Consider the following 65,754-nt stretch of genomic DNA (forward strand, 5'->3'; position numbering starts at 1 on the left):
GGGTGCCGAGTTGGGCGTGACCACGGGAGAGGCTGCAAGGGCAGCCTCCACCCAGGGCAGTGGTCATGCCCGCTGGAACCTGCTGAGTGGCCGAGGACTGTGGGGCTCAGGGGCGCTCACCCACTTCCTACCTGGCACAGGCCCCACGTTTCGTGTCTGTCCTGGGCTCTGTGTCTGTTCTGTGGTTCGGGGACATAGTGGAGGCTCTGTAGTCCCCTGGAGGGGCCACCTGGGGGCACAGGACTCTTGAGCCCAGAAACATGCACTGTGCTGCGTGCTATGGAACATGCATGGGAGGACACGCCTACGTGGGCACATACCAGTGTTTGAGCAGGTCTACACATGGGTGTGCACTGTGAGCACTGTGTGTCTGTGTGTGTGACCATGGGCATGTGTGTGAGCTGTGCACCTACGTGTGGAGGGAACATGTGCATATACCTGTGTATGTGTATGCGCGCATGTGTGCATGAACCTCTGTGCGGGGGGCCCTGTGTGTGTGTGCATGTGCCTCTGTGTGTGTGTGTGTGTGTGCCCATGTGCTTGGGTGTGTGTGAGCATGTGCCTGTGTGTATGCGTATGCTTGGGTGTGTGTACGTGTGCCTCTGTGTGTTTGTGCACGTGTGCATGTGTGTGTGTGCCTGTGTGTGGTGTCCACGGGGCAGTCACATGTGCAGCATTCCCTGCCCTGAAGTTTCTCCTCCCACATTCCCAATGTGTCTGGGTGGGCTCAGCCAGGCTTGGGGGTTTGGAAGGACTAAGGTGGGGACAATGCTTCTGGGTCCCTCCCTGGGGACGAGTCCCTGAGAACCCACGGGACCCACGCAGCACCCCGGGTGCCAGCTGTCCTGAGGCCAGGAGCCAGTGGGCCCAGGGTGATGGTGCTTAAGAGGTCGGGCTTCCCGCACCCCCCATGTCTGCCAGCCTGGCCCCCCATCCACTTCCCTCTCTGTCCCTCTGAACCCCTCCTCTCCCTCCACTCCCTGGACCCTTCCCCGTACCTCATGCCCGCCCTCTCTTTTTATGTTTCTTTTTATTTATTTATTTATTCTTTTGGGGTCACACCCGGCGATGCACAGGGGTTACTCCTGGTTCTGCACTCAGGAATTATCCCTGGTGGTGCTCAGGGGACCATATGGGATGCTGGGAATCGAACCCGGGTCGGCTGTGTGCAAGGCAAATGCCCAACCCGCTGTGTTATCACTCCAGCCCCTGTTTCTTTCTTTTTAACATTTTTTTAATTGAATCACTGTAGTGCAGACCCTTACATGGCTGTTCATGATTGGGTGTCAGCCACACAGTGCTCCAGCACCTGTCCTCCACCAGGGCACATTCCCTAGCACCAGCATCCCCAGATTCCCTCCCGTCAACCCACCCTGACCCTTGCCTTCCTCAAGGCAAGCATTTCTCTCTCTCCCTCTCTCTCTCCCTCTCTCTCCTCTCTCTCTCTCTTTCTCCCTCCCCCCTCCCTCCTTTTGAATGCCCTCTCTCGTGTCCCCTCCTCTCCCCACCACACACCCCTTCCTTGCTCCCAGCCTTCCTTCCTGGCTGGAGGCTGTAGATACACCTTGAAGGTTCCAGGGCAGTCTGCCTGCCCGTGCTGCGGGTCTCCACTGTCCCTGGCTGGGCCCAGCCCCTGCAGCTGCGCCCCAGCCTCCCTGCGCCCCAGCCTCCCTGCACTGCGCTTGAGCTCGGGGGCCACACAGAAGGTCCAGGGTCACCCAGGAGATGCCGCCCTCTGGGCAACCCCAGCTGAGCCCAGTGTCAGGTGGGGCCGGGCCCTTTGTTTTGGGGGCCCCAAGCATGCCTCCTACCCCAGAGAGGTGGAAGATGGGGAGGCGCTGGGCCCCGCTCACCCTGAGGTGGCCTCACTCCAGCCTCACTCTCCTGTGGCCTTCCCGAGGCGGGCTGGGTGGCAGTGTGTGCTGGGGGCTGAGTGGGGGGGGCAGGTGGGAGGCGGGGCTGGGGGGCTGTGTGTGCAGGGCTGTGCCCCTGAGGACAGGGAGACTGGAGACACAGAGCAGCTCGTCTGGGTGCCAGCTGGGGGCTCACTTGGGGCTACCCCGCAGGAGGGAAAAGACAGAGAAACTGGGAGAAGAAGCAGGACCTCCCGGGCCTGCCCCAGAAAAGCCTCGAGGCCGCCGGCTGTGGAGGGCGCGGGCGGCAGCTGGCAGAGGGCATAGGCTACCACCGAGCCTTTGATGTGGCTTTTAAAGCTCGGGGGCAGGAGGCAACCCCGCTGCCCATGGCGGGTGGCTGCTTCCTGGCGCCCTGGGCCCTCAGACCCGGCCTCCCCTCGGCGCTGGCCTCCGTGTGCCCCCAGGGTCCCAGTTCCAGGGGGGGTCTCTCCTGTTTGGGCGCACAGAGGCCACGGGGTCACCTTGGAGTCGGAAGAGACAGGACCGCTGTGATTTTGGGACTGTGGCGGGCGTGATGCCATGTGGGCGTGTGTGAGACTACACAGGTATGTGAGACTACACAGGTGTGTGTAACTGTGTGTGTGTGTGATTGTGTGTGTGAGGCCATGCGGGTGTGTGTGAGACTACACGTGTGTGTGTGAGGCTGTGCAGGCGTGAGACTACACGGGTGTGTGTGACTGTGTGTGTGATTGTGTGTGTGTGTGAGACCATGCAGGTGTGTGTGACTGCGCGGAGGTGTGTGAGACTGTGTGTGTGTGTGTGTGTGTGAGGTCGTGTGAGACTATATGGGGGTGTGTGAGACCGTATGTGTATATGTGTGTGTGTGTGTGTGTGTTAAGGCTGTGCGGATGTGTGTGAGACTGCGGGGGTGTGTGAGACCGTGTGTGTGTATGTGTGTGTGTGTGTGAGAGAGAGAGAACGTGCGGGTGTGTGGGAGGCTGTAAGGGTGTGAGCGGCTGTGCAGGTGTGTGTGCTTGTGTGGGTGTGTACATCAGAGCTGAGTAAAGGTTGTGAGTGCCATTTGGACTTGGGAATGGAAGCTGGCTATGTGTAGAGGACAGATGGACATATGGACAGACGAGATCTGGCTCCCAGGGGGAAGGGATGGTGCCACTGAGGCAGGCGGAGTCTGAGGGTGGGGTCCCTGCACTGGGCCTCTCTGAGCAGTTTCCAGGACTGCGCATCCCCCAACACCTCCCCCTGCCTTAAGTGTGCGGGGCGCCCCTCTTAGGAACAGATCTGAGCCTGAATCCCCCTGTGAGAAAACAGGTCCCTCTTCCTAATGACCTGCCCCCCCATCTTCCATCACAGGGAGGGTCTGTCAGCACTTAGGAAGGAGGGGAGAGAGAGGGGAGGGACAGGGAGGGGAGGAGAGAGGGAGAGGGAGGAGGGGAGACGGGGTGGGGAGGGAGGGGAGAAGCTCAGCTGGTGTCCAGGGCCTGGCTGGGCCTGTCTGGGTCTGTGCCTCAGTCCCTCCCTCCCCAGACCCCCATGTAGCTGTGGGAAAGTGTCCTCGGGGCAGGAGCCGTCCCCCAGCGGCTCTGAGCTTGCTCTCCTTGCAGGAGGGGCTGTCTGAGCCGAGACTCGAGAGTCGGGCACACGCTGCCTAAATTTAGCAGCTGAGAATCACACGTTTGCCCAATGAAATGTATTGATTGGTGAGTACGGCCGAGCTGGGCTGTGTGATCGCATGGCCCCGTGGTGTCCTTTTTTTCTTTCTTTCTTTCTTTTTTTTTTTTTTTAATTTTTTTGGGTCACAGTGATGCTCAGGGGTTCCTCCTGGCTCTGCACACAGGGATCACTCCTGGCGGTGCTCAGGGACCCTATGGGATGCTGGGGACCGAACCCGGGTCAACGTGTGTGAGGCAGATGCCCCCCCTGCTGTGGGACCGCTCTGCCCCTCGTGTCCTGGGCCAGCTGTGTCCACAGTCCCCTATCCAGCATTTCTCAGGACAGGCAGGGCGCATGGGCAGCCCCTAGGGGCAGCCTTGGCACACAGCAGCTGATCAGTCTGGTGAGGTCTCTGTGGAGCCACCCTCAGACCAGACCGTGAGTGGGCATGTGTGTGGTGTATCCACACATGTGTACACGTATGTGTGCACACATGTGTGCGTGCAGTTATGTGTACATGCCTGTGTGCTTTTGTGTCTGTAGTACGTAGTGTGTGCGTGCCTGTATGCAGTGGCACAGCCCTGCCCCCCCGCTCCCAGGGCCTTTGAGGTATGCAATGACCACTGCCTGGACGTGGTCAGTGCAGCGCTGGCCTCGAAGGGGGTGCCTGTCACCCGCTCAGAGCCAGGGTGGGAGGGGCTGTCGGGAGGGGCTATGGCCCAGAACAGGACTGGGAGTGCTCTGGGGGTTTGGAGCTGCTGGGCAGAGCCGGGGCCAGGGAGACCATGCGGGTCTGCGAGCTGCCTGGCCCACCCCTGCTGTCGGGCAGGCCCGGGTGTTCTCTGGCTCCCTGCAGTCTGCCAAGAGCAGGAGCTGCCCCGGCCCTCGCCATCCTCATTTCTGGGCCAGACCACTGCAGCTGCAAGGGGTCACGCTGTCCCGAGCCCCGTGCTGTGTGGGCTCCCCCTTGGGGTCCTGCCCCTGGCCTAGGGCTCTGGGGGTATTGTGCCCTTGGGACCATCTCTGAGTGGCCGGGCAACCTGCAGAGCGCAGGCAGCAGGACCAGGGCGGGCCCAGCTCGGGGCTGTCCTGGCGGCGCTGTGTGGTCTCTCCTGAATCCCTCCCGGGGTTCAACCCCGCAGGCCTGGTTGCGCCTCAGCTGTGGGCGCCCAGGGCCACCCCGAGTCGAGGGATTTGGCTGTGGGCTGCTAGCGGTGGCCCTGGCTTCTTGAGTCCCAGCTCCAGGTTGGCTGTTCTGGGCACCTGGAATCCTGGCCTGGCTGGAGGAATTCAGAGCGGCCAGCCAGGAAACGGACACCCCATATCCACACTCCACCTTTTCCCGCAGGCCTCGCCTCTTCCAAGGCAGCGTGCCAGCCCCCTTAATGCGTGTGTGTGGTTGGGGGGGGGGGGGTTTGCGCTTCTGCTGACACCCAGGAGGCCCGAGGGTGCTTCCGGGCACTGGGGGAGGGGGTGGCCGAGCGCGGGGTCCCTGCTCTGCAAAGCCTCTTTCTGGGCGGTGGGGCGCGGAGGGCACGGGAGCTGACGGTGGGGGGGGGGGGCGCGCGCGCGTGGGAGCACTCGGGGCGCGGGGCGCGGGTGGCGTCCCGCGCTGGGCGGGCAGGGGGTGTGGTGGGGCGGCACGAGTGACAGCGCCCTCCACGCGCGTCGCCTTCCCGGGGCGCAGCGCCAGCGCGCACCGCCCGCCGCGCGCACCGCCCGCCTCGGGCCGCGGAGCCGGCGGGGCGATGCTGCCCGAGCCCCGTCGCCGCTGACCGCTGCCCGCTCCCGCCGCCGCCGAGACAATGGACGCGGGAGCCGCCCCGCCCAAGCACAGTAGGTGCCGCTGGGGCCGCGCGTGGACGCGCGGGGGCGCGGCGGGTCGCGGCGCGGGGAGGGCGCGCGCTCGCCTCGCCCGCGGGGGCCGCGCGCCCACCGGGGCGGGGGCGGGGGCGCGGGCGGGGGGCGCGCCGGCGCCGGGACACTCCCCTGCAACTTTCCTGCGGGGCCGCGCTGAGGTCCCCGGGGGTCCGGGGCCTGACCCCACCCCGCGCGGGCTGCAGCTCCCGCTGGACGCCAGGGGTCTTGGCGGGAGCCAGGGTCGCCCAACTACTGCCCGGCGCCGCCGACCTCGGAGTGGGGCGGGGGTCAGCAGGCGAGTACCCGTGGGGCACAGCTGCAGCAGGACACCGGGAGGACGCAGGTCCCAGTCCTGTCCACGCCCGGCTCTCTCCCGGGCTGTGTCCACCTCTTGCTCAGGAGCGGGTGCCGTGTGCTCTGGTGCCCTGTGCTGCGGCCACTGTCCCTGGTGCCCAGATTGGTCTCAGGGGCACTTTGCACCTGGCTGGACTGGGGTGGGGGAAGCTGTCCCTACGCTGATGCAGCTGGGCCGACCCCAGCAAGACCCACCTTGCAGTTTCTCCATCTGACCCCACCGAGAAGGGACTGCTGAGGAGGGTCTGGGACTGGCCCACAGGACACAGGCACGGCCCACACCCCCCGGTGCCTGAGATGGCAGCAGCGCAGGCCTGGGGGCCCCTCCCGTTGGGACCCTCAGCCCAGACTGCTGGGAGACCCCTGGGGACTGTCCTGGGGGTGCTGGCAGCTGTGGGTTCGGGTTACATAATCCGGGCTGGGTGTGCAGTGAGACAGGAGAGTTGCAACTGGGCTTTGATCTTTAATGTCTGCAGACCCCTAGCCGGCAGCACGGAGTGTCTGCAGGCAGGCCCCCTCCCCCGCCACGCCGTGCCCACCGCAGTCCCCCACTCAGGCCTGAGATGGGGAGGGGCTCTTCCAAGGTCCAGATGTCTCCCGCTGAGACCCCCATCTGTCTCTGCATGGACAGTGCACAGGGTGGCCCCAGGAGCCCACACAGATGGCCTGGACGTCCTGGGCTCCGGCGGGTCACTTTGGCTGGCCCAGCTAAGCCCGGGGGCTTGGGCACTGGGCAGGGGCACTCCAGGCTCAGGGTCCTGGGAGCCACTGCCCTGCTCTGCCGCCCCCCAGCTTCCCCTCGGCCTGTTGTGTAACATCCCCGGCACGGAGGAAAGACTCCGGGAGGTACTGCCAGAGAGCCGCAGCCCGAGCCCAGCATAGCTTCCATCCCCACTGCCCACCACCCAGCACTGGCCGCCCACCAGCAAACTGGGGCCGGCGGTGCCGGGCGCCCCCCTCAGAGGGCCAGCAGGGCAGCCACCGGCCTGCACTCCTCTTCTCTGCCTCCTGCCCACCTCTCCTCGCTCCCGGCAGCCTCCGGGGCTGATTCAGGGTCTCCGCCCCCGCAGATCAGGCTTCTCACACCTGTTTCCTGCTCGTGGGCGGGAGGCTGGGGGCTTCTGGGAGACAGCCCCGGGGCACGGAGGGGCCTCAGTCCTAGAGCCAGCATGCACAGCACATGGGGAGGAGATGACGACAGGCACGTGTGCACATGGGAATGACACATCTATGCATGCACACAGAGCAGCAGCAGGGCACAAGCACACAGGCCATGTGGAGGGACAGCAGGGCGTACTCAGGACTATGCACGCGTGTGCAAGTGAGACAGGGCCATGTGCACACGTGTGCATGTGAGGACAGCAGGGCGCACTCAGGACTATGCACGCATGTGCATGTGAGGACAGCAGGGCACATGCAGGAGGAGCCTTGCACGGCACGCCGTCAGACAAGAACACGCGTGGGGCACACACCCGCTGCTGTGCAGGGGGAGGGCTGAGCATGGTGGGGGCTCCTCCATCTCCCGAGGGCTGGAGCCGTGGACACAGGCCCCTCCTGAGTGGCCCTGAGGCTGCCTCTGGGCGGCCCCCAGGGTCCTGCCTGCTGTGCCGTGTCCAGCTCGTGCGCCTGGCCAGCGCACTCAGAAGGACACTTGTGCTGGTTTAGGCTCTGGTGTTAGTCCAGGGTCTGCTCCCAGAGGCCATACTCACACAGGCCTCTCCAGACAGGGTGTGTCCAGCGCAGCCGCTCAGGGCCCCATGCCCTGCTCTGAGCCCCTTGGTTCCTCCTGAGCCCTAGAAGCTTATCACCCCAGCTGGAGCACAGCACACACTGCAGCCCCTGGAAGGCTCAGCCCCTCCCTCCCGTGGCTGCTGGGGGACCCAGTCTGGGGTCGGGGAGGGATGTGTCAGCCCAGAGCCCCACATTCCTGGGGAACCTCTCAGGCCAGAAGTCCCGGCCACGCGGGGGCCTCTTCGAGCTCCGGCCTGGGGTGAGTCAGGCCGAGCCACACCGTCATGCCCACAAAGTCAGCTCTGCTCCAGGGCTCCCTGTTCCCTGAGGCCCTCTGACAGGCATGGCCGTGCCTCCCTGACCCTGGGGTCCCACAGGGCAGCCCATCACCCTCGGGACACACTGGTAACAGGCAGGAGGGCTGGCCCGCTAGCACAGGGCAGCCCCCAGAACTGGACTCGAGGACCCTACCTTTCAGGAGCCTGAGCCTTGCCTAGGGGCCAGGGCTTGGGGTTCCCTGGGCTGTGAGGGGCTGCGGGAGCACCCAGGAAATGCTCCCCAGCCCTGGGGGCTGAGGATGGCCCGGAGACACTGGGGAAGCACCAGGCAGCAGTGCTGGGCGCTCTCGGCATGAGGTAGCGGGTGGGAACAGTGTGGTGTGGGACACTGGGTGACGTGGGGCGACGTGGAGTGGTCGGTGTAGCAGCCGTGGGGGCTAGGGCTGCTGCCCATCTCTGTGGACACTGACCTGCGCAGCACAGCGGGTGTCCTGTGGGCGGGACAGGGGGTTTCTGAGGGGCTCGGGGAGTCCCGGGCAGCCCTCCCTGGGCTACAGATGGGCGGGAAGGCAGGGACCCTCCCGAGAGACGGGGCTGCGACCCCTGTGTGCCCTCTCCCAGCCCAGCAAGGCTCAGCGCGGGCGGGCGCGTGCGTGCGTGTTTGTGTGTTTGGGGTATTTTTAAAGCGGGTTTGCAGCTGGCTTTGACTCAGCCCCCCACTCCGGCGGGCGGCACGCGCACCCCGGGGTTATTTTGGGCTCCGCATTCATGACGATTGTTCTCGTCTGTGTGGCACAGTGCCCTGGCGGGGAGGGCCTCTGGGCTGACCCCTGAGGCCACGTGATTTGGGTAGGGGGGTACATGCCTGGCCCCCAGGCTCAGCCGCGGCTGGAGGGGGCCTGGAAGCAAATAGCCCCTCCACACCTTGTCCACGGGGTGCTGCCCCCTGGGGTCAAGGGTCCGGGCAGTCCTGGGGACCGAGAGTGAGCGAGCTCTCCTGAGGGATGGGCTTGGCCTTGGCAGGGCTGGGGGCTCTACAGAGGACTGGGCGATGCCCTTTGCCCCTGGCATGCCAGCTCTCAGACCTGGAGGAGCCCAGTGACCCAAGGTCCTCCCAGACCCAGGCTGGGGACCCTCTGGGTCTGCTCTGTGGGCCCAGATGTGGGGTCTGATCTCGGGGTCCACTAGTGGGCAGGGAGTGATCTTTGACCTCCGCATGAAGGCCCCTACAGGCAGTTTGATTCTGCCTGCACCTGGGATGCACCCAGGGCCCCCAAAAGCCCTCTGCACCTCTTTCTCTTTCTGCCCAGAAGAGAAAGTGAGCAGCTGTTGTGTGGTGCTGGATGGCTGTCAGTGGGGGGGGGGGGGGGGCTGCCAGGGTGACAGCCCGCCAGGAGGGTGACCCAGCAGGAGGGGCCCTCAGCTGTGCGTTCTGCGTTCTGGGCAGTGGCAGGAGGCAGGGAGCACCCGCGGGCGCTCTGAGGCTGTGACTTCGGGATGGGGCTGGGAACATGCAGGAACCGTTTCTATGCACAGCTGTGTGCTGTCTCAGTGTGGGGGACTTGGGGATAGACCCCTGTCATCACGGCACCCGCCTCATGCTCCCGCGGCCTGGACAGGGTGCCAGGAGAGGTCTGCCCGGTCCTCCGTGACCGGGGTCGCTGGGGTGCCCACGGGGGTCTCGGCAGGTGTCTGGGCAAGAGGAAGCAGGAGGGTGTCCGGACCTGGCCGGCCGCAGGGCTAAGGCTCGGCATCTACTTGTCGCAGCAGCTCTGAAGCTTTCTGTCACGAGGGCCAGGGGACAGCCTGAACCCGGGGGGCCCGGCAGCTTCCGGCAGACCTCTCCAGGGACAGTGGGAGGCAGCCGGCAAGGGCCTCGGTGCCCGTGCCCTGGAGCCCTGCTTCTGTCTGGTGCCAGCAGCACGCTGTGCCCGAGCATGCGAGCACAGAATCTAGGTCAGGCTTTGGGGGCTGGGCAGGCACTGCTCTGTGCTTCCCCCGGGCCACTGGGCCTGGCCAGTCCCCAGGTTCGCTGTCCTGAGGGACAGGAGGATGGGGCTGGGGCTGTCCGTGTGGGGCTCCCCCCAGGCACCCCTCCCCCATAGACTCGTCCAGAGTCTCTCTGGCGTCCACTTCTGCATGGCCTGGCTGCAGTGCCGGCCAGGCCTGGACCCGGGCCCTTTCCCTGCTGCTTGCTCTCGGCCTCCCTCCCGGGCGCTCAGCCTCATCTTAGGGACCTGGGGCTTCTCCCCTTCGGGCCAGCCATGTCCTCTTGGGCCTCTGCAGGAGGACAAGCTTGTGTCTACCACCTCAGCTGCTGTCCAGGCTCTAGGCTTGCTTGGACAAACAGGGAAACTGAGACCCAGGCAGTGAATTGTCAGGACTCACCGGGCCGAACGGCGCTGGTGGGGACCGCTTCCCAGTGCAGGCGGAAGCTTCGTGCGGGCACAGCCAGGCATGTGTGAGCAGGTACGAGTGCCTGTAGGCATGCATGCGTGTGTATGAACATGTATGAGCATGTGTGAGCGTGTACAAGGGTGTGAGTGTGAGCATGTATGTGTGAGCATGAATGAGTGTTTGTGTGAACATGTGTGAGTATGTGTGTGTGAGTGCATGTCAGTGTATATGATGTGTGCGTGTGAGCATGTACAAATGTGGGTGAGTGTGTGTGAGCGCATGTGAGTGCATATGAGTGTATGAGCATGTGTGAGTGCGTGTCAGTGTGTGAGTGCGTGTGAGTGCGTGTGAACCCCTACATGCTAGCCCGTGGGGACACAAAGGGCCTGGGGTCAGCTGGGCTTCAGCTGTCTCTGCCTGCTCCGTGCACCCTCAGCTCTGCCGCCAAACCCTACCCTGGCTCGGAGGTTCCATCCCGGACAGCGTGTTTCTCTGAGCAGAAGGGCCAGGCCCCGGACCCCCTGATGAGCCCCTGCCCCTTTCCCACCACAGGTGTTCTGTGGGGCCCAGGCGGAAACTGAGAGACAGGTGGACACCTCAGGCAGCCCTGCCCAGGCCCCACACAGCCCAAGGGGCAAGGTGCTCGGGAGGGCATGGGAGGGGGCTAGGGGCTCAGGACTAGGGGCATGGGGAGGGGTCAGGCCGCAGTGGGGAAAGGTGCGGCCGGTCAGTTCTTTGCTGCTGCTCCTCAAGTGCCTGCATGAGCGTGGGGGCGGGGCCTCAGGGGCAGTGGGCAGTGCCCCAAAGCTGGGCTGTCCCATCCTGCCAGGTCCCGGGAAGGGGTGGGGAGGGCTGTGTGGGGGGTCAGCAGACAGCTTGTGCTGGGGTGGGGTCTTCCCGAACTGGCTGGGGGGACATGAGTGGGATGTCCTTTCTGAGCCCCGGCAGGAGGTGGCCTGCGGGTGCCGCGGTGTCCGGCCGCTGAAGCGGAGCTCAGAGCAGCCCAGCCCCGTGCGGGACTTGGCATAGCCCCTGCGGGGCATGAAGGGTTAATGCGGGCAGTGCTCCGCAGGGGTGGGGGTGGGGCGCCACCGCTGCCCAGACCCAGGTACAGGGCAGCAGGGCTGGCAGTGGGCGGAGTGCTCATGGCTGACCGCTGACCCTCCGCTGTTCCGGTGCAGCCCTGCAACAGCGCCCGCTGTGAGGGCAGTGAACCAGGTGTCCCTGCTCGGGGCTGGCCGGCAGGGGCCCTGATGGGGTGGGTGTGGGGGAGGGGCTGCCTGGCTGCAGATTGAGAGGGGGTGTGGGCATCACTCCTCTTGCCTGCCCAGTCCTGGGGGCTCTGAGGTTCACCTGCGCTCAGCCAAGCGAGGACTGTGACAAACCTGGGCTGCCTCTGCCCACGTCTGGCCGTGTGCCCATTACGGGGGGAGCCCCTGCAGACCTGGGGGTCCCGGGCAGACCCACTAGCCCCCCACTAGTGGTGCAGGGCAGGGTCTGGGGCAGGTGGGCGCTGTCCTTGAGCGGGACCCTCGGCAGCGCCAGTGTGGGTGAGGGGCTGGCCGGGCTGGGGGTGCGGAGGGATGAGTAACAGGCGCTCAGCGTGGCAGACGTGGGCTCCGGAAGGGACACGCTGCTGAGGCGGTGCCAGTGTGGGCTCCGGAACGTGGCCCTCACACCCCCAGGGCGCTGCCAGCCTGTGTCCGAGGTGGGCACCAGCTCAGAGCACAGGGCCATCAGTGCCCCCAGGGACCCTCGGGGCACCTCCGGTGAGCCCAGTGACCCTTGCAGTATGCGGCCAGCAGGGGCAGCCCCCCTGGCCACGCCGCAGAGGGGCATGCTGTGGGCCTGCGCCCGGAGGAGGAGCTGCGGCGGGTCCTTCTGTTTCCGCATGTGGCTCCGTGCCCGCCGCCGGCCGCCGTCCAGCCCTGGCAGATGCTGCCGCCTCCCGAGCTGGCCCGGCCCCTCCTCCAGGCTGCAGCCCCCGCTCTGCGGAGCTTCCTGGGCCCACCTGGGCTTCAGGGAAGGTCTCTCCAGGGGCTGCAGAGAGGCGGCACTGCCCCAAGCTCCTGCAAGGCCCACACTGGGCACACGGGGGCGCCGACCTGGCGGGGACTCCTGCCAGCCCACTCTGCCCGGAGGGACCCTGGTGTAGATGTGCCGCCACGGCGAGAGACACTACGGTCCCAGGACAGTCAGGGGATGGGGTGGGGGCCCGACAGTCAGGGGCACTTGGGATGGGGCCCAGGACAGAGGGGGCCGGCGTGGCCAGGCACCAGGAAGCACCGTGGATGTCACTGTGGCTGGCTGGCGTCCTGCTGGGATAGCGGCGGGAGTGGGGCTGCAGAATGTTGGTGGAGGGACCGGGGTGCAGTGAGGAGCTCCCTGGGACTGAGCACCCATCTCCTGCATCTGAGCTGGGGGGCACAGGCCCTTCATGCCCACGGGGACCCTCCTGCAGGACCCAGATGCCACCAGGCCAGGGGACAACAGAACGGCTCAGGCCAGCACCCCCTTCAGACCCCCTCCAGCCACACCCCCACTGAGCCAGGGTAGAGCAGCCCCCAAGCCCCTCCTGGGGGAATGAGCACAGTGTGGGCCACCGAGGCCACCCGTAACCCCCAGGCCCAGGGAACCCACCTCTGTCCCCACTGCCTCTGTCCCACAGCCTCTGTCCCACAGGAGTGGAGAGAACAGGGACACTTTCAGTAAACCAGAAGCTGAGGTAGGGAACAGGGAGGACGCGCGGGCAAAGGCATTGGGTCAGCCTTGCCTCTGGGCACGTGTAGCCTCTGGACTTCGGGGACATCCCTGTCCCATGCTTCTCTGTCCACCGCGAGCCTTCCTGCCCATCTGGTCCCTCAGCCCCTGTGGCACTGAAAGCGGTGGGCACATTGGATGGCTGGCAGGGGGCCTGGGCGCCGGTGTATGTAGGCCATGAGCCCCCCCACCCACCTGACGGCTGCAGGGCTCGACTGAGCAACTGGTACCCACATGACGGGCTGCCCACCCCAGGGCCCAGGCTCAGGGATGAGACCCATGAGGCCGTGCTGGGGAGCTGCCCCAAGCGCCCTGGACCCCCAGAGTCTGGAGTCCCAGGAATGCCAGGCACAGCCATGGAACAGGGGGATCAGTCCAGGGTGATGGGAGCTGAGTGCGGAGGATGGTTGGAGGGGACCCGGGAGCCAGTGAGGGTGGCAGTGCCAGCCTGGCAGCAGGCGCCCCAGTAAAAAGCAGCACCGCAGCCTGCCCTCAGCACCCGGCCATCAGCACCTGACCCAGCACCCGGCCCAGCACCGCGGCCTGCCCTCAGCACCCAGTCCTCAGCACCTGGCCCAGCACCGCGGCCTGCCCTCAGCACCCAACCCTCAGCACCCGGCTCTCAGCACCCAGCCCAGCACCACAGCCTGCTCTCAGCACCCGGCCCTCAGCACCCGGCCCAGCACCACAGCCTGCTCTCAGCACCTGGCCCTCAGCATCCGGCCCAGCACCGTGGCCTGCTCTCAGCACCTGGCCCTCAGCATCTGGCCCAGTACCATGGCCTGCCCTCAGCACCCAGCCCTCAGCACCTGGCCCAGCACCCAGCCTAGCACCCAGCCCTCAGCACCCAGCCAGCACCACGGCCTGCCCTCAGCACCCAACCCTCAGTCCCTGGCCCAGCACCGCAACCTGCCCTCAGCACCCAGCCCTCAGCACCCAGCCCTCAGCACCCGACCCAGCACCCAGCCCTCAGCACCCGGCCCAGTAATGCGGCCTGCCCTCAGCACAGCCCCATCTGCTCAGCTGCCTGAGAGGGCTACAGGGAGCTTCCGGAACCTGACATTAGCCTTTGGGGCCAGGCCCCCGACTCATGCCTCCTGCCTCTCACAGCTCTCCCCTCTGTCTCTGAGGCTCACCCCACGGCCTGCAGCCTTAGGGAACCCTGAGGGGCTGGTCACATGACTGGGTGTAGGGGGACCCTGAGGGGTCATGTGAACAGTTAGCAAAGGCACCCCTGGGCTTGGACTCTGCAGGCAGATGTGATGTCTCAGGTCCCAGAGAGCCTCTGGCTGGGCACATCCTCCTCTGGGACACCCTGCATGTGCAGGGGGAGATAGGGAGGGGAGAAGGGGAGAAGGGAGGGGGAGGATGGAGAGGGCAGGGGAGGGGCAGGGGTGGAGGGGAGCGAGTCCGGTGCAGAGCCTGGCTGGAGGCCCTGGGCGGCTCCGGAGGCGGTGTGGGTGCTGTCTCAGGGAGAGTGTGCCGGCGTCACCAGGGCTCCGGGCTGGTACATCCAGGCTCCAAGAGTGACTCTGCTGCCCTGCCGTGCCGTCCTGTCCTGCCCTGTTCTGTCCTGCCCCTTCTGCTGGACATACGGGTCATGCAGGATGAAGCTGGCCACTGCTCTGGGATATGACCCGACAGCCTGTGGCTGGGTATGGGCATGTTGAGCCGGGACTGCGCTCACTGCAGTCTGTCTCTCTGTCTGTGCGCCCAGTGGAGCACTGCATGAGTGCCATGCAGGCGGGGACGCAGATGGTCAAGCTCCGCGGCAGCTCCAAGGGCCTGGCCCGCTTCTACTTCCTGGACGAGCATCGCTCCTGCGTCCGCTGGCGGCCATCCCGCAAGAGCGAGAAGGCCAAGAGTGAGTGGCATGGTGCCTGGGCACGCAGGCTGCCCCTGGACCCTGGGCTCAGCCCTGCTGGCCACGGGGCATCAGGTCCGGTGGCATAGCAGGCAGGACTAGGGCACAGGGATGGACCAGTCTGTGGTCAGGGTGGGACACGTGTGTCCTCAGGAGTGGGCAGGAGAGGGTCAGCCCCTCCTCTGCAGCTGAAGGCCCTGAGGAGGGGCTGCCCACCGCTGCAATTGTGCCAGCACGGGGTACCCTGAAGGTCTGAAGGACGGTGACACGGAGTCTCCTGAAGCTGAGACTGAAGGAAGTGGGGGGCGGGGCTGTCACACAGGAAAGGGGCGGGGCCACGGCAGAGGGGCGAGGCCACAACTGTGTGGGCAGGGTCAGGTCGCTTGGGCGGAGCCAGGGCCTTACGCCCTGCAGGTGGGGGAGAGACCCAGGGCTACAAGTCCGGAGGGCCCCTGCAGGGGGTTGCTGGAGGGCCTGGGCTCCCTGCTGCCTGGTCTACGTCAAGGGCCCCCGCACCCCCAACCATCAGGGACCTAGGCCGGGTCCTGGGGGCGGGAATCTGGCTGTGACCGTCCCTCTGCCCTCTCCCCCTTCCCCCCCCCCCCCCCGCAGTCTCCATTGACTCCATCCAGGAGGTGAGTGAGGGGCGGCAGTCGGAAATCTTCCAGCGCTACCCTGACGGCAGCTTCGACCCCAACTGCTGCTTCAGCATCTACCATGGGAGCCCGCGGGAGTCGCTGGACTTGGTCTCCCGCAGCGGGGAGGAGGCGCGGATCTGGGTCACGGGCCTGCGTTACCTCATGGCCGGCATCAGCGACGAGGACAGCCTGGCCCGGCGCCAGCGCACCCGCGACCAATATCCTTGGGGGGCGAGGAGGCCGCGCAGGGGGGCGGGGGCGCCCTGCTCCGAGTGTCGCCCCTAACTCGCCCCAAAGTGGCTGAAGCAGACGTTCGATGAGGCGGACAAGAATGGGGACGGCAGCCTGAGCATCGGGGAGGTGCTTCAGCTGCTGCACAAACTCAACGTGAACCTGCCCCGGCAGCGCGTGAAGCAGATGTTCAAGGTGAGAGGCGGGGCCTGTACCTGGGGACGGGGCTGCAGCACAGGGGCGGGGCCTGCACATGGGAGCGGGGCTGCAGCATAGGGCGGGGCCTGCATCATGGGGCGGGGCCTGTCATGGGGGCGGGGCTGCAACACAGGGGCGGGGCCTGCACATGGGGTGGGGCTACAGCATAGGGGCAGGGGTGCAGCATAGGGCGGGGCTTGCACATAGAGGCGGGGCCTGCTGCAGCACAGGCTGGGGCTTGCACTTAGGGGCGGGGGCTGCAGTTTAAGGAAGTGGGAGGCTGGGCATACAGTGTAGGGGAACTGGGGTTGGGGACTGCAGCATAGCGGCTGTGCAGAAGGGGCAGTGGCTGTGGGTTTTCCAGCAGACAGCACTGACACAGCCCCTGCCTTTCAGGACACCCCACAGGTCCTCACCGTTGGGGCCTGGGGCCACTTGTCCAGCCACAAGAGGTAGCTCAGACTCACCTCATGAAGCCCCTTTCACCAGGTCCTGTGCTGGGAGGTGGGTGGGTCCTCCTGCATCCCCCATGGCCCTTGTCATCCACCACTAGTTGCTTGTCCCTGGAGTCCCTGTCTGGGGAGTGAAGCCATGCCAGCAGTCCTGGTGACAGGTGACATGCCAAGGGCTAGGCAGCTCCTGGTGCTGCTGGAGAGTGTACCAGGCCTACCCAACACACACACCCACACCCACAGACACCTTCACATACTTGCACACACCCTCACACATATCCACTCACACACCCTCACACACATCCACTCACACACCCTCACACTCCCGCACACACATCCACTCACAAACACCGTCACACAGTCACATACCGCCACTCACACACACAACCTCACACACCCTCACACAGTCACACATATATCCTCTTACACACACAACTTCACACACCCTCACACTAGCACACATATTCACTCACACCCTCATACACCCTCACACTCACACAAACATCCACTCACACAACCTCACAGGCACACATATGTGTGCACTCACAGGCACACACTCTCACACATGCACACACATGCAAATACTTGCATGCATGCACTCACAGGCACACAACCTCAACAGCTGCACACACATGCACTTGCATGCATGTACTCATAGACACACAACTCACTCATATACACACATGCACTTGTATGCATATGCTCATAGACACACAACCTCAAGCACACTCGCACACAAATACACTTGCATGCATACATTCACAGAATGCAACCTGAAATACACTCATGTGCATGCACTCATACACATAACCACACTCACACATGTACACAGATGCATTTGCATGCATGCACTCACAGACACAAACCTGCACTCACACACACACACACCCAAAAAAGAAACGCACATACAAGCAAGTATTCACATTCATGCACACAGTCACACATATACTCACATGCTCACATGTGCACTCACATGCATGCATACTCAAATTGATACAATACCTTGCACACCAATGCACATGCACTGATATGTAGTCATGCTCATTCACACTCATACTGTACTCACGTATGCCCACCCACATACATGCATACTCACACAAATGTGTCCTCAGACACATGAACGCATATGCACTTATACTCACATACCTGCAGACATATACCCATGCACACACATGCACACATAGCACTGACACATACATGCACACTTCGACGCGTGCTCACTGGGTAAATGCACACACACACTCCAGCCTCTCCTGCCCACTCATACTGCTCAGGCAGGCCCAGTCTGGTGGTCAGTGGTCACACTTGGCAACTCTGAGAATGGGGGTTTGCAGGAAAATGGGGGCAGGGTGTTCTCACACTGCTGGCTGAAGATGAGTGTTCATGCCCCCGCAGGCTGGCCGCCACTGGCCGCCCAGCCCCGCCCAGCTCAGTTCAGAGTCAGCAGGCTGGCAAGCGGATCAAGACTGGCCGGGGCAGAGGAGAGGCGTGAGCAGGCCTGGGGTGGAGCAGCACAGGCTTCTGAGCTCTGGAGTCTCAGGGCGCAATCCCTGCTTGAAAATGACCTTGCCAGGGACTAGGGCCCCACGCCGCCGCCCTATAGCCCCCTGACACCCAGCAGGCCTTGTCAGCTCTGACCAGACCCCCTCCAAGAAGCCTGTTTGCCCACAGCCAGGGCAGCACAGGTGGGCTCTGGGCCCGGAGGCCTGAGCCAGACAGCTCAAACTGTCCATTGTTCGTATGTCCACACCGGTCAGCGCGTGGCAGTAGCCTCTGCAGCTGCCGGGGCCCAGTTGCTCTCTGCAGCGGGGGCACACATCTGCTAGAAGACCCAGGGCTGCTTCCTGCTGGGGGCTGCCCCTCAGCAACAGGAGAGGAGTGGGGGAACAGCGCCACAGGCTCCATGCCTCGGTGACTCCCATGGTGGCGCTACTGCTCTCCTTGACCTGAGCAGGGTCCTGGGGCCTGACTGTGTCTCCGTGGGCCCCACACCCAGAGCCACCTCAGTCCTGCTCCCACCACAAACACGCGTGTTCTGATTCCCACCTCAGCCGGGAAGGAGCACCAAGCTGACCTCCTGGGCGCCCCCGTCCTGCTAGAGGGCGCGGGGGGGGGGGGGCGGCGGCTTCCCCATCACCAAATGCCATGGCTCATAGGACCCCAGGGCTCGCCCGTGCCACCTGGTGCCTTGCGGGGTGGGACCGAGCCCGGGACTGTGGGGACTCCCTCCTCCAGGGGCTGGGTCTCTGCCCGGCAGGCTAGAGATGTGCGCAGTACCCTCAGGGTTTCTCCCAGGGACCACGGATCTCAGCCTTTCCTTGGTCAGGCTATGGACACTGCTCTGTCCTCTTGTCTGTCCTGGGCTTGGCCTTTGGTGTCCTTGGGGTGTGACGTCGCAGCGGGCAATCCTTGAGCCAGTGGGGTCATGAGAAGTACCTGGGAACAGGGCCCCTAAAGGCTGGCATTGCAGGAAGCAGACACAGATGACCACCAAGGGTCACTGGGCTTCGAGGAGTTCTGCGCCTTCTACAAGATGATGTCCACCCGTCGAGACCTCTACCTGCTCATGCTCACCTACAGCAACCACAAGGACCACCTGGATGCTGCTGACCTACAGCGCTTCCTGGAGGTGGAGCAGAAGGTGAGGCTGATCGTCCATGTGTGTGGCTGGGCGCATCCAGTGTGGCCGAGCATGAACATGTCCACAGATGTCTGAACATGTCTATGCGTATCTGAGTGTGTCCACAGATGACTAAATGTGTCCACGTGTGGCTACACTCACCTATGTGCAGCTTATCATGTTCATATGTAGCTGAGCAAGTGCACATGTGGCCGAGCATGTCCATGTGTGGCTGAGTGAGTCCACGTGTGGCTGAGTGAGTCCACGTGCGGCTGAGCATGTCCACGTACGGGCGAGCGAGTCCATGTGCAGCCGAGCATGTCCACGTGTGGCTGAGAATGTCCAAGTGTGACTGAGCATGTCCCTGTGTGACTGAACGAGTCCACGTGTGGCTGAGCGAGTCCACATGTGGATGAGCAAGTCCATGTGTGGTCGAGCATGTCCACGTATGGCTGAGCATGTTCACGTGTGGCTGAGTATGTACACGTGCGGCTGAGCGAGTCCACATGTGCTGAGCATGTCCACATGTGGCTGAGCATGTCCACGTGTGTCTGAGAATGTCCAAGTGTGACTGAGCATGTCCCTGTGTGACTGAACGAGTCCACGTGTGGCGGAGCGAGTCCACGTGTGGATGAGCAAGTCCATGTGTGGTTGAGCATGTCCACGTATGGCTGAGCATGTTCACGTGTGGCTGAGTATGTACACGTGTGGCTGAGCGAGTCCACATGTGGCCGAGCATGTCCACGTGCAACTAACTGAGCGAGTCCACGTGTGTCTGAGCATGTCCACGTGCGGCTGAGCGAGTCCACGTGCGGCTGAGCGAGTTCACGTGCGGCTGAGCGTGTCCACGTGTGACTGACCGAGTTCACGTGTGGCTGAGCATGTCCACTTGCGGCTAAGCGAGTCCACGTGTGGCTGAGCAAGTCCATTGTGGCTGAGCATGTTCACATACGGCTGAGCATGTCCACGTGCAGCTGAGCGAGCCCACATGCAGCTGAGCACAGGCTAGAGGAGTGGGATAGCAGCCTGAGATTTGGGGTTCCAAGTCCATCTGCCCCAGGGCTCTGTTCCGCTCCCGGCTGTGCTGGCCAGGACTCCCCTGGCCTCCAGATCTGGGCCCCTTCACCGGGTGGGGTGGGGGTGGGTGGTGGGTGCAGCTGGAGCTCTGCCCTGCTTCAGGGACCTCGTAACCTCGAGGGGGTCAGAGCAGAAGCATGGGTGGGCATGGCCTGGCGGTGGGTCGAGTCCCTGGTGGAGGATGTGGCCAGGACCGTCCCGCTTGTGCCCTAGATGGCAGGTGTGACGTTGGAGGGCTGCCGGGACCTCATCGAGCAGTTCGAGCCATGCCCGGAGAACAAGAGGAAGGGGGTGCTGGGCATCGATGGTGAGCGGAGCCCCCGGGTGTCCTGGGAGGCTGCGGCAAGGACACTGCGGGGCGGCTGAGCCCCTTCTCTGAGCCCCCCATGGCCTCCCCCAGGCTTCACCAACTACACCCGGAGCCCCGCAGGTGACATCTTCAACCCTGAGCACCACGGGGTACACCAGGACATGACGCAGCCCCTGAGCCACTACTTCATCACCTCGTCCCACAACACGTACCTGGTGGGCGACCAGCTCATGTCCCAGTCGCGCGTGGACATGTACGCCTGGGCCCTGCAGGCGGGCTGCCGCTGCGTGGAAGGTGAAGTGCCGGTGGGCAATGGGACAGGGTGTGCTGGGGTCTGGGGCGTGGCGTGACGGGGCATGGGTGGAGTATGGTGGAGCGGGGCATGGGTGGGCATGGTATGAGTGTGGCGTGGATGGAGCATAGTGTGGACATGGGTGGGGTGGGGTTTGGCGTGGGGGCACGGCAGGGGCATGGTGGGGTGGGGCTGTAGTTCTCTGCCGACCTCCGTGGCTCCCGCAGTGGACTGCTGGGACGGGCCGGACGGGGAGCCCATCGTGCACCACGGCTACACCCTGACCTCCAAGATCCTCTTCCGAGATGTGGTGGAGACCATCAACAAGTACGCCTTCGCCAAGAATGAGTAAGTGCTGGCGGCGCGGGAGGCAGGGTGCCTGCCTGACTTGGCCTGGCTGGATGCTGGACTTGGCCTGGCTGTGCGCCCTGACTCGGCATGGCGGGACACTCTGTGCTGCCCCCGAGTCGAGATCCGTTCCTGGAAGGGGCGGTAGTGCCCGCATCCCAGCATTCCAGGGCGCAGGGCAGAGACTGTGGTAGGGGGTGCCCATCCTGCAGTTCCAGCCAGGGGCTCCCGGGCTCCTGAGAAACGGGAGGTGAGGCCCCAAGCCTTGAACCCGCAGGGCGGAGGCACCGCGTGTCCTTGAGGACAAACACTCTGACCAGGGATTCTCGGGGACAGCTGCCCTCACGTCCCTCCTGGGGTGGGACCTGGGCCTGTGTCTGTACCTCCTGTCCTTTGCCCTGCGTCTCTGCGTTCTGAGAAGCCAGTTGCTCATGCAGCCTTTGCCATCGTCGTTCATTTCCTGGTCCTCCTTTGCAGGGGCAGGGGGCTCCGGCCCAGGGCATGGGGGTCTGGTCTCCACCGCGTTTAGGGTTCCAGCCGCGGCTTCAGCCCGTCTGCGGGGACACCGTGTCCTTCTCTGACCCGATCTGTCTGCGGTGCCTGGAGCTTGACACTCGACAGGTCCAAGAGGTGCCGGGGCGAGGCTGCCTTGCTCCTGGTTCTAAGAGATGCCCCTAAAATGGTGTGCCTGGTTCAGAAGCCCCCCACACCTTGTGGCCCTGTCAGCCCCGAGTGGAACAGGAGGCTCGCGTGACGGGCGCATCTGTTATGGCAGGGGAGCTGGCCAGGTGCCCCGCTTCTGCCAGGCGGCCAGTCACTGTCACGGCTCATCAAGCTGCCACACGGGGTGACTCAGGCCCAGAATGGCCTGGCAGTGGGTCGGTGGCGCGTCAGCCCTTCTCGGTGTTTCCAGAGCCCCAGCAGGCTTTGCCTGCATGTGCTCGCCCCGTGCCCACCCCGCCTGGCTGGGCTGCCTGTGCTACGGTGCTCCCTTGGCTGTGCTCCCAGGCATCGGTGGCGGGTCCCTGCAGCTTTGGTGCCACTCACTGAGCACTGTTCTCCGTGATACGCCGGTGCATGGCAGTGTTCTCTGGCACTGCCTGTCTGCCCTCGGAAGTGCCTGAGTCCTGAGTTGTGTGGGCTCTGGGATAGGTCAGGGGGACACTCGGCCTTGAGTCCAATGCCCACTGCAGAACACCATGTCGGGGGGTCTTGGTGCTATGGGTGACATCGCTGTGCCTGAGGGGAGGAGATGGTTGCTGTCTGAGGGGAGGTGGCACTGCTCTCCCTCTGAGGGGAGGCTCTGTCTGAGAGTCTGAGGGAAGGTAACTTGTTCTGACTGAGCAGAGGTGACATTGCACTGTCTGAGGGGAGGTGAATTTGCTCTTTGTCTGAGGGGAGGTGACCCTGCTTTATGTATAAAGAGAAATGTCATTGCTCTATCTGAGGGGAGATGACTTTGGTCTGTGTCTGAGGGGAGGTGACATTGCTCTCTGAGGGATGGTGACGTTGCTAAGTGAGGGGACGTGATGTTGCTCTTTGAGGTAATATTGCTCTCTTGAGGGGAGATGGCATTGCTCCTTCTGAGGGGAGGTGACATCGCTCTATGTCTGAAGGAAGGTAATGTTGCTCTGTGTCTGAGGAGAGGTGGCGTGGCTCTGAGAAGAGGTGATGTTGCTCTCTTTTTGATGGGAGGTATCTTCGACCTGTCTGAGGGGAGATGACATTGCTCCTTCTGAGGGAAGGTGACATTGCTCTATGTCTAAAGGGAGGTAATGTTGCTCTGTGTCTGAGGGGAGGTGATGTTGCTCCATCTGAGGGGAGGTGACATTGCTCTGTCTGAGAGGAGGTAATATTCCTTCTGAGGAAAGGTGATGTGGCTGTATGTCTGAGGGGAGGTGAAGTTGCTCTGTCTGAGGGGTGACCAGTGAGTGGTTGTGTGTCACTCTCACCTGCTTCCGTATAAAACTGTCCTCACTCCTTGAAACACAATTCTGGGAGGTTGGTGGGTATGACTGTGGAGTCCTTTTCCTCAGGAACCAAAGTCTCTGCCAACCCCTGGCTGCCCTCTCTGGGGGCTCCCTGGGGGTCGTCAGGGGTTCCCAGTGTGGACCACTGTCCTGCTTCCTCAGGTGAGCCATTTTGGTCCGTGAGTCTGGCATTTGTTCTGTGCGTCCAGGCCCTCAGCAGGGACGTGGGGCTTCTCCCACACGAGCACCCATCTTCAAATACATCTCGTCCTCCTCTGAGTACACTGTTGGTTTCTGGAGGTGCCCCAGGGATCCCCACACAGGCCGGGCTCCACGCTGTCTCTCCACTGCAGGCGTGTCTCATAACCTTTATTACTAATGCTGTTATGTTGGGGCCACACCTGGGGGTGCTGGGGCCATCCTTCACGTTATGCTGGGGACACCTGGGGGACACGTGGTGCCGGAGCTGAGGCAGTATCTGCTCAGGCCCTCGCAGCCTGCCTGGCTGCAGCTGTCACCCAAATTCCTTTATTTCTGTTTAAGCTGCATTTGTCTGTTTGGGGGCCACACCTGGTGGTGCTCAGGGCTTACTCCTGGCTCTGTGTGCAGGGATCATTCCTGGCGGGGCCCGGGATCGAACTCAGGTCTGTGGTGTGCAGGGCAAGTGCCTTCTCCACTGCCATATATGGGCCCATCTGGGGCTCTTTAGCAGCTTCTCAGCCCTTGTTATGAACTGACACGGGTGGGCCTGGAGCTCCTGGTGGACGCTGACCCTGCCCGGCCCCCACATATACAGTGACACACACACAGCACACACATGACCGGACACCCGCGTGCACACGCGCCCTCGTGCCGCTTGTAGGTCGTTCTGGTGTAGTTGGCGCTGCTCTGAGCTGGGTCGGGCACCCACCCTGCTGGCAGAGCCTGGGACCCTCGGGAAAGTGGTGCAGTGCCGGCCAACTGGAGGGTGCTGGAGGGTGCAGCCAGGAAGCCCTGGCTTTAGGCTGGGACCCCTGTGACCCTGGGGCAGAAGGATAGAAGGAGCCACAGGGAGGGAACAGCCCCCCACATTCCCCACCTCCTCTGAGGGGACAGACACACGGGGTCCAGCAGCCAGAGAGCTGCAGGGAGTGGCCGGTCCCAGGCAGGTCCTGAAACCTGAGCGCAGCCTGGGGGCCCGACCCTGAAGTGACGGTGAGAGCAGGCACAAACCCCGGGGTAACAGTGAGAGCAGGGCATGGAGCCTGGGGTGACGGAGGTGCCCTTCAGAGGAGCCATGGACGCCCTCAGGCCCCTCCAGCCTCTGAATCCAGCTCAGGGGTTGCAGGTCATGGCAATGTGGTCAGAGCCTGCCAGGCCCTGCACCTCCAACCGCTGTGCCTATGTCTGTTGCCCCGCCGTGCCCCAGTGCCTCCTCGCCCCCCGCCGCTGTACCCCCTTCCCTCCTCCCCGCGTGGCGCCCCTTAAGGCTGTGGCACCTGAGGAAGCTTCTCCCCAGCTGCCCCACTCCTGAGGGTGGGGAGGGGGCTGGCGCAGGAACCTGTCCGGGGTTCCTGGCCCCCTGGAGAACAGGGTGGCCAGCCACACCCCTTTAGGGCCCCGTCTTTCTGGGCAGGTACCCCGTGATCCTGTCCCTGGAGAACCACTGCAGCGTGGCGCAGCAGAAGAAGATGGCGCAGTATCTGAGCGACATCCTTGGGGACAAGCTGGACTTGTCCAGTGTGCACGGGGCAGACGCCCACACGCTACCCTCCCCGCACGTGCTCAGGGGCAAAATCCTGGTGAAGGTGCGCCCAGGTCGGGAGCCGGGTCCCCCACATCCCTGCGTGCCACTCACACCCCTCTCCCCCAGGGTAAGAAGCTGCCGGCCACGCTCAGCGAGGACGCCGAGGAGGGGGACGTGTCGGATGAGGACAGTGCCGACGAGATGGACGAAGACTGCAAGCTGCTGGACGGGGAGGTGGGCAGCGGGTGGGCACGGGTGGGCCAGGCAGGGGCAAGGGCACGGGCAGCATGGGCTTCGGGTCCCAGCCCCTCCACCCACCCCAGGCGTGAGCCCCGGGTCTCGTGTCCAGGCTGGACCATGCGCAGCAAGTTTTGGCCCTCATAGGCCTCTGCCAGCCGGAAGCGCGTGGAGAGCGTCGCCAAGAAGAAACTGGACTCACTCCTGAAGGAGTCCAGGATCCGCGACTGTGAGGACCCCGACGGCTTCTCTGTGTCCTCGCTCGGGCCCCGGGGGAAGCGCGTGCCATCGGCGGCGGAGAAGCGGGGGCAGACGGTGAGGGGAACCTGCACCCCAGCACCGGGGCAGCAAAGCCGAGTGCAACACACCTGGGCAAACATGCAGCACGCTCGTTCCGGAGGGTTCTACAGCACGGGGGAGAGGGGACTGCAGCGCCTGACCTGCGCCTGCTCTCCCTGCAGGCACTGACCCGTTTCCCACTCTCCCTGATGCACACTGACTCGCGCCCACTCTCCCTGCAGGCAATGACCCACCCCCGCACATGCCCTCACTGCCCCACCCCTGTCCCGTCTGTGACTAACCAAGAAGTCCCTTCAGGTGGGCTCTGCAGAGTGGAGGTGGGGGCAGTGGCCGTGCCCTCAGCTCTCACGCCCAGCTGGTCAGTCCTGGAGGTCCTGCGCCCAGGCCTCATGGAGTGTATAGCTCCTGGTCTGTGGTCAGCGGGGCCGAGCCTGGGGTTCCGCCCATGCCGGCACTTTAGCTCTGCAGCCTGCGTGTTGGGTTAGCTCCTCTGGGTGTGAGTCACTCGGGCTAGACATCCTGGAGCACATGAGGGCCGTGTCGGTGGGGAGGGGGCAAGGCCCTCGGTGTCTCCAGTGTGCGCCAGTGGGAATGGGGGAGGGGCAGGTGACCCCCGTTGCCCTCCCTGCCCCCTGCTGCCGCCTTCCCCCAGGGCCTGGGCGGGCAGACAGGAGCCCAAACTCATCCTCAGGAGCAGCCCCTTGAGCTGCCTGTCTGTGTTCCTCATTTGTGGCTCTGTCCCCTCCTGCAGGCCGAGGAGGCCCTGGAGCCTGGGGAGGAGCCGGGCGCTGCCAGGAGGAACAGCCGGCGGCTCCTGAGCAGTTTCTCCAGGCACAAGGTCTGCGCATCTGGAGTGGCTGGCCTGGAACCAGCCCCCGTGGGCCCCGGGCTTCAGTAGATGTCCTCCGCCCACCCCGCTGGCCGTCCTGTTCGGGAGGTGCTGGGGACAGCAAGGCCCAGCTCACGCCTTCCTCACCTGAAGCCTTCTCTGCAGAAAAAGAGCAGCAAGCTGAAGAAGGTGGCCAGCGTGGAGGAGGGGGACGAGACCCCAGATCCCGAGGATAGCCAGAGCCGAGGGTCAGTGAGGCACAGTGGCGGGGAGGTGGCCCCGGGGCTGTGCTATTTAGAGGACCCCATGGTAGCAAAAGCTGGCCAGGCCTGCACAGGAGCTGCCTGGGCGTGGCAGGTGTGCTCGCGGCCCAGCCCTGTGCCGAGGGCCGGCGCCCACGTGCGGTCACTCGCCCCACAGGGCCACCAGGCAGAAGAAGACCATGAAACTGTCTCGAGCGCTGTCGGACCTGGTGAAGTACACCAAGTCCGTGGGCGCCCACGACGTGGACTCGGAGGGTGAGGCTGCAGCTGGGGCGCGGGGGCGGTGCCACCGGGCGCCCCTGACGCTCCCCCGCACCCCCAGTGGTGTGCAGCTGGCAGGTATCGTCCTTCAGCGAGACCAGGGCGCAGCACATCCTGCAGCAGAAGCCCGAGCAGTACCTGCGCTTCAACCAGCACCAGCTCAGCCGCATCTACCCCTCCTCCTACCGCGTGGACTCCAGCAACTACAACCCGCAGCCCTTCTGGAACGCCGGCTGCCAGATGGGTGCGCCGGGGCCCAGGCCTGGGGTGCGGGGGGCCTCGGGGCTCGGCGGTCCACACGCTGGGAGCGCCAGGGGCACTCGCACTCCGGCCTTGAGGGATGGGAGGGGAGGATGGGGATGGGAAGGGAGGGTTGGGGATGGGATAGCAGGGGCGTGAGGTGGAAGTGGGGGGCACGCGGTGCGGGTGCTACAGGGGCAATTTTGCACACAGTGGCCCTGAATTACCAGTCGGAGGGGCGGATGCTGCAGCTGAACAGGGCCAAGTTCAGTGCCAACGGCAGCTGTGGCTACGTGCTCAAGCCCTCGTGCATGTGCCAGGGTGAGCACCGCAGCAGAGTCCCCGGATGTGGGCAGGCCCCCAGCTGCTTGTTCTCAGGGACCCCCGGCCCCAGCGCGCTCGCGGCCCCTGACATTTGCGCGAAGACCTCCTGCACGCTGAACCGCGCCCCATCCGCAGGCGTCTTCAACCCCAACTCTGAGGACCCCCTGCCGGGGCAGCTCAAAAAGCAGCTGGTGCTGAGGATCATCAGTGGGCAGCAGCTCCCCAAGCCGCGGGACTCCATGCTGGGGGACCGCGGGGAGGTAGGCTGGGCGGCGGGCGGCGGGCGGGCCCCTCTCGCACCGGGCCTGACCCTGCGCCCGCAGATCATAGACCCCTTCGTGGAGGTGGAGGTCATCGGGCTCCCGGTAGACTGCAGCAAGGACCAGACCCGCGTTGTGGACGACAACGGTGAGGAAGGGCTGCAGCGCGGGCTGGGCCCCCTGTGGGCGGGATCAGCAGGATGGGACGTAATTGGACGGGGCCTAGTGTGGGTGGGACCTTCAGGATGGGGCGTGGCCAGCTATGTGGTTGGGGCCGCCAGAGGGGGCGGGGCCTCCAGTGTAAGTGGGGCCCCAGGCTGGGGCGTAGCCAACAGCCAGTTGGGGCTGCCGGGATTGGTGGGACCAGTAGGATGGGGCGTGGCCTACGGGGCAGGGTGGGACCGATGGGCAGGGCCCAGGATGGCACTGAGCGGCCTTTCCTGCGGCTGTGCAGGATTCAACCCCATGTGGGAGGAGACCCTGGTGTTCACCGTGCACATGCCCGAGATAGCGCTCGTGCGCTTCCTAGTCTGGGACCACGACCCCATCGGGCGCGACTTCATTGGCCAGAGGACGCTGGCCTTCAGCAGCATGATGCCCGGTGAGCAGTGGGTGTGGCAGGGTAGGCCCCTAGCCAGTGTCCCCCGAGATCAGCATCCTCTGGCAGAGTCCCGGTCCCTGCAGGGTGAGGTAGCAGCAGCGGCCTCTTGGAGGGGACCGGGTGGAGGGGGGAACTGAACCCACCCTGCTTGCAGGCTACCGGCACGTGTACCTGGAGGGGATGGAGGAGGCCTCCATTTTTGTCCATGTGGCCATCAGTGACATCAGTGGTAAGGTAAGTGACCGCTGGCTACCTGTTCTTAAGGAGGGTCCCCGAGTCATGTCCTGTCCTAGGCTCCTTATGGGCAGTGGGGCTTGCCCTGACCGGGTGCTGGGACCTGTCCCCCACCTACTCCCAGCATGACTCCTGGTCCCAGTGGGCTCTTGCTCAGGCCTCCCAGGGTCCTGGTTCTGTTGCCCTCGGGCCTGTGGTGTCCGTCTGCTCTGTGCTGTCTGCTGTGTCCGTGGGCTGTGCCCACGGGCTCTCACTGTCTGTCTCTCTGGTCTTGCAGTGGGGTCTGTGTCCGTCTGCCTTTAGAAGCCAGCTCTGTTAGGAGCGCCCAGGTATCCCAGCGCGGGGCGCGCGGCCTGCGCCACTGCATGGCAACCAGCATCTGTGGTTCCCGGCAGCACTGTGACTTAGTCCCGCAGGCCAGGAGGCCCAGGGCTGCATTTACGAAGCAGGTCCAGGACACCGAGGGCCCCTCAGGAGGTCCCCGAGCTGGGGCCATGCTGGTGCCCAGCAGCAGCTGGGCATTCACACCCTGGACCTTCTTCTAAATGACTCTCAGCCCAAAGCACCAAATTGTCTGGATTTGGGATCTTGAATCGGTGTTGATTCAAGTGCTGGCCATTCTGTGCCTCTGGCCGTGGGGGGGCTCTGCATGTGAGGACCTCAGATGCAGCTGCCGTCCTCTCGGGGGTGACCCAGTCACTCACCAGCTGGGCCCAGGACCCTGCTGCTCTCCCCAGGCAGGGAGGGTCCTCTGGGCCAGCTGTGCAGGGAGGCAGGTGGCACGGGGGCCTGCACGTGGCCCAGACTCCAGGGCTCAGGGAGCAGAGAGCAGGGCCAGATTGGAGAGGCCTGGCAGGACTCCAGAGAGGCTTCCTGGAAGAGGCAGCACCTATGGGGAGGGGCAGGAAGAGAGGAGGGCACAGCCAGAGGTGCAAGTGACTCTGCTTGCAACACTGCCCTGTGGGCCCCTGTGCCACCCTCCCTGCCCAGGCCAGTGGCTTTGGGACTTCGTGTGTGTGCGTGTATGTGCGTGTGGGTAGGGGATGGGTGTGAGATCTTAGGCTCCAGGTCTCAATGTGGGGAACTGTGGAGGCCACTGCATCTGTCACTGAGACAGGGCGAAGCTGCACTGCCCCTGGGCCTCTCCCCACAGCTGCCGGCCAGTGCCCACGCACCCCAACCCCCCTGCCGCCCGTTGCTCACACGGGCCCCTTGCCTTGCAGGTCAGGCAGACTCTGGGGCTAAAAGGCCTGTTCCTCCGAGGCCCCAAGCCCGGCTCTCTGGACAGTCATGCTGCTGGCCGGCCCCCAGCCAGGGCCCCCGTTAGCCAGCGGCTCCTCCGGCGCACGGCCAGCGCCCCAACCAAAAGCCAGAAGTCAGGCCGCAAGGCCTTCCCGGAGTTGGTCCTGGGCACGCAGGGCTCGGCTCCCGGCAGGGGAGCCCGTGATGTGGGTCCCCCAAGCCCTGGGCCCATGCCGGAGGCCCTGAGCCACGATGAGGGGGGCGGCGGCAGTCCCCAAGGTAAGGCACCAGCAGAGCGAAGCCCGCCACAGGCCCGGCCCCCGCGGGCCCCTGCAGTCCCTGGGCCGGCCGGCGTGGCGGCCACCTGCATGAAGTGCGTCCTGGGCTCCTGCAGCAGCGCGGATGCCGAGGGCCTGCTCAGGGAGCGGCCACCCAGCCCCGGGCCAGCGGGTGCCGTCTGCCAGCAACCCCGGGCCTGGGCCGACTCGCTGGGGGCTGCACAGCGGGACATGGGCGGCCGAGGCTCGGCATCCCCGGACCCCAGCCGCCCGGGCAGCCCTGAGGTGGCCGCACACAGGCAGCCGGGGGCCCTGCAGGCGGAGATGAATGCCCTGTTCGCACAGAAGCTGGATGAGATCAGGAGCAAATCCCCCATGTTCTCCACGGGTAAGGCCGAGCCCCACGTGCCCTCGGCATGGCTCTGCTTGTTGCCCCTCCCGCACCCGACCCACACCCGGGGCCCAGCAGGGTGCTTGTTAGAGCCCCCTGCACTGGCCCCACTGGCCCTGGTGTCCCCCAACATCACCGCTTTCAGTCCCCTGGCCCAACCTGGGGGTGTCCGTGTGCGTCTGTATCCTCAGCCCCTGGTCAGGGCCAGTCCTGACGTCCAGGCTTCAGTTCGCCAGACGCAGCGAGCTGTGGCCACCATGTGCACAGGCCGGGACTGGCTGAGCCCCAGTTGTCATGAGAGGGACCGGCAGGGGGGCTGGGAGCTTGCCTGGCACGTGCCCTGCGCCCACCCAGCCCCGCCGCCCCACCCCCACTGACCACGTGCTCTTTGTCCCCTGCCCCATGCCGTCTCCTAGTCAGGAACTGAGAACAGCCGAGTGCCAGGTAACAGCCAGCAGGCCAAAGTCAGGCCCAGCTGGGGGTCCGGGCCCCGGGGGTCCAGGCTGGGGTGCCGGCTGCCTGATCCCTCTCTCTCCTCACAGGCCGTGGCGTCTCCTCTGTGTGCAGCCTGGACCCCATCATGGAGGAGCTGACCCTGGGCGTGGGGTCCCCATGCTCTGCAGGGCCGGGCTGCAGAGCATGGGGCCCCCCACGGGCAGCTGTGGTGCTCCTGGGCCCTGCTGGCAGCTCAGGACAGGGAGCCGGGGGTCCTCTGAAGGCAGGCTGTGGGCATGATGGTGGGGATACTGGCTGGAACGGCAAGGGGCCTCTGGGGGCCACCCCCGGACCTAGGGACACCTGCCTGGGGCCCACAGGATGTGGAGTGAGGCTGGACACCTGGGCAAGCTCTGGCCAGACCTTGGCACATGGGAGAGCCACCAGTCATGGCAGTGGCCAGAGCCAGGCCACCAAGACAGCACGTCCATGTCCTCCGGTGACAGTACCCTCTGGTGACAGGATTCCGGAGGCCTTCTGGGGGCCCTGCTTGGCTACAGCTGTCTGGCCAGAGCTGCCTGCAGTCCCAGGAGCAAATCCAGGCTGGCTGCCCCCAGGATCCAAGGGGCTGTGGCCCAGGACTAGCCCCCAACAGCCACTTCCCCCTGGCAGGCCTCTGGGACTTCCCTGTGGCCACCAAGGCCAAGAGCCCGGGGGACTGATTGCCGAGGTCTCTCTCTGCTGCAGTTCCGTCTGCAGGGTGACTGGTCCAAGCCACAGTGGCATGCGTGACATCACCACCAGGGGGCGCCTGAGGGGCCTGCACGGAGGTGGGGGGGGCGGCGGGGAGCCCAGCGTTCTGGCCAGAGGGGATGCGGTGGCACCCCACCCGCTGGGCGCGCCTGCTCTGCAGCTCTGCTCTGTACAGACCGGCACCCCAATAAACCCGTTTCTCCTGGACCCACTCCCTGCATGCTTCTAGAAGGGGGCAGGGGCTAGGCGGTCAGCCCCGAGGGGGTCCTGTCCTGGGCAGCAGGCAGGCCAGTAGCTGGGGTCAACTTCGGGGCCCGGGGCCATCGTGTCCCACTGTAGGGTCCTTCCTGGGTGCCCTCAGCCAGGAGGGGTACAAGACGCAGGGCCCAGGGCCGCAGCCTGTGTGAGAGAGCTGGCCAGGCCAAACGCTCTCAGGAGCCCCTGGGGTGGGTGGACACAGTACACGGGCCCCAGCAAGGCCCCCCACAACACGCCAGGAGCCAGTGTGGGACACAGAGTCTGAGTCTGTTATGTATATTCCACCACACATACGGCGCTCAGGGGGCCGGGACCTCGTACTTGAAGATGACGCTGAAGAGGCGGCCGCCCAGCCGCGCGGCCAGCCAGGCGTTCTTGACCACGGCCAGCTTGAGGCTCTCGCAGCGCAGGGTCGCGTGGTAGTTGGTGTGCACGGCGCGGCCCATGCCCTCGATGACCACCAAGTCGGCGCCACGCTCCCGCACCAGGGCCGCCAGCCCCTTGTCCAGGCGGCTTCGGGGAGAAGACAGTGAGGCCGGTGGAAAGGTGGCCCCCCTGCAGCTGCCCCAGGTCCCCCGCCACACGTGAGGCTCTAAGGGGGTGTCCCCCACACATGGGGACCCTCAAGCCCTCTGGGCACCCGAATTAGGGTGCAGCGGCCAGGTGGGGTGTGGGCGGGCTACTCCCGGGACAGCTGCCCTCTCCCCCGGTGGCCCGGGCCGGTACCTGAGGTCCAGGCAGGGGGAGCTGGAGCCCGTCTGCACCAGCAGCAGCCTCTCCTCACGCAGCGCCGAGCTGTGGGCACAGGCGGTGGTCAGGCCCGCTCACGCCCACCTCGCCCGCCCCACACCCCACTTACTGGACAACAGGGTCCATGGCCGCGATGCGCTCGGCCACGATCAGGGACTCGCTGTAGGTGACGTCATTGAGCGCAGGGCCCGAGTTGCAGGCCAGGATGACCTGCGGGGAGGGGACTTCTCAGGGACCTGCAGGCTGGTGCCCAGCCAGCCCCCGCCCGCCGCTGGCCGCCCCTGCGGCTCCTGTGGCCTTGGAGGGTGCCCGCGGGCCAGCCCCACTCACCTCCGTCCCTCTAGAGAGAAGCTCCCTCACAAAGGGGAAGACTCCCAAAATGACGTCTACTCCGCTGTTATCTGCGAAAATTAAGGCACATTTGTGAGGGGGCCCCTGCAAGACAAAAGGGGAGCTCAGTCGGGATGGGCGCAGCCGGGCCTTCCCGCCCCCCTGCGCCCGCGCCGGGCCGCCGTGTACCCGCAGCCTGTGCAGCCACTCGCCGTAGGAGTCCACCAGCCAGGGCCGCTCTGCAGGGACAAGGGGCATGGTCAGGGGCGGGCTCAGCCAGGGCGCCGCACCCCCCATGCCTCCCCCGTGCCCACCTACCCTGCAGCTTCCTCTTGGCCTCTTCAAACCCAAACTGGGGGTCAGATTCCAGGACGCTGTGCGGGAGGGGACGGGAGTCAGGGGCAGCCGCCCTTAGCACCCACCACAGGCTAGGCCAGCCCTGCAGTGACAGGCCCACACCTGAAGCAGGGGTACAACGGCAGGCGTGGCCTCGCGTGTGCTGACCGTCACCCCAGCACCCCATGTCCTGAGGCCTCCCCAGAGTGATCCTGAGTGCAGTCAGGCTGGGGGGCTGAGGCCTGGGGGGCGGGGAGGCCTGGGGAATGAGGCTTGGGGGCGGATGAGGCCTGGGCGGAGATGAGGCCTGGGGGGGAGGGGGAGGGCTTGGGGGGATGGAGGGGGTCCTAGGGGGGATAAGAACTGAGTGGGGACATAGAAGACTGGGTGGGGGGATGGAGGGGGTATAGAGATCTGGCTGGGTGGGGGATAAGGCCAGGGGTGGGTATCCCACCCTCCCACCCTCCCACAGCACTGCTGGCCCTGCCCTCTCCAGACCCAGCCCTCTATGCCCATTTTCACTGCTGACAGGCACCTGCGCTGCCCCAAGCACTGGTTGTCCCTGTAGTGGACAGTGCCCTGCCCACTCACTCTGTGCAGCACATGCTCGGCAGAGCTGCCAGCCTTGAGGGCAACCCCCAGGACACACGGGCCCGCCCACCCCACACGAGACACACGCCCTGCCTCTCCCCGCACCCCATGCACACGCACTCGGAGACGGCCTTGGCTCCCCAGTCGAACACGTTTCCGGCCAGGAGCCCCTGCACCAGGGCCAGCTGCCGCTCCTCCCAGCCCAGCGTGTCCAGGGAGCTGACCACCTTCTGGAAGCACTTGAGGGCAGCCCCGTTCTCCTTCTGCTTCACCTGCAGGAGACGCTGGCCACGAAGGAGCACCTGGAGGGCCTCCCACCCCTGCCAGGGCCACAGCGGGGGGACCACCCAACCTGCTCACGGGGCTCAGAACTTACGGGCTGGGCTGGGGACCGACCCCTGTGCCCTCCCTCAGCCATCAGGGCCACCCACGCATACGAGGTCAGGAGCCGTACGGCACAGAGCTGCCAGCCAAGGGGTGGGCAGGGCAGATGGTGCTCACCTTGGAGTAGGGGTCAGGGAAGTTGAACTCGTTCAGACAGTGCTCCCTTGTGTCCAAAAGGCTGCGCACGGTCAGGGTCCCATAGGCGCTGGGGAGTGCGAGGGAGAGCGCCTGTGACCCCGCGGCCCACCCGTGGCTGTATCCCGCGAGGCCGGGCACCCCGCCCCCGCACGCACAAGGGCTGATGGCGCAGGGTCTGCAGCTTGTCCCAGTACTTCCGGCGGAACTTCTCGGCCCGCTCAGTCGCATCCGCGGCGCCCGGCTGGCTGGCCACGGCACGCTTCACCACCTGCCAAGAGCACGGTCAACGAGTGGCCAGACCCTGCATCCCTGTAGGGACAGAGGTCCCAGACTGTCTGGGGGCTCCTGGGGCCCAGGCTGGAGGAACAGGGCACCCAGAACCCATGAAGCCTCCACTGGGTGCCACTGTGCTGAACTCCGGAAAGCCAGAAGGGCAGCAGAAGCTGCTGCGCTCAAAGGCGAGGAGGCCCTGGGCAAGGAGACCAGAGATGCTGCCATAGCTGGCCAGCTTGGCCACACCACCCCAAGGCCCCGCCCACCGCCCCGCCTGGCCCAAGGCCCCGCCCACAAACTCTGGCTTGCCCCCCCCCCCCCACTCACCCCCTCCAGCGCCTCCTCGAAGCAGGTCAGCCAGTACTTGCGCGCCAATACGTCATCTGTGAGGTCCACTGTGTCGGGCACGTAGGAGGACGGGTCCAGGAGGAGGGGCAGGTTGACGAGCGGCCGTTCTAGCCGGTCCATTTCCAGCAGGTCGAACTGGAGAAGCAGAGGAGCAGCAGAGGGGCTCGGGGATCTCCTGGCGCTCCGGGCAACAGGGGCTCGAGTGGTCCTCATCCAAGTGCCCTCTCGGGACCGAACCCCGAGATCGGGGCGCCCTCGAGGGTCCCAGGACCCCGTCCTCAGCCTCCCCCCCCACCCCGCACGTGCTTAGAATGCGCCTGCGCCCGACTCACCGTGCCGCTTCGCGCGCGCTGCACCGGGCACAGCTCTGGGGACGAGCTCATCAGCCCCGAACTACCCGCGTAGTTCTCGCCCCAGCTGTACTGGTTGGGATCTGGGAGAGAAGGCGGCGCTGAGGGTCCCAGCCACAAGGGGCAGGGACGTCCTGCCCCGGTCAGACCCTCCCGCTGCCCACCGCTGTCACTCAGCAGGAAACGGAACCAGAGCACACTCCGGACCCAGGCAGAGCCCGCTAACCCCTTCATCTCCTGCATGCAGGGCGAGTCCCCCAGGGCTGGGCATGCTCAGGGCTGTGCACCCTGAAGTCCTTCAAGCTCAGGGTCCCCCCCCCCGGAGCAAAAGGGAGGTGTACAGGGCTCAGTGAAGCCATCCCCATTCAGAAACGGCCCCTTGGCCCTAAAGAGAGCGGGGAGGCTTCATCACTAGCTGCACCCAAGCTCCTCTCGGCTCCACCCCGGGGCCCCCCGGCCCCCGCAGCCCTGCCCAGAGGTCCTGCCCCACTCACTGTCCTGCTCCGCTCCCTTCAGAAAGGCTCCGATGGCACCCAGGTAGCCCTCGTGTCTCAGGAACAGCGCCTGGACCTCTCCCTGCCAGGCAGAGCCACTGGAGCTGTGGGGGGCTCAGCAGCCAGTCCCTGGGGTCCCGCGGGGGCTGCGCAGGGGCCTCCTCGCAGAAGCCTAGGGCACCCACCTTCTTCCACAGAATAATGCCCACTGGGTGGCCCTGCACTGCCCCTCGAGGCCCGCCCCTGAAGTGCCCCAGCTGCTCCGACAGGCTCTGCCAACATGCCCTCTGCAGCCCGGCCACCCCCCAGCCCAGCTGTGCCCCTGCCCAGCCCTACCCCGCAACCCAGCCCCGCCCTCAGACACACAGAGGTGTCTGACCTTGGAGAAGAAGTTGATGCTGTAGGTGATGGTGCGCATGGTGACCGGATGGCCGCGGATGAAGAAGCCGCCGAAGTAGACGCGGTCCAGGCCATGCAGCCTGGCGTGCAGACAGGCCAGCTGCCCGATGTCATTGCTGATCATGTGCAGCAGACTCTTGGCCATGTCCTCCTTGGAGAACTCTGCAGCCGAGAGCAAGGGGGGGCACTCAGGGAGGGCGACTGGGACAGCAGGGACCGACCAGAGCGGGAAGCGGCACCCTCGCCACACACCTCTGTCCTCCGTGGCCGACTTGCCAAAGCTGCTAGCGATGAGGTTGCCGCTGAGCCCCAGGGTCTGGTAGGCACCGCCATAGATGTCCTGCACCAGCATGTCCACATTGGCGTGCTGGCCCCGGGACGCCAGGTGCAGTAACTCGTCGAACTTCTGCAGGGAGAGCAGGGGCCATGCCGGTCAGGCAGGAGCAGAGGGAAGCCAGGGGCGGGAGGGCAGGGTGGGGCCGCCCATACCTTCGTCTGAGTAAGCAGGGCTCCGAGACCCCAGAAGGTGCCACCTCCGATGGAGCTGCCGCCGACCCACTCGAACCTGTCCTCTGTCTCCACCTGCACCGGGCGGGCGCTCAGCAGGGACCCACACACACCACGCCAGCCCAGCTCCTCGGGCCCTACCTTCACGATGGACACCCCGGAGCCAATGCTGACCAGCAGGTAGGGGAAGATGTGCGGGTGGTTGGTCTGGAAGCGGAACTCGGGCTCAGCATCCTTCTGGTACGCGAAGGCCTCCTGCGGGATGTGCCGCAGCACAAAGTTGCAGCCCTTGATCAGGCACGTCATCACATCCTCCTTGTCGACCCTGCAGGAGGGACGGGCAGTGGGCGGAGGCCGTGTCCCCCAGCCCAGCACTGCTTTCTTGCAGCCACTGCCCCTGTGGACCCGCCGGCTGTGTGTGTGACAGGCCGCTAGTCCCTGTGTGCGGGGAGGCAGCAGAGGACACGGCCCCTGCATGCCAGTGCAGTGCTCAGGCCTTCTCACCTTCCTGAATCCCCAAGGGGTTCCGCTGCCCAGGCTCCCACAGACGGGCAGCCCCGTCCCACTCACTTCAGCCGCAGCTTCTCCTCGATGAGATCCTTGAACTTGTAGGCGCCACCCCCAGTGGCCTGGATGACTTTGGTCTCGGTGTTGACCAGGTGGTCTTTGATGAAGTCCAGGCAGGCCTCGATGTAGGTGTTCTCAAACTTGACAAAGTGCAGCCGCGCGGTCACCTCTTCCTGCACTGAAATCTCGTAGGGGGGCTCATGGTCTTGTTCAGTGTCCTGCAGAGATGGGCAGGGATGTAATGTGCGAGGGGCGGGGCCTTTGTGAAGAGATGTGAGGGGTGAGGCCTGTGTGGGTAAGATGGGGGGGCAGGGCCTGAGTGGGTGAGGTGGGGGGCGGGGTCCTGCGGGTGTGATGGGAGGGGCGGGGCCTGTGCGGACAGGCAGTGGGCACTCACCAGTCCTGAGCGGTCGAAGGAACGCACGCGGGCCACCTTGTGCTGCACGGTGGAGTAGTAGGCCAGCTTGGTCAGCGAGCCGCCTGTGGGCAGAGAGCCTCAGCCCACCTGCCCACGCCATGCACCCTCCCTGCAACCCGGACCCGGGGCCCCTCCACACACAGAGCACCCAGCGTCTTCCTGTCTCCACCCCCCTGGCAGCCCCTGGCCACACTGGCCCCCGCCCAGCAAACCTCAGGGAAGAGGGGCAGCCAGGACCTGTGTCCCTGGATGGAGTGAAGGGCTCTTGTGAGGCCCTGCACACTCAGCAGACAGCCCTGTACCCCAAGTGCTGGGACAGACGGAGAGGGGGCCCTCCCCATTGTGCTCGGCCTCGCATCCCAGGCCAGGCAGGTTCCCGCACACCCCAGAAGCCAGCAGAAGCGACGTGGGTGACTATGTGAATGTACCTGATGCAAGCTGAGGGCGTGTGACAGGCCACTCCAGGCAGGGCAGTGCACCCGCCTCAAGCTGGGGCCACCTGGGGCGCACAGCAGAGTGAGCCCCCCAACCTCTCAGCCCCCTGGAAAGGGGCTCGGTCAGCTCTGAAGAACCCTCGGGAGTTCCTGCTGCCCAGACCTGACCCACTCAGGCTCACAGGGGCCGGCACTGGCTCTGGCTGGGGACAGATGGGGGTGGCTGTGGGGACCTCAATGGAAAGACAGCACTGCCACTTCTAACGAGGAGGAACCTGGGGATATGCTGGGGTGGAGAACAAAGAAAAGGGGGTGCCGTGGGGACCCGGGTGCAGATCTGCACCCCAGCAGAGGCCCCGACACACACGGGACCCGTAAAGTTTGCCGTGAGGGTCCCGGCCCGTCAGTCCGGGAGCCCCTGGCCGGGTCAGAGGACAGGCTGCTCCGGGGCCCCGGAGGCACGAGGCAGGACACGGGGAGGGCAGGCGTGGGCAGTGGGCGAGGGGAACCGCCACGGCTCCTCCCTCCTTGGGAGTGACACCCCCAGCGTTCCACTCAACGACGGGGGAGCTGGGAAGGCGCCGCGCCTGAACACAAAGGCTCGTGCCGGCCGGCGGGCGCGAGGTGCCAGGGCCAGGTAGCTGCTGCCTCGGGCTGGCCGCTTCCCCGCCAGGGCCCAGCTGGAGAGTCCCGCCTCGCCCAACTGGGGCGGGCAGGGTCTGGCCCGGGCGCAGGGGTCGGGCACCGGGCGGCCCCCGGGGGAGACCCGCGGGGCTGGGCGCCCAGCGGCTGGAGTGGGCGACTCGCCCGCCTCCTGTCCAAGTTGGCCCAGCGCCCCAGGCCCGAGGCCCGAGGGCCGCCCGCCCCCACCCCGCAGACTACGACGCCCGACGCGCCCCTCTCCAGCCGCCGCCGCCTGCCGGGAGCTGTAGTCTGGCCGGCGTGCGGAGAGCCGGCACCGGCGGCCGAAGGACTACAAGTCCCGAGAGGCCGCGCGCGCGGACTACAAAGCCCGTGATGCCGCGCGCGCGCCGCCAGCCGGCGCCCCCGCCCTTCGTCCTTGCCACCGCCCCCGACCCGTCGGCCCAGCCACCCGCGGCCGCGGCCGCTGCGCGTCGCCCGGCTCCCGGCACCCGCCCGCGGCCACCTATATCGATGGCAAAGCGCTTGGCGTTCTCCAGGTTGCGGAAGATCTCGTCGGGGGGCAACGTGATGCTCTTGTCCAGGCTGTCCCCGCTGCTGCCGCTGCCTCTCGCCCCGCTCTCCGCCATTTTGAATGTGCCCGGCCAGCTCATTAGCCATGGAGATGTATGCGCATATATTAGGCGCCAGGCCCCGCCCCGCGAGGGTATGCTAATGAGACCGGCCCGCTCTGCGCCCGCGCCCGCTGGGTGCGCGCGGCGGCGGCACTCGCTGCTCCCAGGCTGGCTCCGGTCCAGTAGGCGCGGGACCGCAGCGGCGCAGGAGCGGGAGCCCGATCTTTGTTCGGTCGCGCCACTGGCCAGATGCTGATCCCAAGTGCGTTAAGCCGGGATTCGCAGCGTTCCGGAGCTCTGCCATTTGCTCTAACCCCTGGGGATGCAGGATCACGGGTGCCAAAAGTCCCCTGCACAGTGGGGGAGTCGGGACCCCGCCTGCTGGACGCCCCCCTCCCCCGAATAGAGCTATGCCTGCAGATGTGCAAGATGAACGTTAATAGTGTCCCAGGGAGAGCAAGAAAAAGCTGCTGGGGAGTCTCTCTGGAGGAGGCAGTCTTTTTGCCAGGTGGAGTGTATGGGAGTTGATTGGGAGCAAGCTGAGAAGGTTGGGCAGCTGGGGCCCTGGCAGTCCAGGGCACTGGTAAGCAGTGCGGCTGTGGTTGGGTGCATGTCCCTCAGAGAAACAGGCACTTTGCGGAAGAGTCCAGGGTTAGGCTGGGCGCCTGTCCCCCAGGTGTTCCGTTACCTCTGCATCTGAATGCTGCAGGAGGCGGCCAGCTGGGCTCTGGGAACGCCCTGACCCACGCCCTGGAGCAGGGGTGCTGACTAGCACCTCAGGGTCACAGGGAGGATGCCAGGCTGGCTTGACCGTGGCCACCCCCTGCCTGCCGGGGGCATGTGGGAACTGCCTCCCCGCTGGGCTTCCTTCTCCTTGGGCCCCACAGCCCCCAAACTGGCCTGCAGGGGTGCCAGGGGGACAAGATGGGGCTCTTGTGCGGCGGGAGGGGTGTTGAGCAGAGAGCCCGGGAACTCGGCTGGTGCCAGGACTCAGGACACGGATTGCCACCCCCTCTCCCATCTCGCCTTGTGCTCTCGCTGGGGCACCATTCGCTGCAGACTCACCCAGCACCCTGGCACCCATCTGACACAAGCGCCACTCTACCGGTAGCTGCTGGGAGTGAACCCAGAATGCCTCAGGCCGCTGCGCATAGCAGACCCCTTTTGCTGCAGCAAGAGGCCAGTGCCGGGTGGGCGGGAGACGTAGGATAGGGGTTCAGGCGCTCACCTGGCGGGCAGTCAGTCAGGGTTCAGTCCCCAGCACCCCATCCAGGATTGATGCCTGAGCATCACTGGGTGCACCCCCACCACCGAACAAAAAATAGGCCCCTGGCGTCTGCCTTTTGAGGCTCCACTCCTGCCTGTGCCTCCCTCCCCCGCCTCCTCCGGGCCTCCAGCCCCTCCCCCAGACCCGTGACACCCTCCCCCTCAGCCTCCAGCCAGGCACTGGCCCCTCATCCCGAGGTCGGGTCCCCAGCACACGCAGAGCAGCAGAAACCAGACACGCAGCCGCCGTCTAGAGATTTGGGTTTTATTAGCATCTGCACAGCAGTCCCTGGAATACCAGCGTGCCCCACGCACCCACCCGCTCGTGGATCCTGTAAGGATCATAGACACCGAGCCCTGCCCCCGCCCCCAGCTGCCTCTGTCCTATGAGGATGCACCCCAGTCCTGCCTTTACAAAAGGCAAATGTGCCCGCGCGCACGCGGCCGGCGGGCCGGAATCCGGCTACTGGCGGGACCAGGCACTGGGCCGCCCCCGCTCCTACGAACGTCATAGCACCCCGCGCCCAGGCGGGGACTTCTCAGAAGTCACTTGCTGAAATGCAAGCACAGAACGACCCCTGGGGGTCAGACACTGGCCGCTGCCTCCTGGCCCGCAGTGACCCAGTGACCGAGGCTCCGCGGCACATTCTCTGAGAATGACCCTCCGGCCGCCCGCAGCCTGAAGCGCGCCTTGGGGGCGCTGCCCTCCTCTCAGGGGCCCGGGCCGGCCCCGGGCGGACGTGGATGTCACCAGGGCCTCCAGAGGCCGCTGGTGGGCTGGCGGGCGGCGGCGGCGGCGGCGGCGGCGGCCTTGGCCGGGGTGAGCGCGGGCGCAGGCGGGGCCTCCTTGGCGGGCGCGGCGGGCGCTGCGGGCGCGGCCGGGGGTCGCTGGAAGTGGTAGAGCAGCTTCCTGTGGGTGTCGCTGGCCGCGTGCAGCGTCAGGAACTGCACGGCCTCCTGCAGGCACCACGAGTAGCCCTCGCTGTAGTCCTGCTGCAGACTCTTGGGGCCCGCGGCGGCGACGAACGCTGCAGGGAGGGCGGGAGGGAGCCGGCGGTGAGCCGGGGGCGCGCGGGGCCGATTGGCGGGCAGGAGTGTGCGGGGCGGACGGGGAGGGGCGCGCGAGGCGTGCGGACGGCGCGCGGGCCGGGCGGGTGGGCAGGAGCGCGCGGGGCCGGCCGGGCGGGCAGGGGCGCGCGGGGTGGTCGGGTGCGCAGGAGCCGGGCCGGGCGGGCGGGCAGGAGCGCGAGGAGGGAAGCGCGCTGACCTTTGCTGTGCTTCAGATAGCTGACGGCCATCTCCAGGATGTCCGCCTTCTCCAGCTTGGAGTTGGGCTGGCGCCGCGCGAACTCCTGTCCCAGCAGTAGCTTCAGCTGCTCGATGCTGCTGTTGATGCGGTCGCGGCGCATCTTCTCCACCACGGGCTTGCGCAGCTGCGGGACAGGGGGCGTCAGAGGGGCGGCGGGCGGGCCGCGGGGCGCGGGGCGGGCCGGGCCGGCCGGGGTGCGGGCACTTACTCGGTTTTTCTCTTTGGGGCTGAGCAGCTCCACGGCCACGGTGCTGGGGGCCATGCGTGCGGGCGGCGGGCGGGCGAGCCGGCGCGTCCCGGGCCCGGTGCGCGGGCCCTTATATAGGCGCGCGCGGCGGGCTGGCGCCTGGGGCCAGGGCAGCGCGGCCGTTCCCACACTCGGCGGCCAATGGCCGCGCGGGCCGCACAAAGGCGCAGGCCCATCAGCGCACGCTAAATTGCCTGTGAATTGGCGCGGGCACAATGGGCGCTCCCCGAGGAGCAGGTGGGCGGCCCGCACAATGTCCGGGCTGTGGGAACGCGCTCCCCTCATTAGCATCCCGGGGCCTGATGCTGGGAACCCCGCGCCTCAATATGCTGCCTTTTCCCAGGCCGCGGGCTGGGGGGCAGGAAGGAGCGGCGACCCCTCCCCCGCCCTGGCCGCCAGAGCTGGCAGCCCGGGCCCCTGCAAGCCGGGAAGGCAGGGGAGCCCCGACAGGGAGCTGCAGCCTCCTCTCGTGGGGCGGGAGACCCCAGCAGAGGCCACCTCTCAGGTCAGCTCATCCCTGAGAGCTGGGGGACCGCAGCCCTCCTCCGTGTCTGGCACCCTGGGGAGCAGGGGTGCGGCCACCCGCAGGGCAGGTGTATATGCAGGTGGCAGACACGGGCCGCGGGAGCCCACAATCCCTGCTGAGGGGGTCCCCAGGGACCTGCAGTGCCATGTCAGGCCACCAGCCCGTGCTCCATGCCCAGAACCGCCACCTCCCACCTTCCTCTGGTTCTCAGGCAGCGGGCATGTTGGGGGGGGTGCCCCCTCCAGCAGCTGCATCTACACTTGCTGGGTGGCCACTTCATGCCAGGCATTGGGAATGGCACTTTGGGGACCCAGCAGCCTTCCTACCCTCTCCCTGTCCGGGGCGCCTGATAGACCCCCACCATCTGAGGAGTGGACTTGCCCCAGGAGTCCTCGAGGCCCATATGGGGTGCAGACAGGACAGTTTCAGGCTCGCAGGTGGGTGCTAGGGCAGCCGGCCACCCTAGGGGGGATGGGATCCCTGTCTGGGAGACGCAGGCTGGCTGAGGGGCGAGGGCCTCCTCTCACAGTGCCCCCTGCACGGTCCTGCTGCCACCACGAGTCCTGCCGCCCAGAGCGGGTTGTGCTGGCCCTGGCTCCCTGGGGTGCCACCCCCCACTCTCCACTGCACCAGCATCGAGGCTATGGGTGTGCCAGGGCCAGGCAGCACCCAGGCTGCAGCCTCCTCTCGCCCCTCCCCCAGGCCTGGCAAGCCCCAAGGAGCCACGTGCCCGAGGGCCAGCTTGGCTCCCACCCCTCCCCCACTCCCGCCACCCGCAGCGGCCAGGGAGGGTGGCCGGCTGGGGCTGCCTCCCGCCCCCTGCCCGCCTGAGCAGCTTTGATCCAGTTCCCAGTTGTGGGAAATATGAAATGAATGAGCAGATCCCCGGCCCTCGAGGGAGCCAGCCGGCGGCTCTGCCCCGGGCACACGCCTGGCCTTTGTGGTGGCTGACAGGGTGAATGGGCCCCAGTGTGGGAACCTCCAGCGCTCAGCCCGCCGCGAGGGCCGAGGGGCGGGGCGGCTGTGAGTTGGCGGGCTTTTCCGCTGGGAAGGGGGCCCAGGGGCTTTGTGCCTCCAAGCTGGGGGTGGGGGCGGGGAGTGTAAGCCACAGGAGGGGGGCTTGTGCCCCCATTAGCAGTCCCAGCGCCCCAGGGCCTTGCTGGGGGTCTCTGGCCAGGCCCTGGGATGTCAGAATTCCAGGCCAGCCCCACCCTCCTGGCTCATGGGAAGGGGCTGCCTCTGTAGTTTGGTGGGGGTCACGCCTGGCAGTGGCGGGGACTGAACTCGGGGGTCCTGCGCAGAGCTGGCACTCCCGCATAGCGGGCAGTCTGTATTCCGCACTAAGGTCCAGGACCCCGACAGGCAGCAGAGCGGCTCCCACATCCCTGGTGGACCTTCCCCTTACGCCCGTGGATGGTCCCCACAGTGGAGGGCATCAGCACCACAAACTGGAGGTTCCAGCCCACGAGGACAGTTAGGGCCAGTCAAACCCTCGGGGACAGTCCAGGATTGGACCCTAACTGACAGGCTGGGGCTGTAGGCTGCCCCACCCCACTGCGCATGCCCTGAAGGGCTCCAGCATGGGTGGTGGTGGGGTCCCGGCAAGGCTGGCCTGGGCGGGAGCTGGCAGGAGCATGCATGGAGGAGAGGAGGGAGAGGGGAGTCCCCGCAGGCCGGGTCCATGTCCCCACGCTGCCCCCACACTGGTGCATCTGTAGCGTGGTTACTCATTTGCCCTGAGCCAGCGCCTGCCCCAAGCAGTGTGGACTTGGCGGGTCCCTGTTCCCAAAGCCCACAGGGGTGGGGTTACATCTGTGCTGAGGGGGAGCAGGGCCGAGGGGCTGAGCAGTGTGGCAGCTCCCGGGAACCCCCTAAACCTTCATTCCTGAATAGTCATCCAGGGAGGCGCCCAGAGACCCTCCCTCCTGCCTGGGCTGAGGCTGGGCAGGCCCTTTCTCGGGGGGTGGGGGGGTCCTGCGGCGCCCCTCGCAGTACTGCCTGTGGGGGCGACCAGTGCCTGGGCATACCCTTACGCAGTTGGTGCTGCCTTCTGTCCCCCTGGCTCTGAGCCTGTGGCAGTGCCCCCATCCTCATCCCACGGCAGGCGGGGGGGCACCTGTGGCTCCCAGCCAGTCCTGCACACCCCCTGGACCATCTCGGGGAAGGCACTTTTCAGAGGAGCCTTAGATCTGGGCGAGAGGGGCAGGCAGGTGCCAAGGGAGGGCTTCCTGGGAGAGGCGCCAGCCCTGGGTCACAGGCTGCAGCCAGCACAGGGCCTGTGATTCCCGAACCGCCCAGAGAGACCCTGTCCAGCACCTCCTCCCCTTCTCGAGGCAGACCCCAGAGCTCCAACTTTGAGCTGCTGACCCAACCAGGCCTCTAGTTCCCTGCGCGCTGCGGCACCGCATCCCCAGACCCGGGAGGTGGATTAGGGGCCCCGCAGCCCACGTGGCCGCCCCCGCCCTCCGCCCGCTCTGGTTAAAGGCCGGCAGAGTTGGGGCGGCTGGGAACCAGCGCTCCCGGGCAGCCCGGCCCTCGGCGGCTATTATGACGCCGGACCAGATGGCCTTTTGGGAGGCGCCCCCGCGCCCCCCGCGCCGCCCCGCGCCTTTCAGGGGCAGGCCCCCGGCACTAATGCCGCGGGGCCCAGGCACGCTTCCCGCCCGCCGTCGGCGTGGGAGCCGCCGCCGACTGGCCGCCTCAGTTTCCTGCCAGCGTCCTGCCCCGTTCCTGTGTGAAGTGCTGTGGGCAGGGAGCCCCGGAGTCCCCGCCCCCCAGAACCCACATTTTCAGGGCTGACCCGTCCAGTGCAGGAGATTGGGGTGTTGGCCAGGTGGCTCTGGCAAGCCTGGTACCCCAATATTGTGGACCCCTGGGTCCTGGTGCCTTGCCTCAGCTGCCCAGGAAGGGGCCCGGTTCTGAGTGGCCGGGACCCCTGGCCCGCTGGTCAGCCAAGTGCAGTCAGGCGCTCCACTGCCTGACTGTCCTCCCATGCCTCCAGGAAGCACCCCCACTCAGTGCCTGCACCTAGGTCACTCCCCTTCCCGGCTGCGGGCTTTGGGCCCTGTGTGGTGGAGGGGGAGGGGCCGGCACCCCTGACTCCCTTCTGCCCCCTCCCCCACGACTGCGCTTGGGAGACGGCCCTAGTCCCGCCCTCCCCAAGGTGTCCAGGTTCCTGCTGGACGGAGCCCAGGTCCCCCTGCCCCATGAGTGGGAGAAGCAGCCGCCTGCAGGGGACTGTGCTGCCGCCATAGCCAGGGCACAGGGTTTGGCGGGAGATGCCGTCATTCCACAGGAGCCCTGTGTGTGTGTGTATGTGTGTGTGTGTGTGTATCCAGGACACTCAGAGCCGTGTGTGTGTGTGTGTGTGCGTGCCCGGAGCCTTCAGAGCTGTGCGTGTGTGTGCATGTAGCCCTCAGAGCTGTGTGTGTGTGTGTATAACCCTCAGAGATGTGTGTGTGTAGCCCTCAGAGCTCTGTGTGTGTGTATGTAGCCCTCAGAAATGTGTGTGTGTAGCCCACAGAAGTGTGTGTGTGTATAGCCCTCAGAACTCTGTGTGTGTGTGTAGCCGTCAGAGCTCTGTGTGTAGCCCTCAGAGCTGTGTGTGTGTGTTGTGTATGTGTGTGTGTGTGTGCATGTATGTCAGTGCCTAGACACCCTCAGCCATAAGGGGGTGCGCAGGGAGCAATCTCGCCTTCTGGAAAGCAGCTTCCCAGAGTCCCGGGTCTCTGAAGCCTGCAAACACCCTCATCCTCTGCCCTCTGATGACCCCCAGAGTGACTGGGTGGGCTAATCCTAGGGGCTCCGGTTGTGCGGGGCAGGGACAGGTCAACTGGGGCCTGTGGGGGCGTCCGACGGATGTAGGTGTCCCCAGGTGTGCCGCGGGGTGGGACTTGCTCTGGAGGTGACAAGCAGGGACATGACCCCCAGGCGCGGTATGGGCTGCGGGCGGGTATGGGCTAATCCCTTTGCAGGGCTGGGAGTAGCCGCCGCTTTCCCACAGCCCCGGATAAAGGGCCGGCGCCAGCTGCTCGGCCACAAAAGGGCGGGCGGGCGGGGCGGGCAGCCGGCGGCCACCACCTACCTGGCCACCCCAGGGAGAGGGAGTCAGTCCAGAGTGGCCCAGGACGGGGCTGGGGGCCAGTGCATCCTGCCCCCTCCCCCCAGGTGGCAGCAGGGAATGTGGCAACACTTTGGCCTCACCATGCCATCTCCTCTCCGGGCTGCTGTGGGGACCCCCAAAGTCATTGTTTAGGCAGACCTGGTCCTGTGGACACTGACCCTCCGTCTGCGGACACCCCCAGGATGCCCCCAAGCACGTCCCAAGCAGGAGCAGCAACTCACCACCTGCCACCTGCGAGGACCGAGCAGCCAGCCCGGTGGCCGCAGACCAGAAGGTGGGCTCTGGGGTTGCCCTCCCAGCAGCTTGGGGGACTGCGCCCTCTGCCGGCGCTCTCCCCAAAGCCAGGGCACCTGCGCCTGGGGGTGGGGCTGGGGCGGGGCCATCCCCCAGCGGGACCTCGGGAGAGGCCAAGGGGTGGCTGCTGCACCCTGGCGGGAAGAGCCACGGGTTCGGGGTGACCCATGGCCGGTGCTCAGCAGCGCCCGGGAGGAGGGGGGGACGCGAGGGGAAGACACCGACAGGAAGGCGCCTTCGGGGGCGGGGGTGCCCAACGACCTCAGGCCATGAGGGCAGGGCCGCGGGCACACCTGAAAGCCTTCCCGAGAGACTAGAGAGATGGGGTATCTGCAGGGCAGGGCCTGGGGGTCACCCAGCTGCACATCACACCTTGTTTGGGGGTTGAGTGCTTGTGGGGGACCGTCTGTAGCTAGGAGGTCAGAGTTCCCCGTCTCAGCCCCGCACCTGGACAGTGGCTGCCAGCAAGGCTGTCCGGGGCACTGGGGACAGAAGCATGAGTGCGCACATGTGTGTGTCGGGCAGTGGGGCAAGCGGTTGCCCACCCCGGGCTCTGTGTTCCATGAGGCTGCGTGGGCCTCCCTGTGGAACCCCAAACCCGGCAGGTTTCCTGTTGAGGCAAGGATGAGGGAGCTGGGCCAGGCAGGCAGCCACCCTCAGGGATGATTTGCACTCCCTGGAACATTCCGCCGCGTCACCCCTGAGGGCCCTCCCGCTTCTTGCTTGTCATTGGGGTGACATGCCCAGTGGGGCTGTGCCACGCACACCCACCATCTCCACAATATTTCGTGAGTCTACACACCTCTGCCCCCTGCCGCTCCACATCACGTCCCTCCCACAGCCCTCCTCTCAGCACTGGTGGCTCACAGTGGCTCCCGACCCCAGGACCACACTCATCCCCTGCAATGAGTCCCTGACTGCCCAACACAGTCTTCCTGTCCCCTAGGACGGCCAGGCCCCAGGACTGCACCTTTGGAGATGGGACCTGCCCAGCCATGGCTGTGGTGCTGAGGCTGGTTTCAGTCCTGCAGAACCTGGTGCAGGGCCGGCTCTTGGCTCAGGGACCCGCCTGGCCAGTTACAGACCCCACAGTGCTAGAGCCTTGAGTCATCCCCGTTTCTGGGGCTCCATCAACCATGCCTGTCTGTTCTCAGGTCCATGGCAGACAGGACCCCCTCAGCTCTGCAGTCCCGAGGGTCCACAGAGCTCCTGACTGCGGGGGCTTCTGGCTTTGGTCTTGATGCGGGAATGGAAGCAGGGACCAACGCATGAGAGGTGGGTGCAGCTCCAGACGTGCGTCCAGTGAGGCATGGTGGCGGAAGCCTTGGGAGTTCCTGCTCATGGTCTGTCACTGCTGTCCCTCCCTCTCCCTCACTCTGGCACCCTGCTGGTCTGTCTCCTGGGGGCACAGCCAAGTCAGCCCCTGCACTGATCCTGGGTCCAACCCCTCGCTGCTCCAGAAAAGCGAGGGGATGTGAAGCCCCAGCACTGCAGCTGCTCTGTGAATACGTGTGTGGTGTATGAGTGAGAGCCTGGGCACACTCAAGTGTGAGCACATGAGTGTCGCCTGTGTGGGTGCATGTGTGTACGAGTGAGCATGTGTGTGAATGAGGGCCAGTGCATGAGTGTGAATAGGAGTGTGTGTGCACATGAATGTGTGAACAAGTGCAGGTGTGATAAGGGTGTGATTCCATAAGTGTGTCAGTGTGAATAAGGGTGTGCAAGTTGAGTGTGAACACAGCTGCGAGTGATAGATCAAGGGTGATAGTACACGAGTGTGTGCATGTGCATGAGTTGAGTGTGAATAAGGGTGAGTACATGCTTGTGTGCATGAGGGGAAGTGTGAATATGCATGTGAACTAGGGGGCCGGTGCACGTGCACGTGTGCGTGGGATATGGGCCATGCAGAGTGTGCTTGCCTTCAGGCTGTGCTCTGATGACGATGACGGCAAGTCCTTATCTCCTCCTGCAACGGGGAGAGAAGACTGCGTGTCACCTGCCCACAGCGGGGGTGGGGGGGGGGTGGGGGGGGAATGAAGAGATTCCTGCTGGCCCTGAACTGCCCATGGCGTGGCAGTGCACGGCGCGCTCCAGCACCCAGACCCCACGCATGTCCATCCAGGGCCGTGGACTCAGCGCTCCGGGTGGTGAGGATGAACAAGCGCTTCCCAGGCGGTCGCAGAGCCTGAACGGTGGTGGCTTGGACCCACGTGCAGGCACCACGCCAGCCAGCTTGGGCGCTCCACTGAAAATGCTTCGTTTTCGGTTGTATGCCGAAACAAGACCACGCTGAAGAACGCTGCCCTGCGTCTTCGGAGGGCATCCCTGCTGGCCAGAACCCCGCTGCGGACCGCGCGGCTGGCCGCCGTCTTCTCCGGGCAGGTCCCGCTTCCACCGCCTGAAGGCCCCAGTCCCAGCCCGCGCCGGTCCCCGCAGCCCCGCACTCTGCGCAGGCGCCCCAGCTCCGCCCTGCCCGCCAAGGGATGACGAACTCACGCACGTGCAAGTAGTGGCGTAGCCGCAGGCTGGACCCCGCAGTGGCGGACTCTAGGGCGCCGCGGGGCTGCAGGGGAGAGTCCGGGAGCAGGGACGGCTGGGGGCGGAGCTCGGTCAGGGGCGGGGCCAGATGATGCGAGGGCGGGACCAGGAAGCGAAAAGGGGCGGAGTCTGGGGTGGGGCGGGACCAGGGAGGAAGGGCGGGGCGGAGTCTGGGGGCGGGGCGGGACCAGGAGGCGGGGGGAAAGGCGGAGTCTGGGGCGGGGTCAAGGGGTGGCTGGAGGCGGAGCGATGGTGGGCGGGGCCAGGAGGGAGGTGGCTGGGGCGGAGCGAGAGCGGAGCCAGGAGGCGGTGCGGGGCGTTACCGGGGGCGGGGCGTTGCCAGGAGGTTTTCAAGGGGCGGGGCGGGGCCGGGAGCCGGCTCAGACCTGGCTAGAGGCTCAGGAGGAGCGGGCTCCCGCCGGGCAGCTGCCTGACAGGCGTCCCGAGCCCAGAGCGCTGCGAGCGGCGGCGGTCATGAGCGCCCTGGACCTTGCCCGCGTGGGCGCGTGTGTCCTGAAGCACGCGGTGACCGGGGAGGTGAGGCCGGCGGGCGCAGGGGGGCGGAGGGCAGCGGCCAGCGCTCCTGCTCTCCCGCAGGCCCTCACCGCCGCCCCGCTCCGCAGGCCGTGGAGCTCCGCAGCCTGTGGCAAGAACAGGCGTGCGTGGTGGCCGGACTGCGGCGCTTCGGCTGCGTGGTGTGTCGCTGGATCGCCAGGGACCTCAGCGGCCTGGGCGCGCTCCTGCAGCGGCACGGGGTGCGCCTGGTGGGCGTGGGGCCCGAGGCTCTGGGCCTGCAGGAGTTCCTGGACGGCGGCTACTTCACCGGAGGTGCCCAGCTGGCCCTGCCCACGCAGCAGCCTCTCACCCAAAGGAGTGGCACTGCTTTCCCTCTTGCTCAGCCCCGACCCTCGTCCCCAGGAGTCACCTGGCTATGTGCCCGCCTTCCTCATCCCTCCCACCCCTTGAGCTGCCAGCCCCTCCTCCAGATCAATCCCCCTGCCCAGCGGTGCCCTGACCAGTCTCTTCTGGCCCTGCCTAAGTTCCTCCTGTCAGCGAGCTGGGCGGGTGCCACTCCCTTCCCTGCGTGCCCAGGGGATGGGGGCTGGGCGCAGGGCAGGGCGCACACTCTAGCCCCTGATTTCCAGAGCTCTTCCTGGATGAGACCAAGCAATTCTACAAGGAGCTGGGCTTCAGGCGGTGAGTGTGAGGGCCGCCTCTGCTGCCCCAGGCCTCCCCAGCCACTCCAGCACCCTCAGCCCTGGGCCCTCATCCAGGACTCCTGGTGATGGTGCTGTGCCCAGGCAAGGGGGGGGGTCACAGGGCGCCTGGCTGACTGGCACCAGCAGCTGATCAGAGCCTGGCAGCCAGAGATCATCCACGCTGCCCGCTGTCCTCTCGGGCCCTGCCCTGGGTTGCTGTGTGCTCTGGGGCTGGTGGTGGACATGGCTCGAGCTCACGTGTCTGCAGATACAGCGGCCTGAGCATCCTGCCAGCTGCCCTGGGAAGGCCCGTGCGGGAGGTGGCTGCCAAGGTCAGTGACAGCTTGGGGGTGGGGACCCCAGGGCTTCTGTCCAGCACTGACCTGATGGGTGCCCTCCTCCAGGCCAAGGCGGTCGGCATCCAGGGGAACCTGTCAGGAGACCTGCTGCAGAGCGGGGGGCTGCTGGTGGTCACCAAAGGTGGGCAGTCCTGCTCCCTGCCCCTCCCTCCCCACCAGCTGCTGCCTCCACCGTGGCAGTGGCGGGCATAGCCCTGGAGATCCCTGACGTCCTCCTGCCACTGCAGGCGGGGAGCGGGTACTGCTACACTTCGTGCAGAAGTCACCAGGTGACTACGTCCCCCGGGAGCACATCCTACAGGCCCTGGGCATCACCGAGGAGGCCAGTTCCAGTGGGCAGGGACCGCCCCAGGTGAGCCAGTTCCGCTGAGCCCCAGGATGAGGCCACGGGCTGGGGGCACTGCCAGGCTATGCCGCTTAGAGCTGCAGGCAGGCCTGGCCCCACCCGTGCCCTCATGAAGGCCCAATGGGCCCCTTTTCCGCAGTGTGGTGAGGACTCGTGTGCCAGGTGAAGCCTCTGAGCACTGCGGCCCTTCTGCTGAGCTCCTCCACCAGTGAGCATTAAAGCCGTTCACACTCCATGCCTCGTCCACTCTGTCCTGACACTCTGCGCCTTGTCCACTCTGCCCTGACACTCTCTTCCTTGCCCACTCTGGTCCTGACACTCTGCGCCTTGTCCACTCTGGTCCTGACACTCCCATGCCTTGTCCACTCTGTCCTAACACTCTCTGCCTTGTCCACTCTGGTCCTGACACGCTCTGCCTCATCCACTCTGTCCTGACACTCCTGCGCCTTGTCCACTCTGTCCTGACACTCTCTGCCTCGTCCACTCTGGTCCTGACACTCTGAGGCTTGTCCACTCTGTTCCTGACACTTCCATGCCTCGTCCACTCTGGTCCTGACACTCTGAGCCTTGTCCACTCTGGTCCTGACACTCCCATGCCTTGTCCACTCTGGTCCTGACACTCCCATGCCTTGTCCACTCTGTCGTAACACTCTCTGCCTTGTCCACTCTGGTTCTGACACGCTCTGCCTCATCCACTCTGTCCTGACATTCCGCGCCTTGTCCACTCTGTCCTGACACTCTCTGCCTCGTCCACTCTGGTCCTGACACTCTGAGCCTTGTCCACTCTGTTCCTGACACTCCCATGCCTTGTCCACTCTGTCCTGACACTCTCTGCCTCATCCACTTTGGTCCTGACACTCTGCGCCTTGTCCACTCTGTCGTGACTCTGTCGTTCCCCGGTGGTGTCACATGGATGCAGACTGTCACAGTTGCTCGTGTAGGGGTGCCGTCTGTCTCAGCCCCAGAGACCCCAGCCCCAGCACAGGCGGCCAGGTGAGCTTTGCTCCCTGGATGAGCAGGGACCAGGTCAGGAGATTGGCACCCCAGATGGCCAGGCCAGCCCTCCAGCACTTGGACCCTCTGTTTCCAGAAACTGCCAGCAGAGAATTCCAGGGAAAGGACAGCAACCCCCCCCCCCCATACCTTCATCCTTCCCCCACTTCCTCCAGGCAGCCCACACACCTGAGTGGGCCCAGCCCTATGAGGACACTCCCAGGTGGTCATTCACTGCTCAGCAGGTGACTCTGGCATGGTGTTCTGAGACCCCACCGCCTTTCAGTTGCACCAACCCTCAGCCGGGTTCCGGGATGCTCCTGCCCGCCTCCAGGAAGCTTCTGAGGGGGACCTGGCAGGAGACAGAGCCCAGAGCCCCTCCCTCCCCACGACCGGGACCCCCGAACACAGACAGGCAGGAGACTGTTTGAAAGTTTTACTTGACTCAGTGGAAGCTCTGGGCGCTGAGCGTTTGCGCAGAGGGGCGGGAGGCACGTCCGGGCTGCGCGGCCGGGCAGACGCCCCCGTCCGCTCCAGGGCGCGGGGGTCCGTGGCGGTCAGGGGCGCCGAGCAGGCTGGCCACCTGGTCCATGGTGGGGTGCAGTGGGGGCCGATGCGCGTGGCCTTGACTACCAGACACGGCAGCGGTCCTCCGGGTGCATGGGGGTGCCCTGGGCGCACTGGAAGGCTTCGGAGAAGGCGGCCAGGTTCTGCAGTGAGCCCAGCACCCTGAGGGAGAGTGGCTGAGCTAGCGAGCACAGGAGGGCGGGGGCAGGGCTGGGAGGGCGGGGGCATGGGAGGGCGGGGGCTGGGTTGGGAGGGCAGAGGCGAGGCTGGGAGGGCAGGAGCGGGGCTGAGCGGGCGGGGGCGGGGCTGGGAGGGTGGGCATTGGGGAGAGTGGCTGGGGGGGGGTGGCTGGAAGGTGGGGGCGGGGCTTGAAGGGCAGGGACGGGGCTTGATGTGCGGGGGCGGGGCCGAGAGGGCGGGGCTGGGTGGGCGTGGGGAGGGGCTGAGCCGGCGGGGTGGCGGAACACGGGAGTCGGGGGCGGGGCTGAGCAGGCTGGGCACGGGAGGGTGGGGTGGGGCTGGGAGGGCGGGGCATGGGAGGGTGGGGGCCACTTGCCGGTACTTCAGGGGGCTGTGCACGTCAGTCTTGATGGACTGGATGGCAAACTCGGGCCGGTAGGAGCCGCACCACACCTGCGGGAACGGGTGGCTGGGGCAGGGGGCGCCGGCCCTTCTCCCCCGCTGGCCTGCCCCCTCCCCAAAGCTGGCATGGGGTGCTGGGCAGGGCTGGGCAGGGCCCACCTGGGCGTAGTTGATGAAGAACAGCTGGTCGTAGGTGAGTGCCAGCCCAGGCAGTTGCTGGTCTTTGCCGCCCTCGGAAATCCACTTGAGATACGCCTGTGGACAGAGGTGGCCTTGTGCTGGACACTCCGCCACAAGTGCAGTGCCCTCCTCCCTTGGGGTCCTCCTCTGCAGCTGGGAGACCCTCGCCTACTGCTGGTGACTCAGTGGCCCATTGAATGTGTTCTGGGCGGCCGGGCTGGACTCCTGGCAGAGCTGAGGTCTGGGGGCCTGGTGCTGCCTCGGCAGCAGATGGGCAGGGGTTGCCCAGTCAGAGCAAATGTGGACATGCCCGTGCGCCCCCACTCCGGCCCCCAGGACACTGCCACCATCCTGTGGCCGGAGCTGGGCCCTGGCATATGGCAGGGGCCGGGACCCACCTTGTAGGCCTGCCGCACCCCTCCATTGTCGGCGATGTTCTCCCCGAGCGTGCTGAGCCCGTTCACCTGGGGGGGGGCCTGAGTGAGCACCGAGGCCCCGCTGACCACTGCCGTCCCGCTGGGCCGAGTCCCCCCACTGCGCCCAGTGTCCACCCCGTTGGTCTGAGCTGTGTCCCCTGCTGGGCGTGTCCCCTCACTGGGCTCCATGTCCCCTCTAGCTGTGTCCCCCTCACTGGGCTGAATGTCCCCTCTGGCTGTGTGTCCCCTCTGGCTGTGTCCCCGCCGGCTGTGGTCCAGGCGGGTCTGGCTCACGCTCTGCTGCTCGGCCAGGTCCCAGGAGAAGTTCCCGTACTGGTGCACCATGCACTCCGACTGCTTGCGGAAGTGGCGGGCCGAGAAGTCGCTCCACCAGTCCAGCATGTTTCCGTCCTTGTCGAAGTTGCGGCCTGCAAGGAGGGGGCCGTGGGTTGCCCGCGCCCACCTCCAGGGGTCCAGCCCTCACCTAGGAGAGAAGGGCTTGGCGTACCTGCAGCACCCCCTGAGCCTGACCTGCGGCTGGCACCCCTGGCCGCCCACCCCACGGGCCCCTCCAGCCCTCCCTGGAGTGCGGGGCCCCTCATGGCTCCTTCCTGCAGGCCTGGGTCGACCTAAACAGGGGCCCGAAGCACCGCCCAGACCCTTGGCAGCCCCTGGAGCCTCCCCTGGGCTGGGGGTGCATCCAGTCCAACCCTACCGTTGTCGTCAAAGCCGTGGGTGATCTCGTGCCCGATCACCATCCCAATGCCCCCGAAGTTCAGGGCCTGTGGCTGCTCCTTGCTGAAGAAGGGGGGCTGGAGGATGCCGGCGGGGAACACTGTGGGGCAGGGGGGTCAGTGCCCGGGACGGGCTGGGAGAGGCCAGCCCTCCCCACCATCGCGGGGGCCCCGGGCACGGGGAGCCAGGATGCCCCTTCTCAGAGGCGGGGGGCCCCGGAGGGTGCACGCACCAATCTGGTTCCGGTTTGGGGAGTAGAAGGCGTTGACCACGGCGGCCCCGATGATCCAGCTGGGAAACACCAGGGATCGTCTGGGCTTCTCCGGGCAGGCTTGAGATAAGCCCTGAGCATCTGCAGCCCTGCTGGGCCCTCCCTGCCGCCTGCCCCCAGTTCCGGCCCTTGGACCCCAGACTCTGGCGCCCAGACTGCCCTCTCACCCAGCCGGTCCCCGGCTGCCCACTCACACATTCTGGTCCACCTTCTCCCGAAGCTTCTTCAGGCTCCTCTGGGCACTGGCCTGGAGGTTCTGTAGCCCGTTTTCAAAGTACAGCTCCTCAGAGAAGTTCAGCTGTGGAGAGGGCAGTCACAGCGGGGTGAGGGGAACAGGGCTAGGGGCTGGGCAGCCCTGCCTCTGCAAAGGGGCCGCTTCCTTGCCCGTAGCTGTGGGACTGACCCCCCCAGGTCCCCGGGCTGAGGGAGCGCGCCCAGGAGCGTGAGGACGCACATTGGAATACTCCTCATCCAGGTGCTTGTTGGACTTGTCCAGAATGTACTCGGGATAGCCGATCTGCTCCCCGATGTTGATGGCCTGCGGGGAGACGCTGCTCTGGGCCTCCCGTGCACTCCTGGGCTGGCCCTGCACACTGTTCCCCTTGCCAGGGCTCTGAGAGGCCAAAGGGGAGCATACCCTAGCAGGCTTTGCCCCGAGGCCGCTGCAGAGCTCAGGGGCCAGGCTGGTGCCTCGGGGCAGGGCGTGGTGGCTCCGGGCTGTGGCCAGCCTCCCCCTCGAATCCACTCCCTCTGCCCAGTGCCACCCTGAGTGCCACTCAACTGCTGTCCTTGTCTCCCAAGTAGGGGAGGGGATGAAAGCCCCTGGCCCTGCCCTGACCTTTTCGCGGGCTTTGTCCTTGGACTCCTCGTCCATCCAGCCCAGCTCGTCCAGAGTCTCCACGAACACTGCCCGCACCTTGTCAATGAGCTCGTGCACCTGGGGAGCGAGAGCTGCCGGGGACCTGCAGGGACTGCTGTGATCCAGAGCACCCTGCTGTGCCCACCCTCCACCCATCTGTACTTGCTGCACTAGCTGTGCTTACACCTGCGCTCACACCTACGCTCACACCTGTGCCTATACCTGCACCCACACCTGCCCTCACACCTGCCCTCACATCTGTGCTCACACCTGCATTCATACCTGTGCTCACACCTGCACCCACACCTCCCCTCACACCTACACTCATACCTGCGCCCACATCTGCACCCACACTTGCACCCACACCTGCACTCACAGCTGCAGTCACACCTTTGCTCACACCTTTGCTCACACCTGCCCTCACACCTGCGTTCACACCAGCACAACAGCACTTATTGCATCTACATCTGTGCTTATACCTGCCCTCACACCTGCCCTCATTGTTGCGCTCATACCTGCACTCACATCTATACTTATTGGACCTACACCTGTGCTCACACCTGTGCTCACACCTGCGCTCACACCTGCGCTCACACCTGCACTCATACCCGTGCTCACACCTGCACTCACACCTGTGCTCACACCTGCACTCACACCTGTGTTCACACTTGCACTCACACCTATACTTATTGCACCTACATCAGACTCACACCCGTGCTCACACCTGTGGCTCATTGCATTCACATCTGTGCTTACAGGTGCACTGACTCGTGTACCCTTTGTCCCTTTTCCAGGTGCCCTGTGTGTGACGGGGGGACTCATGCTGCCGGGGGCTGGGGCACCCACCGCTCTTTTGCTCTCTTCTGGAAAGGCCTGCTGGACGTAGAGGGAACCCACGGCGCTCTCCATGTTGCTGTTGACGTAGCTGACGCACTCCCGCCAACGCACCTCCTCCACGGTGGTGCCGTACAGTGTCTGCGGGCCAGACGCTCACCTGCGGCCAGCACCGCTTGCCCACCAGCCCGGGCAGCTGCCCGCTCTCCCGTTTATCTGGCTCTCCACCGAGCAGTGTCTCTGCCCCCTCGGTCAGGGCATGGGGCCTGACCCAGCTTGAGGGGACATTCAGACCAGAGGTGGAGGCGGCCACAGCCCAGCTCCTCCTGGCTCTCTGGCTGGACCTGCCTGGAGGGCTCTGGCCGGACCCCAGCCCGGCACTCATCCCAGCTTTGCTGGGGTCACCTGACCTTTGGACCCATTGCCGGAGTGGGGAAGGACATGTGCTGGTGGGCATGGGGGCTGGAGGGTATGACCAGGACTCTGCCTAGGGACATGGTGCAGTGGACATGGCTTGCCTGGCCGGGTCTCCGTCCTGACTTGCTGTCCCTCCCCCCATGACTAGGGCCCTGCTGGAACCATCTCTGCCAGGGTGTCCCCCAGGGGCCTCTCCCGCGCTCACCTTGCGGTAGTTGGCACGGGCATCCCTGAACCTTTGGCTCAGGCTGCTGATACGGTCGAGAATCAGGCGCCAGACCAGGTAGTTCTGCAGGGTCCTGCGGGCGGGCGCAGGCGGGAGCCACACAGCCGGGGCGCACCCAGGCGCCCAGGCGGCAGCTCCCTGCTGGGCTAGAGCGAGGGGCTGAGAGACTCGCCTCACCTGGCTGAGAAGGTGTCGATGATGTCCTCCAGGCTCTGCAGGTAGGGCACTCCATACACCACCACCTGCTCGTCGGGCAGCAGCGGGATATTGGCAGAGGACAGCACCATCCTTATGAAGAGCGTCCAGTTGAACCCCTAGCACAGGGCAGAGTGGGGGACAGAGCGTGGGTGGACACACAGCCCCATCCCTGCTTGGTCCAGAGCAGAGATGGCATCGGCCTGAGATCCTGCCAACTCCGGCCGGCAGGACGGCATGGAAATGAACAAACAGGCTCACTGTGAGCAAGCAAGTCCTTGCCGTGAACACTGGCCACTGGGACACTCGGCAGGGCCGGCCCAGGGGGCCGGAAGAGACAGGCCAGTCCTAGTCATGCCCAGCAAGGCAGAGGGGAAGATAATAGCAGGAGAAACCCCCCATGCAACTGGCCCATGCTGGTTTGACAAACTGGCAGCCAAGAGGCCCTGGCAGCTCTGGCCTCGGACAAGTTAGTGCCCTCTACGCCCACAAGAACACACTGGCTGAGTCACAGCCAGGATTCCACAGGGCTTAAGCTACTTGAAATGCGAAAATCCAGAGTTCCTCCAATAGATAGCAGACACCCACAATTATAGGAGACGCAGACAGACTCCGAGTTAGCGGCTAGAGATGGGTTCAATTCCTCAGGGTTCTTGCCCCCACCCACACAGATGCACAGACACACAGACACCGGGCCAGGACCAAGGCCCTGCTGAGGACACAGTCACTGTGTCCTTGAGGAGAAAACATTTCCACAGAGGACCACGTGTGGGCGGAGGGTGGTGTCAGGCACCGAGGGAACTGTCAGTCACTCTGGGCCTGTGAGGGCACAGCCAGACACATGGGCCAGGGGACAGTCGGCCACACCGGCCCCAGGTGCAGAGACCACGCAACCTGCTGGGGGACTGGCCACAGCTTCCTGCCACAAGGTTCCCGAGGCCCCCAGGAGCCCCAGAAACAGCCGCACACTGCCACACAGACACAGCCACACACATGCACAGTCACACACACAGTCGCTCAATGCCATACAGACACAGCCACACACATGCACAGTCACACACACAGTCGCTCAATGCCATACAGACACAGTCACATGCATGCACAGTCACACAGACACAGACACTCACTGCCATACACAGCCACACACGCACAGTCACACACACAGCCGCTCACTGCCATACAGACACAGCCACACGCATGCAGTCACACAAACAGCTGCTCATGCCATACAGACACAGCCACACTCACACACAATCACACACAGCCGCTCACTGCCATACACAGACACACACATGCAGTCACACATACAGCTGCTCACTCCCATACAGAAACTGCCACACATGCACAGTCACACACATAGCCACTCATACCATACAGACACAGTCACATGCATGCACAGTCACACAAACAGACGCTCACTGCCATAGTCACAGCCACACACATACACCCTCACACACACACAGCCACTCACTGCCATACAGACACAACCAAACGCATGCACACACAGTCACAGACATAGCCACTCATGCCATACAGACACAGCCACACTCACACACAGTCACAGACATCACACACTTGCAGTCGGAGGGCAGATGGGAACTTGATTCCTGGGGTGGTCCCAGCGCTGGTACTGTGGCCCCGGCCCGGGCAGGGTGAGGGGCAGCAAGAGCAGAGTGGACACCATGTGCAGCTGCCCAGGGCTGTGTGCCTCAAGGTGCCAGTCACTCCCTGGCACCTCACTCTTCCCTATGCCTCTGGGACCTCCCATGATGGACAGGGCTATGGCAGGGCCATGTCTAGACCTTCACCGAGGAGGACCCAGCACCTCCCTGGCCCTGGGGAAGTGGCTCTCCCTAGGAACTGCCCACCACGGCTCCAGCACCCCTAAGTCCTGAGGGTCCACGGGTCCACATGTGACCCACTGGGCAGGGGCCCGGGGACTTGCTGGTGGCCCCTGCTGCTCAGGACAGCTGGGATGGAATGCAGGGGACCAGCAAAACAGAGGGCCATGTGCTGAGGGGCTGGGGGACCAGCCTGGCAGGGCCATTGCCTGAGGGGGTTGTGGGCACCTTGTGGGCCTGGGGGCAGGGCCAGGCCTCACCTTCAGGTTGAACCTGTCCTGCAGCTGCTCCAGGTCCATGCGGTGGTACAGGGTGGTGACATCATGTCTCTCCTCCTGGGGGACAGTGGCCTGCGGGGGCGAGGGGAGGTCACGGGTGCAGGGTCGAGGGGGGGGCCGCCCGCCCCCCATGTCTCCTCACATTGGCCAGCTGTGTCTCCAGCATCAGCACCTGCACCATGTCCCTCTCCACCAGGCGGCTGTCCTCAGGCAGCTTCCTGTCCGCACGCAGCATCGCGGCCACCGACATCATGAACTGCAGGTAAGCGTCCCGCACCTGCGCCGGGCACGCGGCGTCAGCTCCCGTGGGCCCTGGCCTCCCTGCCAGGCCCCGGGCCCCCTGCGGCCCCTCACCTTCTGGTTGATGCCATCGCTGAAGTAGTACTCTCGGGTGGGCATGCCCAGGGCAGGCTGGTCTATCTGGAGACAAGGGGGTCGCTGAGCAATTATGGGGGCAGCAGGCCCCAGGGAGGGATGACGCCAAGACCCATCAGCGCTGTGGGTGATGGGTCCCCCACCCCCGTGGCCCTGCCAGGTCAGCGCCGCCCTCCCACTGGTGCGTACGTAGATGATGTGGCGGCTGGAGTTCTGGTCGTCATTCCAGATGAAGAGGTCGATGAGGACGCGCCGGTTGAACCGCGAGTTCAGCACCGCCAGCTGCTGCTCCAGCCCCCAGGTGGGCTCTGGGGATCGGCACCCCAGCTGGAGTGGCAGGCCGGGCCTGCCCCTCCCGACCCGGACCCAGGGGCTGCTGGTGTGGAGTGTCCCCCAACAGTCACCAGGGAGGCTGAGGGCGGCTGCAGGGGCGAGGTCCCAGGCCCAGGAGGAGCAACACCCTTTGAGGCGAGGGCCAAGTTGCAGACGGGCTCACGGCCTCACCTACGGATTCGTTCCACTTGTCCGTGGCCACCGGCCAGTCGCCCACCTCTTGGATGACGTCCAGCAGTGGCTGCGAGTCTCGCTGCTCTATCAAGCCTGAGAGGGAGGCCTGGTCACCCACCAGAACAGGGAACCACAGGCCGTGCGTGTCCAGGGCCGCCACAGAGGGCGGAGCAGTGGGGACTGCAGGGCGGGGCAGGGACGGGGGGGGGGGGGGGGGCTGGCTGGGACAGCAGGGCAGGAGATGGCAAAGGTGGGGGATGGCAGGGGTGGAGGCGGGGCTTCCGGAGGTACCCTCCAGAGAGATCTCTTCAGGGGCAGGAGAGACTGGGGGGGACAGCACCAGGGCCAAGGAAGGGGGAGCCCTGCAGTGCCCCCAGGCTCAGCAGTTGGCCACTTGTAAGAGGGGAAGGGGGTGCAGACCGCATGTGGGGTGCGGCACATGAGGCCCCAGGGGCCAGAGCGAGGCCAGCTGCCAAGGCAAGAGTGGGCAGGCATTGCAGCAGACAAAGGTGGGAGGACGGGGGGCGTAGGCTGAGGAGTTGGTGGGGTACAGGGCTTCCTGGGCTCACCTAGACGGTGATGGAAGTGCAGTGGGGGCGCAGGGAGGGGAACTGATAGGGTCTGCCCGGGTTCTAACTCTGCTGCACGGCCTGGGTGGATTGCCAAGTGGGCGGGGCCTGAAGGGGCGGGGCCTGAGTGCCTGCCGTGGTTTCTACCAAGAGCTATTTTACCTGTGTGGTGCCCGGATCAAATCTAGGGCCTTTCACAGGCAAAGCCTGAGCTCCATTGGGCCTCACCCTGACCTGCTTTGGCTCTCAGGACCAAAATGCGACGAAGAGTGGGGATCCGGCCTTTGCCTTCAAATGGGGACCAGCCACAGGTATGAACTGGCCTGTAGCTTCCAACAGGTCAGGGACCCGCATAGGCCCCTGGGTCCAGGGTCTCACGGAGACTCCCCCACAAAGCTGGGTCCCAGCAAGCTCAGTGCTCAGGTACACTAGAACACATTGTTTACACTTACAGGAAAACAGCCCCCTGAACCTTACTCTGAAGAAACAAGTGTTCCCCAGAGCGATTGATCACAGGGAGGGGAAGCCCCTAAGTCAGACTATGGGGCAGTAGGAAGGAGAGTCCCCAAGTTTGCAAGGTTTAGCTCCCTAACTAGGTAGGGACCTAAATACACAGAAATCCTGCAAAACACCGACATACATACATATGCACACATACCAGTGTATACGCACATACAATACAAATGCACACAAATAATTATAACACAAGATACACATGCATGCACATAGATACAACACACAGATAGGTGTACACACACAAAACACAAGCTACACACCACACAATGTAATGCACACACAAGATACTCATACATACACACACGACATAACACGTGCATATCACACACAACACACATACATGTACAGTGCACATACATGAATAGTACACATGCACATATTATAAGCATAACACAACCCACACGATACACACAATGTACACATGCACATACATACAAAAAAGACTTGGTGAATGGGCACAGTGTATGTATGTATGTGTAAGTGTACTCCACATGCATGGGACACGATATCACACACCTATGCAGCTCATGTACAGTACACATGTGTACATCATATGATGCACAGTAATATTGACATATGCATACACAATACAAATACGCACACACAGATAGCACGCATATATGTAAACATATATACGCAAAATGCACACATATGCATCTGTACCACACATACCCGTGCACGCATAATACACATATAAGGTCACACATATAATGCACATGTATATACACGAAGTAGATGCACCTCACACATAAAAACCTAAGACATGTGTGAACACATATGCATGCATGCATCACACATGTACTCACAGACATATACATAGACACGCACACACAATTACATGTGCACAGTCACACACATGCACACTCCCAGGCAGCCTCACGCTGTCTTCTGTCTGCCCTGAGAATGGCTGAGTTGGGTCAGTGCAGCCGTGGCAGGTCTATGCCAGGGGCCAGGTGGGACGCGGCCCAGGCTGAGGCGGGAGCTGAGGGTGAGTGGGTGGCCCCTCCGGGACACTCACTCTCGTTCATGCAGGAGCGGTACAGCGTCTTGGCCTTCTGAATGGCTGGCCTGTCCTCGGTCGTGGAGTTCTCCAGCACCCCTGCGGGCGAGGAACAGCTGGAGAGAAGTCCTGTTCTCTGGCAAACGGTCACTGGACCCCAGCCCTCCCCTCAGCTCTGGGCGCCTCTTTGGGGGTCCCTCCAGTGCCCAGGCGGCCCAGGGCTAGGCATGCTGCGGCTACCTTTGAGGATGACTTCCAGCTTGTCCCGTAGAATGTCGAACACGCTGTAGCGGGAGTTTGTCTCGGGGATCACGTGGTGCCTCAGCCAGCCCCCACAGGCGTACTGGTAGAAATCGTCACACGGTTCCTGGGTCTGGTCCATGTTCTGGAGGATTCTGGCCGCTGCTCAGGGGCAGGAGGAAGTGGGGACACTTAGTCAGGGGTGCCGCATGTGGGTGGACAGTCAATCCCAGCTGGGTCCTCGTCCTGGGGCTGCCACTTCTTAGCCACCCTCCACCCCAGGCCCCCTCCCCCTCCCCCACCCAGTTCCTCCTCTGTAAATCTGCGAGGTTGTGGTTCAGTGGACCAAGGCCTGGGCTCACTCAGGTGCTCGGGCTGGTCACTCAGCACCCTGTCCTTGGAGGTGCTCTTATGCAGGGGGTGCTGTTTCCTGTGGGATGGGATGACTTCTCCCAGGAATGCTCGGGGATCCTGGGGCAGCTGAGCGCTTTAAGATGAGGGGGCCAGGCTAGGACCCACCCAGGATTTCGCCACTTCCACTGTGTGCGGGAAGGTGGGAAGGCCTCCGTGTGCGGCCCTGGGCGGAAAGGGCAGTCTGGCCAGGACTGTGGGCATCACTGCGAACAGCCCCAGATCCTACCGAGCTCCTGCTCCTGGGAGTGGGAGGAGCTGAGGTTGGGGGGGGCTGGGAACTTTGGCCTCATCAAGGCTGTGGGGGCGAGGGGGTGGGCAGTGCGGTAGGGAGAGGCTTACCTGCCAGCACACAGCCCCGGGTGGTGCAGATTTCTCCCACATCGCTCTTCAGGTCTTTGACAGCTGTGGGCAAGGAATGGGTGAGCGGGTGGTGCGGCTGGGCAGGGTCCAGTGGGTGGGTGTGGCCAAGTGAGAGCAGGCGGAGCCAACTGGCCGGGTGGTGTCAATGAGTGGGCGTGGCCAAGTGGGTTGGGCAGGCCAAGTGGTGTGGGCGGGCCAAACGGGTGGGCATGGCCAAGTGGAGGTGGGCGGGTCAAGTGGGGTGGGAAGGGCCAAGGGGGTGGGCGGACTGGGTGCGCTGGGTAGGGCGGTGCACAGGCCGGTGGGGGGTGCTAAGGAGGACTGTGACTGGCCTCCACCCCCCTTCCCCCTCCACCCCCAGCAGGGGAGCCCCAGGGTAGCTGGAGTCAGCCAGCTTCCACCCTGGGTGTGAGCCTGGTTCCTGCTTGAACCTTGAGGAACCTGGGACCCTCTCATACCCGCCTCCCAACTTCCTGAGCTGCCCCAGGCCTCCAGGACAGAGATGGTTATTCTGCACTCCTGTCTGTGCAGCTCTGGACCTGTCAGGGTCCAGGCAGCACACCTGCCCTGTGCAAGCAGGGGCCGTGCTCAGCATCCGCCTCGGGCAGGCTGGTCTGGGTCCCTGTCTGCCCACTGCACCTGTGGTCACCGCCCAGCCCCACTCCAGAAGGTCGGGCCCCAGAGGGAAAGCTACCTCGGGCTCTGCGCTTTACCACGGTCCTCTCTTCCTGCGAGAAGGAAAGCCAGCTAGGAGAGAGGGTCAGCGGCCTCTCTGGGGAGAGACACAGCACTCAGCTCTGGGCTCCAGCACTGCCACTCCTGGCCGTGCTGGGGTCCCGGCTGAGCAGGCCCCTGCCCGAGACCACTCCTGACGTCCTCATCAGGGAGACAGGCTGGTGGGGGCCTAACGTTGCTGAGACGTTCCCCTCAGCACCATCCTCCCCGCTGCTGTCTACTCAAGGTGTAGCTCCTGTGTGCACAGGGCTCATCTGGGCCCCCTGGGGGCTGTAGACGGGCACCCTGGCCGCCCTGACACCTTGTCCCAGCCGGCATTCCCGTGGGCGTGCTTGAGGCTGAGGGCAAGGACAGCTTTATCCCACCTGGGCTGTGGACAGCACGGGCTCTGGTTCAGCCAGGCACAGAGCCAGAGTCCCCATCCAGTGCTGGGCTGGGCCCCCTGCCGGGAGGGAGGGCATGAGTGCTGGAAGCACGAAGCGAGTGTGCCTACCTGCTGCCGTTGCTCTGTCAGCATCTGCTCACAGGGGTACCCGGCGTGAGCACTGGGGAAACTGAGGGTCTGACGCAGCCCCCTCCGCCCCACCGTCAGCACCCCTAGGTGCACCGAGGCTTCAGCCCGCAGTGAGGTGCAGAAATGAGTCTCTGCCTGTTCAGCTCACACCTGGGTCTTCCCCAGTGAACACCACACCTTGAGGATGCCTGGGCTCTGGCCAAAGGGCAGGGGGTGTCTGCGCCTGCCCAGGATGCAAGAGCCCCAGGAGAACGCGCCAGAGAGGCTTCCTGAAACCCCCAAGAAGCCAGCAGAAGCTGAGGGCTCTCGGGAGGGCGGGAAGGAGTCTTCCCGGAGAGGTCCTCCCTGAAGCCCTGGCCCAGCCCTTGATGCTCCAGTCCACGGTGTCTGGAGGTAGGGCTGGGCGGGAAGAGAGGCAGGCACAGCAATTGTGCCCTGAAGGCAGAATCAAGTGGCCCGAGAGGTGGAGTCGGCCGATGCAAGGCCAGTGGGCCAGCCTGGGAAGCACCATGACTCCTCGCAGGCTTGGGGCAGAGATAGAAACATCGGCACACTGTGGCGGGAGTACCAGGTACCCCCCTGACATGAGTGCAGATGCAACAGCATGGAGGGAAGGCCTGGCTGTGGGACACGGGCACCAAGTCAGCCCCGGGAGCTGGAGCCAGAGCACAGAGGTTGGAGAGGAAGCCCCGGGACAGCGTCGGAGCTGGTGGTAAGCAGAGCCAGGCAGGATGCTGGGTCCTTCCCTGAGGTCCTCCAGGTCATCAAGACCAGAAGGCCAGGAGGAGACCCGGATGGGTGGGACAGAG

The 65,754-nt window shown here is 65.1% G+C and overlaps 5 protein-coding genes across 8 annotated transcripts in view; 2 read left to right on the forward strand and 3 right to left on the reverse strand.

Annotated features, from left to right (window-relative positions):
• The first annotated feature begins 5,226 nt into the window (after positions 1-5,226).
• Positions 5,227-30,538, forward strand: PLCH2 (phospholipase C eta 2). 2 transcript variants are annotated; one of them, XM_056128427.1, is made up of 22 exons: positions 5,227-5,363; positions 14,625-14,771; positions 15,384-15,640; positions 15,707-15,835; positions 18,761-18,931; positions 20,201-20,294; positions 20,388-20,591; positions 20,817-20,937; positions 24,523-24,694; positions 24,760-24,867; positions 25,018-25,185; positions 25,928-26,008; positions 26,165-26,247; positions 26,420-26,517; positions 26,585-26,767; positions 26,977-27,084; positions 27,223-27,347; positions 27,411-27,495; positions 27,802-27,948; positions 28,103-28,182; positions 29,406-30,090; positions 30,510-30,538. In XM_056128427.1, exons 1-22 carry the CDS (start codon positions 5,333-5,335, stop codon positions 30,518-30,520), a joined length of 3,288 nt encoding a protein of 1,095 aa, XP_055984402.1. In that variant the 5' UTR covers positions 5,227-5,332; the 3' UTR covers positions 30,521-30,538. The 2 variants fall into 2 exon arrangements, with proteins under 2 accessions (XP_055984402.1, XP_055984401.1); XM_056128426.1 differs by lacking the exon at positions 5,227-5,363 and having other exon boundaries at positions 14,643-14,771; positions 15,384-15,626; positions 15,704-15,835.
• Positions 30,539-31,810: 1,272 nt separating this feature from the next.
• PANK4 (pantothenate kinase 4 (inactive)) lies at positions 31,811-39,139 on the reverse strand. 2 transcript variants are annotated; one of them, XM_056128434.1, is made up of 19 exons: positions 39,006-39,139; positions 37,404-37,486; positions 37,010-37,224; positions 36,581-36,764; positions 36,422-36,514; positions 36,185-36,338; positions 35,913-36,094; positions 35,534-35,615; positions 35,022-35,122; positions 34,669-34,824; positions 34,224-34,336; positions 34,048-34,135; positions 33,667-33,818; positions 32,938-32,993; positions 32,809-32,858; positions 32,620-32,724; positions 32,399-32,499; positions 32,266-32,334; positions 31,811-32,052 (listed from the first exon to the last, which is right to left on the reverse strand). In XM_056128434.1, exons 1-19 carry the CDS (start codon positions 39,127-39,129, stop codon positions 31,839-31,841), a joined length of 2,322 nt encoding a protein of 773 aa, XP_055984409.1. In that variant the 5' UTR covers positions 39,130-39,139; the 3' UTR covers positions 31,811-31,838. The 2 variants fall into 2 exon arrangements, with proteins under 2 accessions (XP_055984409.1, XP_055984410.1); XM_056128435.1 differs by lacking the exon at positions 32,809-32,858 and having other exon boundaries at positions 32,620-32,690.
• A 1,988-nt stretch (positions 39,140-41,127) lies between these two features.
• On the reverse strand, positions 41,128-42,119 carry HES5 (hes family bHLH transcription factor 5). The gene is made up of 3 exons (XM_056128461.1): positions 41,898-42,119; positions 41,648-41,813; positions 41,128-41,408 (listed from the first exon to the last, which is right to left on the reverse strand). The coding sequence occupies exons 1-3, from the start codon at positions 41,949-41,951 to the stop codon at positions 41,128-41,130; spliced, it is 501 nt and encodes a 166-aa protein (XP_055984436.1). The 5' UTR covers positions 41,952-42,119.
• A 7,722-nt stretch (positions 42,120-49,841) lies between these two features.
• Positions 49,842-51,548, forward strand: PRXL2B (peroxiredoxin like 2B). Its single transcript, XM_056128455.1, has 7 exons — positions 49,842-49,954; positions 50,041-50,245; positions 50,563-50,614; positions 50,885-50,948; positions 51,021-51,096; positions 51,203-51,327; positions 51,461-51,548. The coding sequence occupies exons 1-7, from the start codon at positions 49,892-49,894 to the stop codon at positions 51,485-51,487; spliced, it is 612 nt and encodes a 203-aa protein (XP_055984430.1). The 5' UTR covers positions 49,842-49,891; the 3' UTR covers positions 51,488-51,548.
• A 1,187-nt stretch (positions 51,549-52,735) lies between these two features.
• The window catches only part of MMEL1 (membrane metalloendopeptidase like 1), a 19,219-nt gene continuing 6,200 nt past the window's right edge, over positions 52,736-65,754 (reverse strand). Inside the window, exons 2-22 of one of the 2 annotated variants that reach the window (XM_056128437.1) lie at positions 63,676-63,738; positions 62,923-63,084; positions 62,701-62,781; positions 60,595-60,690; positions 60,280-60,398; positions 60,070-60,135; positions 59,858-59,992; positions 59,698-59,787; positions 57,579-57,715; positions 57,381-57,474; positions 56,771-56,899; positions 55,904-56,002; positions 55,520-55,603; positions 55,260-55,363; positions 55,027-55,085; positions 54,775-54,894; positions 54,354-54,487; positions 54,042-54,107; positions 53,623-53,718; positions 53,438-53,514; positions 52,736-53,043 (exon numbers count right to left, since the gene is read on the reverse strand). In XM_056128437.1, the coding sequence (XP_055984412.1) occupies positions 52,944-53,043; positions 53,438-53,514; positions 53,623-53,718; positions 54,042-54,107; positions 54,354-54,487; positions 54,775-54,894; positions 55,027-55,085; positions 55,260-55,363; positions 55,520-55,603; positions 55,904-56,002; positions 56,771-56,899; positions 57,381-57,474; positions 57,579-57,715; positions 59,698-59,787; positions 59,858-59,992; positions 60,070-60,135; positions 60,280-60,398; positions 60,595-60,690; positions 62,701-62,781; positions 62,923-63,084; positions 63,676-63,738 (2,111 nt within the window). In that variant the 3' untranslated portion in view covers positions 52,736-52,943. Of the gene's footprint in view, positions 53,044-53,437; positions 53,515-53,622; positions 53,719-54,041; positions 54,108-54,353; positions 54,488-54,774; positions 54,895-55,026; positions 55,086-55,259; positions 55,364-55,519; positions 55,604-55,903; positions 56,003-56,770; positions 56,900-57,380; positions 57,475-57,578; positions 57,716-59,697; positions 59,788-59,857; positions 59,993-60,069; positions 60,136-60,279; positions 60,399-60,594; positions 60,691-62,700; positions 62,782-62,922; positions 63,088-63,675; positions 63,739-65,754 lie in introns of those variants that run through there. The other variant, XR_008794434.1, reaches the window with a different exon arrangement.

The sequence above is a fragment of the Sorex fumeus genome, unplaced genomic scaffold, assembly GCF_029834395.1.
Source record: "Sorex fumeus unplaced genomic scaffold, SorFum_2.1 ptg000064l, whole genome shotgun sequence".
Taxonomy (NCBI): Eukaryota; Metazoa; Chordata; class Mammalia; order Eulipotyphla; family Soricidae; genus Sorex; species Sorex fumeus.

Coding starts and splice junctions, on each gene's coding strand:
- PLCH2 (XM_056128427.1), top strand. CDS start 5,333: ATGGACGCGGGAGCCGCCCCGCCCAAGCACA. Junction 14,772..15,383: donor CAAGAGCGAGAAGGCCAAGA/GTGAGTGGCATG, acceptor CCCCCCCCGCAG/TCTCCATTGACTCCATCCAG. Junction 26,248..26,419: donor GAGGATAGCCAGAGCCGAGG/GTCAGTGAGGCA, acceptor CTCGCCCCACAG/GGCCACCAGGCAGAAGAAGA.
- PANK4 (XM_056128434.1), bottom strand. CDS start 39,129: ATGGCGGAGAGCGGGGCGAGAGGCAGCGGCAGCAGCGGGGACAGCCTG. Junction 34,136..34,223: donor ACCCTGCGCCATCAGCCCTT/GTGCGTGCGGGG, acceptor CGCACTCCCCAG/CGCCTATGGGACCCTGACCG. Junction 32,053..32,265: donor TCCCCCTGCCTGGACCTCAG/GTACCGGCCCGG, acceptor TTCTCCCCGAAG/CCGCCTGGACAAGGGGCTGG.
- PRXL2B (XM_056128455.1), top strand. CDS start 49,892: ATGAGCGCCCTGGACCTTGCCCGCGTGGGCGCGTGTGTCCTGAAGCAC. Junction 49,955..50,040: donor AGCACGCGGTGACCGGGGAG/GTGAGGCCGGCG, acceptor CCCGCTCCGCAG/GCCGTGGAGCTCCGCAGCCT. Junction 51,097..51,202: donor GCTGCTGGTGGTCACCAAAG/GTGGGCAGTCCT, acceptor CTGCCACTGCAG/GCGGGGAGCGGGTACTGCTA.
- HES5 (XM_056128461.1), bottom strand. CDS start 41,951: ATGGCCCCCAGCACCGTGGCCGTGGAGCTGCTCAGCCCCAAAGAGAAA. Junction 41,814..41,897: donor GCCCCAAAGAGAAAAACCGA/GTAAGTGCCCGC, acceptor CCTGTCCCGCAG/CTGCGCAAGCCCGTGGTGGA. Junction 41,409..41,647: donor CTATCTGAAGCACAGCAAAG/GTCAGCGCGCTT, acceptor CCCTCCCTGCAG/CGTTCGTCGCCGCCGCGGGC.